This window comes from Bos indicus, chromosome 5 (assembly GCF_029378745.1).
Source record: "Bos indicus isolate NIAB-ARS_2022 breed Sahiwal x Tharparkar chromosome 5, NIAB-ARS_B.indTharparkar_mat_pri_1.0, whole genome shotgun sequence".
Classification (NCBI taxonomy): domain Eukaryota; kingdom Metazoa; phylum Chordata; class Mammalia; order Artiodactyla; family Bovidae; genus Bos; species Bos indicus.
The window spans coordinates 95,031,765-95,094,215 of record NC_091764.1 but is presented as its reverse complement, the minus strand read 5'-3'; the positions used below and the strand labels follow the sequence as shown (position 1 = coordinate 95,094,215).

General features: G+C 40.5%; 4 protein-coding genes across 9 annotated transcripts; 1 reads left to right on the top strand and 3 right to left on the bottom strand.

The window, feature by feature from the left end:
- Positions 1–1,927: 1,927 nt before the first annotated feature.
- Positions 1,928–17,459, bottom strand: WBP11 (WW domain binding protein 11). Of its 5 annotated transcripts, none has more exons than XM_070790031.1 (13): positions 17,321–17,455; positions 16,565–16,711; positions 15,263–15,377; positions 14,719–14,750; positions 13,960–14,053; positions 10,699–10,895; positions 9,673–9,806; positions 9,261–9,460; positions 8,472–8,663; positions 6,321–6,425; positions 5,627–5,914; positions 4,521–4,703; positions 1,928–3,376 (listed from the first exon to the last, which is right to left on the bottom strand). In XM_070790031.1, the coding sequence occupies exons 3-13, from the start codon at positions 15,324–15,326 to the stop codon at positions 2,943–2,945; spliced, it is 1,923 nt and encodes a 640-aa protein (XP_070646132.1). In that variant the 5' UTR covers positions 15,327–15,377; positions 16,565–16,711; positions 17,321–17,455; the 3' UTR covers positions 1,928–2,942. The 5 variants fall into 5 exon arrangements, with proteins under 5 accessions (XP_070646132.1, XP_070646134.1, XP_070646133.1 ...); XM_070790033.1 differs by having other exon boundaries at positions 17,315–17,445; XM_070790032.1 differs by lacking the exon at positions 16,565–16,711 and having other exon boundaries at positions 17,321–17,459.
- Positions 17,460–18,884: 1,425 nt separating this feature from the next.
- On the bottom strand, positions 18,885–38,576 carry SMCO3 (single-pass membrane protein with coiled-coil domains 3). Its single transcript, XM_070790038.1, has 2 exons — positions 38,437–38,576; positions 18,885–21,609 (listed from the first exon to the last, which is right to left on the bottom strand). The coding sequence occupies exon 2, from the start codon at positions 21,592–21,594 to the stop codon at positions 20,917–20,919; it is 678 nt and encodes a 225-aa protein (XP_070646139.1). The 5' UTR covers positions 21,595–21,609; positions 38,437–38,576; the 3' UTR covers positions 18,885–20,916.
- C5H12orf60 (chromosome 5 C12orf60 homolog) lies at positions 34,083–34,799 on the top strand. The gene has a single exon (XM_070790037.1). The coding sequence runs from the start codon at positions 34,083–34,085 to the stop codon at positions 34,797–34,799; it is 717 nt and encodes a 238-aa protein (XP_070646138.1).
- On the bottom strand, positions 38,557–52,265 carry ART4 (ADP-ribosyltransferase 4 (inactive) (Dombrock blood group)). Of its 2 annotated transcripts, none has more exons than XM_019961510.2 (3): positions 51,744–52,265; positions 47,103–47,811; positions 38,557–38,666 (listed from the first exon to the last, which is right to left on the bottom strand). In XM_019961510.2, the coding sequence occupies exons 1-3, from the start codon at positions 51,912–51,914 to the stop codon at positions 38,575–38,577; spliced, it is 972 nt and encodes a 323-aa protein (XP_019817069.2). In that variant the 5' UTR covers positions 51,915–52,265; the 3' UTR covers positions 38,557–38,574. The 2 variants fall into 2 exon arrangements, with proteins under 2 accessions (XP_019817069.2, XP_070646137.1); XM_070790036.1 differs by lacking the exon at positions 38,557–38,666 and adding an exon at positions 40,606–40,794.
- Positions 52,266–62,451: the final 10,186 nt, after the last annotated feature.

Sequence of the window (62,451 nt, the reverse complement as noted above, 5' to 3'; positions counted from 1 at the left end):
TCTCTACTGGTTATTCATCCTTAGTAAAATGAACAGGTTGATTAAGGAAAACCCCTCTGCTCACCCAGGCCTGGCCACTTGTCCTGTCCTGACTTTTCCTTCACAGCCAAGTATAAGCCTGTGCATGCGTGTATTTTGTTAAGTCACTTGTCATGTCCAACTCTTTGTGACCCTATGGACTGAAGCCCGCCAGGCTCCTCTGTCCATGGGATTCTCCAGGCAAGAATACTGGATCAAACCTGTCTCCTGCAGCTCATGAACTGCAGGCAGATTATTTATCACTGAGCCACCCGGGAAGCCAACTACAGGCCTTCTTAGAGATAAAAGACCTGGAGTAGGTAGTTACTTTGGTTTCACAGAAGTCCCAATTCCCATCTTCACCAAAAGTCCTTATTATCCAGGAACATAAAGCTTCCCCACCTCACCCAGGACCTGGGAATGAAGTTATCCATAGCTCTGCTCAGGAACAGCTTTGAGCTCCACAAGTCCTGCCATCGGGTCTCTCCTCTAAACTGGTTCTGGCTGAGGAATACTGCCAGGTGATAGACCTGCTCATTTTAAGTTCAGGACAAAACAGAAACGTGCAGTTATCCATGGAGTGGTGACTGGGTATCTTCTGTGTCTGAAGAATTGCTTGAATGCAGCAAAAAATAGTTTAATAAAAGTCTCCCTGCTAAATAGGGAGATATTTTAATAAAGAGCACAAACTAGAATATACAAAATGAGAATTCAAAGAGAAACTTAGATGTCAACTCAGGCTTTATGCTGATTCCATGCCATGTGGTGATCCTTAATTCACACCTTACAGTACCTTAAAGGAACTTCAAAATGGTGTTAAGGAGCAATTAATGTGTAATAAAGTGACACTTTATGATAAAGAATCAATATTTATCCATATACCTGACTGAAAACTTGTATCAGACTTATGTTTCATAGCAGTGATTTAACTAGAGCAAACATTTTTAAAAAACCAGCAAAGTTGAGTCTTGCTCAGTTATGTCTGAGTGACCCCATGGACTGTAGCCCACCAGGCTCCTCTGTCCATGGCATTCTCCAGGCAAGAATACTGGAATGGGTAGCCATTCCCTTCTCCAGGGGATCTTCGTGACCCAGGGATCAAACCTGGGTCTCCATGATGTCAGTGACAAAAACCTACCCAGAATTGACCGATTTCTCCTTTCCTGCAGATGCAGCTAACATATGAAACGTGCCAGATTTCACCAACTGAAAGAATTTTCAGAAGGTAAAACTAGCATATTAGAAAATGACTTTTAAGATAAACCATATAGCTTCCTTAATGTGAAACAGAAATCTCACCCAGAAAAAATAGGAACTTCAAGCCAGGACAATAAAAATGTTGCAAACCAAATACCATTATTTACACTTAAAATATTGATCTGAGGATGTAACTGTGTTCTACCTTTGTACCTATACAAAGATTCACCTGTGGACCCACAATGATTATACTAAAAAATAATAATCCCAAAGTGCTTCTGTAGACTGCTCTGGCAGGATCTGCTTTAATTTGAAATAACAACTTCTCAGTCACATACAGAAAAGATCTCAGGACAAATATTTTAAATCTATCAAAGAACTCAGTTGTAAAAAGTCTTATTATTGTTCTACCTTTTTTAGGATACAACCAATTTTTGATGAGATACACATGAAAGACATTTACGATACTATGCAAAGAATCAGGTATGCCTCGCCTAAACACAATGCGTACATTGTCTCACATGTGTATATATATGGCGTGTGTCTCCTTGTGTATAAGACACACTTCGGGTCTCTGGACATGAGTCCTTTAACACCAATACCTTCACCAGTAAAATGGGGAAAATATCCGTGGAAGTCATTCCCCAGTATTACTGGATAGATATTAGCACTTTGTAAAGAAAATACCAATGCAAATTAAAAGCATTAAGCATTCTTATTCATTTTCTGTGCTTTTAATAACAAAAGCTCACAGAAGTGACAAATTCAAAAACAGCAATAGCAGTAGCCTTTTCTAGCTATCTAATAGCTTAGAAATGATTTAAGAGAACTTTTTGCTATTCAAAAGATATCCATCCATTCACAGAGCTCTGGAAAAGTAAGTAATCTTTGAGAATAAGACTCCTCTTCTTAGCAATAAAACCTCTCAACTTCCTAAGCCAATATATAATAATCCTAAAGGAAAATAATTATCTCTTCTTTATCCTTTAAAGTTAAAGCTTAGTTCTAACCATTTTCAATAAAATTCTCTTTCCATATTCCATACCAGAAATGGCAGTTCCTTAAAACCCAAGTTTTAAACACTTGCTTTTCTGTCCATAAAAGTTATTATGTTTATACATTGTCAGTAAGACAGAAGATATCCTGGTGTAGAACATTTATTTATTTATTCCATGGAACACTCAAAGTTTAGATCAGTGGGAATTTTAATCGAAGAATTGTACATTTTCTTCCCACATATATCGCTTTGTATTAGGAAATGACATTGTGATCCATTTCACTACAATATTACAAAATATTTACAAGAAAATATTAAAAATAACTCAAACATGAAAGGCAAGATGGGGGTGAAATAAACTGGTTTTTCAAGAAATCTCTACTCCAGTGCCCACAGCACACAATAAGAGAGCCAAAACAAATAACAAGGTTCCCCTTGATCACAAGTTTCAAAGAATTGGAGTGGGGGAAGAAATCTGATGAAAATGATGGTATGAAAGGGGATGGATGTTATTAGCAGCACTGATTCAATAACCAATTTATTTTGCATGAAATACCCTCTCTTTTATATGCAGTAAATTCTGAACAAGGCTAAACTTTAAGATATTCCTTGAAATGAAATTAAAAATACCCTGACAGTGAAAGCAACTCTTCCACCTAAGCTGAGTAAGAGCCTCTTTCTCCATGAACCACTGATGTGAATAGAAGCCTGATCTAGCTATCCAAAGCTGTCACAGCAGCCCTTCCATCTCTTTCATGAAAGCCTCATAGACATCGTCCTTAGTCTGCACCGACACGGGAACAGATGGGCCAGATTTGGGTGCTGTTTTGGCAAGAGGCACAGCAGAATCATCCTCCGACTTCCTCTGCGGAGCAGCAGCAGCCCCTTTATTCTCCCGACGCACCCGCAGTGCGGTCGGCACAAATCGTGTGATCTCTGCCTTGGGATTAGTGATCTGTGGCTTGGCACTGATGGTTGCCGTGGCTTTCTTCTCGATGGTGGCTGCGCTTGTGTCATCCGCCTTGGGTCTCTGGATCAAGTTGGGGGGAGCACTTAGAACACCAGGGTTGGGTAAGGGAGCTGGTGGGAAGAGCCCTGGTGGGGCAGGTCCAAGAGGAGGCACCAGAGGTGGGCGCATCATGCCAGGACGGGGTGGAGGGATACCTAGACAAAGGAGAACACAATAATAAAATTTAACTACTATTAAGGACTTTACAAACACAGGCTGACAATTTCTTGAAATGGACAATTTGTAGAAAATAAATCATACTGCCTGCTATCTGAAACTCAGGAATATATTTTGATAGTAAAGACTATTTTTTTGTAAAATAGTATTCACCTTCCATCTGTATCCCAATTCTTATGTTTTCCTCCTCTCTTAATAATGTACTACTTTAAACTATAAAGTAAAAGTAACAATACCAACTGTTTTCAAATATGATCTTAAGATGGCTGAATCTGTAATTTGACAACCTAAGATTCTATTCCATCTGTACAGTGCAGATGCTATCAAACCAAGGTTGGGATTTGATTCCCATGCGTTATTTACTGATTTACACAATACTCCTCCCCCTTAAAATGTAGCTGAATGGGCAGGAAATACAATTTTAATGCTGGAATGAGAAAATCTGACTAATCATAAAATGTCACCATTACTGGAAAAGAATTCATGTCTTACTAATGGTTTGGACATACCATTATTATTCACCAGGAAGTGCAGGTTAATTTTCTCCAAGTACCCCCTTTTAGACTGAGAATAAAGTACCAAATTTCCTCAACCTAGGACACTATTGCTTATACACACTTGTAATTATTCCATATACCACTGAGAGAGAAAAAAATGTCCAAGAACAAGCTGAGGAGCTTAAAAGGAGACCTTTACATTAAATTAAGACAATCAATGTAGTAAACCAGAAATATACCTGCCACATATAAGATCAAAGGAAATTTGCCTATCTAACTTTGACACTGGGTAGAGAGAATGGAAGAAAAAAAACTTCCCCTTGTGACTGTAAACTTGATACCCATGCAGATGTATAGAATGACTTTACAACTCTAAGTGTAGTCCTAAAAAAATCTGAAATGAACAATTTAATCCAAAGTGTTCTCTGGCAAGGAAAAGTCCCCTCTGTGACAGCATCCAATTCAAATACCACTGGGAAGAACTCAACTTCTACCTAGGCCAAAAGCAGTTTAAAAACACCATTTTAAGATACCGCTTGATTTCAGGATACTGAAATGTGAAAATGTCTTAGGACAAATGAAATACATAGTAGACAGATTTTTGTCACAGAAAGCAAAGCTTCACCTGGAGGTGCCGGGGGAGGTAGCCGTGGTGGGGGTCCCCGAGGAGGAGGGCCAGGAGGCAGACCTGGGGGTGGGCCAGGAGGAGGGCCAGGGGGTCGACCGGGTGGTGGGCCTGGAGGTAAAAGGCGGGGCAGAGGCCCTCGGAGTCCTGGCATTCCAGGTGGTCTCAGGAACGGAGGAGCTCCTGAAACGAGAAAAGTGCGTAGTTAACATCAAACAAATATATCTGAAGTAGTAATTGTGGCGTAAGATAACTGAGATGTGATTTCACTTTAACTTAACATCAGATAACTTCAAAATTTATTATGGTCCATTTCTCTTTATTTCCCAGTCCTAACACAAAACATTTTAAACCACAGCTCTGCTGGGCTAGAGATACACAAAGATGACATGTCTTAATTGGCTCCAACATAAGCTGAAAATGCAGTATGAAAAGCATGGTGCTTTAAGGATCCTCTGAAACTCATTAAGATATACAAAGACCACTGAGAATGTCATAGGATATGTAATTTTGCTTTGCACTAGTCAGAGAATGAACTCAACTGAAGACTTAACTGGCAGATTATCGGACTAAAAGTCATAATTGGCCAGTAAGTTTTTTATATGTTGTTTCAAACTGTAAATTAACTTATTATACTTTTAAGCTGAAGACCTCATTAATACTGATGACTTCAGTCTCTAACTATACAGATTACACTAACATCCAATAACTCCCAACCAAAGAAGGATATGCAGTAGCATCTACTGTGCCCTAGTCATGTTCACAACCAACTAAGAACTGGGTCAACTCAGCATACTAAAGAGTAATTCTAAACAAACCCTCAGTTACATATTCCAGTTTCTGCTTGCTAAACTGCTAATATCAGAACTGATAAACTCTGAAAAAGAAGAGCTCTGAAGAAAGAGACAGCTGTCACAAGTTCTATGACTTACAAACAGTGTTGTTATGAATGAGCAAGTTGTGTATATCCTTGGAGAATCTTGATTTCTTAGAAAATTACACTAGCAGGAAACCAGAAATCATTACTACTAATGATGTCTACTTTCTGGAATAACTTCACTGTAACCACATTTAGGCTTATTTATTTATAGGATGTAAGTACTTGCCTGGAGGTGGTCCAGGAGGAAGGCCTGTAGGTGGTCCAGGTGGCCGTAAAGGTGGAGCAGGTGGCGGTCCAAGCGGAGGTGGTCCTGGCATGGGGGGTGCTTGTATCTGAGATGGAGGAACAGACTGTGGAGGGGCTTGCTGCTGGGAAGCTGCAGATGTGCCATCAGAGAGAGATTCCTCCTTATGCTGTTTCTGTGATTGCTTTTCTGCTTCAGAATCATCCGAATCTTCATCATCTTCCTCTGAAAATTCCTCCACTTCTCGTCCCTCCTCAGGGATTTCCTGACCTGAAAGAAATTTGAAACCAGACAAATGGAGCAGATTCATATTTTACAGCCTGTGAAAGAGCGATGCCTACAACACATAATCAATAAATGCTTTCTTAAAACTAACAACCAGTCTCCTTCAACAGAATATTCAGATATGCCAAGAATATAGTAGCATTCTTCTCATTCATATTAAGGCAGCAGAGTGCAAAAGAGTCCAAGTTTTAGAACAAGACAGACCTGGACTTAAATGCCAGTCCAACTACTTACTGGCTGGCTAACTTTAGGCAGCTTACCTCACTGTCGCCAAATCTTGACTTTTGAAAAACAAGAATTTAATACTTGATTGCTGAGATATTGAATAGAAAAATGTGTGTAAAGCAACTGGCAGGAGGAAATACCAATCACTGTTCTTTCCATGACTCACCTGCCATTCGAAGCATCATGGCTTGGAGAGGAGTCAGCTCCTTCATGTTCTTCTTCTTCTTCTTCCTAGATTTTCCAGGCATATCTGCAAACCGTACACTCAGACCTAAAGGATCAGAGAAGGGAAAGGATCAACAAAATTCAGTATTTGTTTACTATAAACAAATACACTAAACACTAGCTATAACTGCTTCCCACTACTTGGCAAAAAGACAAGAGCTATATTAAAGATAGTAAATCAAATGCCCACTGGTGGTAAATACATGCTACAGTGATTTTAAAGTTGAAAGTGAAAGTGTTAAGTCACTCAGTCGTGTCCAACTCTTTGAGACCCCATGGACTGTAGCCCACCAGGCTCCTCCGTCCATGGAATTCTCCAGACAAGAATACTGGAGTGGGTTGCCATTTCCTTCTCCAGGGGATCTTCCCAACCCTGGGACTGAACCCAGGTCTCCTGCATTGCAGGATTCTTTACCGACTGAGCCACTACTACTAAAAACTTTATGCCAATAAAACTGAACATGCAGATTAAAGTAATTGATAATTTTCTAGAAAAATGTTATTTACAACTGGCCAAAGGGGTGACAAGATCAGACAATAGAAATTAAAATGGGTAGTCAAAGATCAAGTTCCTCAAAGGCACCTGGCCCAATAACTTTACAAGGAAATTCAGCCAAATGTTAAGTTACAGGAATTTCCTATAAAAGGGCACAGGAAAAGATGGAGTGCTATCCAGAACTTGAAGCTAGCATAACCCACATACCAAAACAAACCTGCTGGCCAACATAAAACATAAGCAAATTGAATTTGACAGTGTTTTAAAAGAAAATAACTTCATTAACATATAGGGTTGGTCCCAGAAATGCAAAAATGATTTAACATTAGAAAAGCCATGAATGTAATTCATTACAATAAACAGCTTAAAGAAAGAAAAATCATTTACAATATCCCAAGAGATGATTAAAAAGTATTTATAATAAAACCTCTTAGCAAACTTAGACTAGAAGGGAACTCCTTAACCTGACAAAGGCTCTCTACCAGACACCTAAAGATGCTAAATGGTGTAGGAATGTTCTTATTCTTAGATGGTAAACATTTACAGCAGGATAGAAGTTCTACGTAGGCAGGCTTTAGTTTTGTTTACTCCGCATTCTTAGTGTCTAGAAAAATACTTTGTACATAGTAAAAACTCAATTATTAGCTGAATGTCAAGTCATAGTTAGGATAACCATTTCCAACACATGTGCATCAGTGAATATATTAATATTCGTATTCATTATCATTCAATATATAAAGAAACCAGTTGGTCCAAAAAGAGGAAATTGAGGCAAATGACCACAGTCTAGAGAAAAAGGGAACTGGTGTGGCTCTAGCGACTTTCTGCCTTTCAGTACCACTTCTTACCTAAGTGTCTACCATTTTTCACTACCAGTTCTATCTACCTCTTTAAACTAGCTTTCTGGTTTGCAACCATGATTTAAGGAATATCTGGAGAAAATTTTATCCTTATCAATACTGCAATATCAGTAATATATATAAATACTGTTTTGAAGACTCCAAATCAATTACAAAAGAAGCTCCAAGGCTACTGGAATATGACAGATGGTACATTTTATAAAATTTCCTTAATGAATGACATAGCAAAGTACATGTAGCTCAGTCTGAACTTATAATAAACAGATAACATACATTTTAAGTATGACGTTTCCATTAAATCATGACTCCACTCACAGGTGTATCTTTAACTATGGTTCTTGTTCACTTAGGATTGCATGAACATAGAATAATATAAAGGACTCAAACATAGATATGTAAACAGACTCATTAGAAAACAATCAGGTGAATATGGTTTTCTTCCTACACATAATCACGTTAGGCCATCTTTTTGCTTTTTCCCCAAAAGTGGACTTTACTATGTAGACTTTTTTTTAAATCACATACACAGCTCAGCTTTTTTTTCCTCTCACAAATATCCACCAGGTACTTACTGTGTGTCAACAACGTTGAGACTTTGGAGCTACAAAGATGAATGGAGCACTGATCCTCCTTTCAAGGCACTCACAATTACTTTCATGGATCCACTAATATATCAAGACCTTTAGCTTGTGTGCTTTTTATTGCTTAATCCCATGAAACTTTCCTCTTCACATACCTGACTTTTTTTCTTCATTGTTTTCTCTCTCAGTGTCATCACGGTGCACAAATTCATCCCCTTCACTTTCTCCATCTGATCTGTCACTGTCACTGTCATCAGTACTGTCGTCATGCTTATCCTGGTCCATGTCTTCAGGATAGCCATCATCTTCACTGGTGCTAGAAACATCATCGTCATGACCCCGCTGAGCTGGAAAGGGAGGAGGGAGCCAGGAGCAAGTTACATAGCTGGATCCTATACGGCACCCCCAAATACAGAAAGCCAGGCTATTTGACTCAGAATAACCTGATTAAAATTTTTCTGTATGAACTTAGCTATTCATATAGTCTAACAATATTTCCACTTGACAATAGTTTTAAATTTTCCTTTTTTATAATGTAAGATTTTTTTAAAGCTTCAAAATTGAAAACAAATTCCACTCAGAAAGCTCTATAAAGACATGCACATACACAATCAATTTAACTGTACATAAGGATGTTCTAGTCGAATGAAAATAAAGCTAAATGGGAAACAAGTATACAAGTTACCCAATTTTTAAGGTACTGATGTAAGAGTGGTATCTTCAAGGAAAGTCTAATTTAAAATACAACAGACATCTCTGTATTTCCTTATGCATGCTGTTTTCCTGAGTAGATCTATGATTTATTTATCCATCTGTTGGTATGTACAGGGTAGCCTCATTTATTTCCCAAGTTCTGAGGGTGGTGAACAAGATGCTATACAGCTAAATTAAAAGTGACAGTGGAAAGGTTCTAAGAGCAAAAGGAATAGTCAGTCACTCCTTACCAAGTTCAGGACTATATAACATGTCTTCATCTCGCCTACGAGTCGGAAGATCTAGGGCAAAGCCCACTTTGCGGCCATACATTTGTAAGACTTGAGGAGGAGGTGGGCCTGGGGGAGGACCTGGAGGTTTCCTGCCAGGGGGCAAACGTGGAACGCCATGTCCAAGAAGAGGAAGTATAGAAACTGCCCGAGTTGGAGGTCTGTAAAGAAAATTTACAGCGATCACGTTACCAGTAATGAGATATACACTTCCTCTTCTAAACAGTTTTTAAAGGAGCTCTCAGGTCCTATCTAACCAAAGGAGAACTGCTTATATCCCCACTGTCCTTTACTTTCCACTGCAATAATCTGGCACGGACGGTCAAAAGGTGCTTTTACTATACACTATTTGGTTCTGTTACCACTTCCTTACCCATAGGCTGAGGTCTTCTTAAGGATGGAGGGTGGCTGGGCCCCAGGAAGTGGAATGTCCTGGATCAAGATGTTGGAAGGAGCATGCGGCATATCTGGCAGAGGAATACTCTCCACTTCCACATGCTGGGCATTCTGAAATAGAGAATCTTCCAGTCGGTAAGAGTAATCCCCCAACTCAACACCACAAACTCTACATCAGCTGTTTCATTACCTGGATTTGCTTTCCACCTAACATTAAGTATCTTAAGAAACAAAGATAGAAAGCCAAGTCAACATTTTTAAGATTGTCAGTAAGTTGAAACTTCAGGATAGTATGTATTCAGTGGTAGTACTTGGACTCTAAAATTAGCCTGCTGCTATTGAATTTCTGTCACAAACAAGCTGTATGACAAAGTAAGTAACCTTAGCTTCCTTATCTGTAAAATGGGACCCATGCTACCTACTTTACCAAATTAAATCATTTTTTAAAAACATTTTTATCTTGAGGCAAAATTTACAATGAAATGTATAAATTCAGTGAATTTTGACAAATGCATATAATCTCATACTCCTTCCCAATCAATCCTTAACACTATCCCAAGGCTGCTGCTGATACAAATTTTTCCTCCATAAATTAGCTTTGCCTGGTATAGAATTTCAAATAAACGGAATCACAATCATGAAGAAAGGATAGTATGTTTTTGAGATTTAGCCATTAAAATTTTTACCTCATGTTTTCTGGATTATTAGCTGATCATTCCTTTTTATTACTGAGTAGCATTTAATTTTATGAAAATGTAACAGTTTATCTGTTATCTTATTAATGGGTAGCTGGGCTGTTTCCACTCCAGCTATTGCTGTAGTGGCAGGTAGATCAAGTTCTCTTGTATAAACACATAGGTTTAGATTTGCTGGCCAATGGGATAGATATATGTTTAGTCTGACAAGAGGAGGAGGTTCAACATCATCAAGTCTCCCATTATCAACTTTAAGAGTAAGTCTAACTATAAAATTTTAGTTTAGCTTTCAAAAGAAACGTGATTACCTTGACAGCATCAAAATACTGGCTAAGTTGAGCCCTCTTCTGTTCATATTCTACCTCTAACTTTCTCAATTCTTTGTAAATATCTGGATTCTCTTTCTCATAGAGTCGTAGAATACGTTCAAATGTTTCACGTAGCTTTTTACGCTTGTCTTTCAGCACTTTCTCATTTAACTGTGGCTGCTGCACTGGGTTAAACTCTGAGAGGAAAAAAAGCAGATTATGGCATTAAACACAAAAAAGTAACTTCAACAGATAACATCATTTATTAAAAATACACTTATATGTTAAAATTTTTCAAAAAGAGATTTAGACACCAGATATATTCTTGTCAAAAAAGAACAGAACAGTTTATTGAAATTTCATCCCTTTAAAATGGCTATTAATTTTACTTCCTTTCCTAAGAAGTGTCACCTAATTGACTTTATTATCACTGTAATAAAAATCAATTTTCATTCCTTTATGCTAACAACCTGATACAGCTGTTAGTATATCAACAACTATAGGCCTGGGCTTACACACTACACTGGGTCTGTATTTAATTCTGAGATCCTGCGCACTTAAACTCTCTGATCTTCAGCTTCTTCATCTGGAAAATGGGGACATCAACTACTTCACAATCAAGCAAACATAAACTGGTATCTGGCTCACCACTCAACTATTATATGAGTTAGTGTTCCTTGTTGAGCTACTTAAACCTTTCTCTTCTGGTGTGTTCAACATGGAACTTACTTTCACGTCTCCAAGAGGGACCAAAAGGGACTGGATTAGCACAGGACTCCCAGGTCTGCCTGGTCAACCATACCTGCCTCCCTCCATCTCCCTTGCCAGTGACTGACTCAGAGATCAACTGGACATAAGCCATATTGGGACCAGATCCTTTTCTGAGACTTTAAATACGGGAGAGAAGCTCTCACAAGTAGAAATAAAATAAACCTACAGCTGTTTATGGCTTCATCTCTCAACCATCACTAATTCCACCACATATTCCACCTTCTATCTAAGAAATTCACTAGGTCAGACAGATGGACAGTCTTGCTCAAAATATTTGGGTTTTTGAGGCCCACTTCCCTCCAGGATTTCCCAATTATGGGAGTCAAGGAACACTTTTTTCTGTTTAAATTAGTTTATATTGAATTTTATAAATTATAATAGAGTTCTGATGACTAGTGTTCCTTCCTCCTTTTTCTTAAAGATTCACAAGCTTACTTATTGTCTTTCTTAAATCTTATTAACACTTTGATGATATATTCAAAATCAGAAGTGTGGTCTCAAACCACACTATTCCTAGTGTGATTCATGAAAGTGCTGTGTTTAACTTTAAATCCCAGCTGTGCCCCTTCCGAACAGTGTAACCTTGAGAAAGGTAATGTCTCTGTGCCTAAGCTTCCTCACCTGTAAAGGAGGGACAATACACCCACTCAAAAGAGCTGTCGGGAAAGTGAAGATTAAACCTAAGTTATTAATACACAATTTGGGGTCATTTAATAGGTAAATATCCTGACATGCCAGGGAAAGCAACTGTCCCTACCAGTATTTAGACTAGAGGCAACAAGTGGAATCAGTTATAACTGAACTGGGAGAGATGTGAGATGATGCAGTCTGACCCAGAACTCTTGCCCAGGCTGGCTTCAGTATCTGCCACATTATTTGAGAAAGCTTTTAATACCACAACCCCACATAACTGGATTTTTTTGGAACCCCAGTTAATTCATCACTCAGAAGTTTCACTGCAGCTCTTTCACTCGCTATCTGTTTTTTGGGGCAAATCACGAAACCTGTATGGAAACCTTTGTAAACAAAACTTGTAAAGATTCTTTCAACATGCAATTAAAAAAAAAATGCAGGGACAGAAGGCAGAATTGGCAAAAACTTGACAGCTGAAAACTATGGAGTTAATTAGACTATTTTTGGATGTTTGAAAACTACTAAAAAAAAGGAAAATTAAAAACCCCACTTGTTCTCAAGTTAACAGAATGGGTTGAATATGGAATCCATTTTGTGACTCGTCCTCTGTATTATTTATAACTACCTAGTCACTTTCCTGCATTGGAGAAGGAAATGGCAACCCACTCCAGTGCTCTTGCCTGGAGAATCCCAGGGACGGGGGAGCCTGATGGGCTGCCGTGTACGGGGTCACACAGAGTCGGACACGACTGAAACGACTTAGCAGCAGCAGCAAAGTCACTCTACGCCATTCTGGACTCCTACTTTTAATTAATTGTAATCTGTTAAAAATACTTTCGAAAACTTTTTTCCTTTCATACCTGTAAGTATAAAGTATATAAATAAGGAAATAAGGGTTAAATAAATATGTTATACAATCTTTGGGACTTGGTAAAACTGCATTCTGTTTTGAAGAGGTTTTTTAAACTAAAGGAACTTCTCTGTGAGTTAGAATAGAACTTCCAGTGGCAGCATCACAGATGATTCTCAAGCAACTCAGATACAAGAAAAGACAACATGCAGCTATTTCATATGGATTCCAGTAATGACAAAGCAGTGATACTGAAGATGCACGTGATGAGACTAGATAAAATTATCCTATATAAGGAATGATACTAAAGCTGAAATGGATTGAGGGCAGGAGGAAAAGGGGACGACAGAGGATGAGATGGCTGGATGGCATCATCAACTCGATGGACCCGAGTTTGAGTGAACTCCGGGAGATGGTTCACTCAGGGACGCCTGGCGTGCTGATTCATGGGGTCGCAGAGTCGGACACGACTGAGTGACTGAACTGAACTAAACGCAACAAAGGAAGAAATTCTAATAGGATATTTTTTTAAATGTGATTTTAAGTATTTTATTTCTTCTATATCCTTACTAAGTAGTCATTTATCTTTGGATCATCTATTGGAAAAGAGGGGCAACAGACACATTCATGGTGGCCCAATATTGAGATTTACATGGTAGCTGCCAACATTGAAACCCAAAACAAAAAAGCCCAAGGTGATTTCAAAAAGCAGACTTAGTCTTCTCTTAAAAAAATGAACTGGCCAAACTGGGCTTTTGTTATCTTATAAAGAACAATTAGCTAAAGCTAAATAATGGCTTCCCTCTTATTCTAGATGAGATTTCAAGTTGGTAACAGCCCTTCACTCCATTTTGTTTTTCTAACACTAAAACTAAATCCAAGCATCATGTGCTATCATGCTTTTTTCTGTAATTCTTGTATCTGTTCTGCTTCACTCATTAACTGCCTATCTCTATGTATCAGACTATTATCTCTGCTATAAAATCCATCCCTTTACAAAATCTTACCCATTTCATCCAATTTTTCCATGTCCCGGATAATTTGTTTGGGATCCTTCATCTTTAAAACTGCAGCTCGTACCATCATGCGCTGTTTTTTGTTCTTCAAAAAAAAAGAAAAAAGAGCACAATTTGCAGAAGCTGAATACCCCTGAGTTTTCATGTCAATGTGTCTCAAAAATCCATTTAAACTGAAGTTGAACTTCTTTGTTTCTGATCACTTGTTTCAACCACCAGAAACAGGAGTAATATCATTTTTTTATTCCCCCAGATATTTCCAATTTAGACAAAAAGATATGTTTTGCAAAATTTAATGCCAGCAATAGAAACAAGAATGAACAGTTGAAAACTACTGAAAAGCTAGGTTCTCTCAGTGTGTTAAGGCATGATACTAAAATATAAATCCTTTTTTATTCTGGGGACACCTTTCCACAAATTTAACAAATCATCATCAGGAAAATTTAGTGTCACATTTACTTCCATTCACTAATTTAGTAGCTTCCAACAAAGCAGTTAAATGGCAAGAGAAGCATTTTTTAAAAGTATTTAAGTCACTGGGAATGGTAATCAAATAAAAAATGTTACAATAACTCATCATGAGCCTATCTACAAACTTAGTTCAGTCTCCCAGTACTGTGGCTTAGTAAATCTTATGAAAAGCATAAATCTTTTTCTGGCAAATAATTGGAAATGTTTCTAAATCCACTCATCTCAAATAAGAGGTGTCAAATTACACTTATGTCTAACAGGATGCTTCTGGAATCATACCTTCTTTAATTCTCTTTTCCGAGCTTCTTTTCCTTAAGAGAGGGAGAGAATATAAAACTTAAAGCCTTGAACATTAGCATTTTCTCCAATTTAATACAGGTAATTTTTTACTGTCAGAGGTTGCTCTGTGTGCTGTAGGATATTTAACACTATTCCTTGCCTCCACTAGATACCAATAGTAACCTTCTAATTATGGTAACCAAAACTGCCTCAAAACATTTTTAAGTTCCTTAAAAAAATAGCTATGAATCTGAAAAAAATGCCATTAAGTACTAAAAAAGCACGTACAAAGCAATTTGTTAAAAATGTCACATACAAAAAAGAAGGCTTTAAGCTAATTCTATTTTGCAAGTCAATCAAATTAGAAACATGGATACTATCTTTTGTTACATGTTTAAAGTTTTAATCATGTGCCCACTAGAACACTAGATAACTTTAATTACAAATACTACAGATCTTGCAATTAAGAAAATAATAAAATAGACTCCCTGAAGCAATTTTTACCACCCCTCTTCTTCATCATTCCACATTAATGGACACTTACTGGCTTGGTCTGTAGGGTTCATAAATTTTCCACTTTTGGTGGATGACGTGGATCTCCGCCCCATGTTGACAAGTTGTTTGATTTACTTGCTTCTTTAAAAAATAAAACCTAAAACCTGCGAAGACAAAAAGGCTTATTTTTCCTTAATTTACAAAATTTCTTCCTTTTTATATTTATAAAATTTTCTTCCTGACCATCTCTGAAAAGAAACTTCTTTTATTAAGGCCTTGTTCTTTCCTAGTTTTAACTTAATGCCCAGGAAAAACAGCTTCAACTTCTCCAACCACAAAAAATTAGATTCCTATTATTTATAAAGGTAATGAGTATGAAGATTACTACAAGATTACTACTATCATTAACTCATCAATTAACTTTCTTTTATGGATCACAGCACTGACCCATCAATTGGAAAAAATCATTGGAAAAAATCAATCATCAAAGAATGTTTCAGCAATACGACACACACTATGTACATGAGAGGGTCACTTGTTATTTTCTTATATTCTCCCTTTATTTATATGCAGGGTGAAAAAGGAGTAAAAGGGAAATGGGGGTAATGATCTGGGCTCAAGGACAAATAGCTCACCCTTGTCTTTCTCCATGGTTTCTTGGCATGTATTCTCATCACCTCTAAGACAGTAAAAACTCCAATTTAAGCCTATTTATTAATTTAGATTTAGTTCCAATTCAGATATAATTCTTGACTCTTAAGCAGAAACTTAAAAACATAAAACCACAAATAGTCAAAATATTATATGAGCTTGTATAAACATCAAGATACAAATTTTTCTTACTGATGTCTACTTGACTCCCGACTCGTATTTTTTAAGGTAACTGAAAGGGGTAATTGTATATGAGGGAAAATATTTTGTAAGTCAAAACTTTAATTGACCTAAGAAATTATTATGGGTTCCCCAGGAGGCGCAGTGGTAAAGAAAGAGCCTGCCAGTGCAGGAGATGCAAGAGACTTGGGTTGATCCGTGGGTAAGGCAGATCCCCAGAAGAGGAAATGGCAACCCACTCCAGTACTATTGCCTGAAAAATCACCAGGACAGAGAAGCCGGGTGGGCTACAGTCCACTGGGTCGCCAAGAGTTGGACAAGACTGAGCACACACGCAGGAAGACACTATCATAATCACCTCTTCTAGTTACTCCCAATGGATGACAACTTTCTGATAAACTTTGCTCTTTCCAATAAGAAAGAGTAATACATATCCTTCCCTTTGAAAGCAGACACTTTTAAAGGGAGGGAAAGGGAAGATCATGAGGTAGATTTTTTTAAGCAGACCATAGAATTATACCTTCCCTTCACGAAGGTTTTGTCAGGCAAGTTTATTAGTTAATGCGTCTTCCAGAAAGTATCCAATTGCCTTGATTTCTGCTAAACGCTTCAAAGCTGTTCCAGTCGCAACTAATTTACCCTGTCAAGGGTTTGCTTCTCAGAAAAACTGGAATTGGGGAAGAAAGGAAGCGGAAACAAGCAAAATTAGCACAAATACAAGCACTCACATCTTTGATGGCCTGTATCTTTTTTGCTTCCCTCTCTCAATTACCCTCAAGCTCATTTTTTTTTTTAAACTCTCTTCTCCCACAAATGAAACCTAGTTACAGAGGACACTGGAGCCTTAGTCTGCACTACTTGTCTTGTCTAAAACCTGAGGAGATGGGTAAATCGGGTCACGAATCGCTTAGGGTAACTCTCAACAGTCAAAGAGGCTCCCAAGGGACGGAGCCCATGTCCACTAAAGAAGCCAACAGCATTTGCAACTGCCGAAACCATAGCGACGGTTGACCCCCCGACTCGAGGTAGCAGCAAGCCTAAGGCAACCAACCGGTCAGCGTCAGGAGGCGGCGCTGACCGACCCAGGCGAAGACAGCCGCTTAACCGCTGGACGCAGCGCCGCCCCAAGAGACCCCCTAGTCCGCGATCGGGAAGACCCCAACGGCGGAGAAGAAGAGCGGGACTGATGAGCCTGGCGTTCCCGAGGCAACCGCGCGGGCCCCGGGAAGGGACGGGAAAGGTGAAGTAACGGAGTGGAACGATCCCGCACACTCACGCTTCTGCTGGGCTCCTGGGGCTGTGAGAAGCGGGGAGGGGACGATTCTCGGCCCGTTTGACTTCGTAAGGGCCTTCACCTCGGCCTTTCGGTCAACCACCCAACCACCGCCATCTTGAAACCTCGCGCCCCTCCGCCACCCCTACGTCACTTCCGAGCCGAAGATCTCCGCGTTTCTTCGCCCTGGAACCATAGAGAGTAACAGAGAGCTGCAGGACCAGAGTCTCTTCCGCCCAATACAGTACCGAATTGGTTGGTTATCGGCTAAGAGCCCGCCTCCACTACTCAGAACAATGGCTTCATGCTGATTGACACTTGTCTAGCCCAATAAGAGTGTGAAAATGAAGCGGGTGGGCTATATATTTGGCTGAGGCGCCTTCTGTTCTACTTCTCCGGCCACAGGCGTTCTGAGTTAACATCGGAAAGTGTCTTTTATTACAGGCCGATTCCAGATAGGGGACTATTTAGCGGTATTTGTGTCACCTGGAATTGTGTTTCTGCAGGTTTTTTCCTCGTTTATGACGTAAGCGGATGAGATCTTTCGGGAATTTCTGTTTGAAAAGGAATCCCGAAATAAGGCTTGCTGCCGTGCTTCATCGGAGAAGGCAATGGCACCCGACTCCAGTACTCTTGCCTGGAAAATCCCATGGGCGGAGGAGCCTGGTAGGCTGCAGTCCATGGGATCGCTAAGAGTCGGACACGACTGAACGACTTACCTTTCACTTTTCACTTTCATGCATTGGAGAAGGAAATGGCATCCCACTCCAGTGTTCTTGCCTGGAGAATCCCAGGGACGGGGGAGCCTGGTGGGCTGCCGTCTGTGGGGTCGCAGAGTCGGACACGACTGAAGTGACTTAGCAGCAGCAGCAGCCGTGCTTCATACATTTAGCTAGCTTGGTTTGCCCCTGGAAGTTAAGTTGATATTTTCCCACAGAACATTTTTAGACCTGAGGAAATCAGTGTAAATGTTAGAGTCCCAGATTGCTAATCTACAGGATTCATTTTTTGAAGAGGAAATGTGAGGACACACGTATAGTCAATTTTAAATTTACGAGAGGTGAAGTTGGCTTATATTGTATCTTTTACCTACCAGTCTTTTCACTCACAAAATATCCTTTATGACGTCACCGTACAAAGGGGTTTGTACCCTTAGGTCTAATCTTCGTCCTTTCCTTCTCTTTTGTCTGCTCTTTATCTAAGACTCCTCCCATATCTTTTCCCCTCAAAGGTGAGTTTAAACTTTCAAAAATAGTATCTCTTACAGGAAAGTATGTTAGATATGGGCTTCCCTCATAGCTCAGTTGGTAAAGAATCTGCCTGCAATGCAGGAGACCCCGGTTGGATTCCTGGGTGGGAAAGATCCTCTGGAGAAGGAAATGCAACCCACTCCAGTATTCTTGCCTGGAGAATCCCATGGGCAGAGGAGTAGCTTGGCAGGCTACAGTCCATGGAGTCGCAAGAGTCGGATACAAATTAGCAACTAGAGAGAGAGATGTTAGATATAGGTCAGTTCTTACTATCAGTTATAAATATTCCAAGATCTTGACGGAGATACATACTAATTTTTTAGAGAATATTTAAATGTGCGCTTAACCTGTAAGATTGGTCCCTTACCTGAAGCTTTGTTTTACAAGATTATTGATTTGGTTTTTGGCAGAATTCTGAGTCTCACAAGAGCAGTACGTTTTTAAGTTTTGGAATCATAATGCAGAATAAAAATTTTGAAGGTGAACTAAATTGTGATGTTTTGCAACTAATTTATAGAAGCAGTGTCAGAGGGAAAGAAAATGAAGACTAATTTTGAAAAGCTACAGTGTTTCCTCTAAATTTTTGAGATACGTTGTGCTTTTAAAATGTCAAGACGTTTCTTTTAATTGGATGCAAGAATCAGCTGTAACGAACATTCTTGCAGGAATTACTTTTAAAATAATTTTGTATGTACAACCCACAAGTCTCAATGGGGAGTTACTGGTCGTTGAAGGATTTAGAAAATAAACACTTGCTTCAGAAATTCAGCTGAACCGCTAGGCCTCTATAGCCTTGGGATTTTTCTGAAATTAGATAATTAATGTAATGGATCACCTGAGGTTTTTTGTATAGCAGGGAAAGCTTCCTCCTTTTTGCTAGTATTGAAAATGAAATTTAGTTTTTCTTAAAACTCATAAAGCAATAAATTACAACTTTCCTTTAAACAACAAATTCTTAAAAGAGTAGTGTCTCTCCTACATAGCATCCAGTCCCACCACTTCATGGGAAATAGATGGGGAAACAGTGGAAACAGTGTCAGACTTTATTTTTCTGGGCTCCAAAATCACTACAAATGGTGGCTGCAGCCATGAAATTAAAAGACGCTTACTCCTTGGAAGGAAAGTTATGACCAACCTAGATAGCATATTCAAAAGCAGAGACATTACTTTGCCAACAAAGTTTCGTCTAGTCAAGGTTATGGTTTTTCCTGTGGTCATGTATGGATGTGAGAGTTGGACTGTGAAGAAGGCTGAGCGCCGAAGAATTGATGCTTTTGAACTGTGGTGTTGGAGAAGACTCTTGAGAGTCCCTTGGACTGCAAGGAGATCCAACCAGTCCATTCTGAAGGAGATCAGCCCTGGGATTTCTTTGGAAGGAACGATGCTAAAGCTGAAACTCCAATACTTTGGCTACCTCATGTGAAGAGTTGACTCATTGGAAAAGACTCTGATGCCGGGAGGGATTGGGGGCAGGAGGAGAAGGGGACAACAGAGGATGAGATGGCTGGATGGCATCACTGACTTGATGGATGTGAGTCTGGGTGAACTCCGGGAGTTGGTGACGGACAGGGAGGCCTGGCGTGCTGCGATTCATGGGGTCGCAAAGAGTCGGACACGACTGAGCGACTGATCTGATCTCCAAAATGTTCCAAAGTGTTTAGACATTCACTTGAGGAAAATTCAATCATCACACCACAGTTGGTCAGGATTGATTGCAATTACAGCAACAGTTTTTATTTTTTATATTTTAACTTTTATCTCTTAACAGTCAATCTGAATTACAGAGTAGTAATTAGTAGAAGTTTCCAGAACAGTTGCCTCCTTTGAAGTAAATTGTTACAAACCAGATTTCAGTCTCTTCCAGTTTAGGGCAAATTGCATTTAAACTGATGGTCACAATTACCGTAGTCTTTCTGTTCCATTCGAAGGCTCAGCTTTTATGTGGGTGCAGAAGCTACTATGTCCCTTAGAACTAAATGATGTCTGAAGCTAGTGATAGTCTCTTCATTCAATGCAAATTTTGAAGATTTTGACTGGGAATTAGAAAAGGAAAAGGTCACCCTACATGCTGCTCTGCAGTAGCATTCACCCTAATGTTGATCTGTAGAGCACAGTGAGAGGACATCCCCGGATGCAGTCTTTCACTCAGGTCTAGCACCAACTGATATAGACATTCATTGTTGATAGAAAACTCTAGAGTCATCTAGTTGTAGCATTTCTGAGTCCTTGGAGTTGTTTACTATATTTCTATCTTGTTGGAAGCTTATGGAGAATGAACCTAATCAGAGAAGCAAAACACCATTATGGAGAGAGAAGCAGAAAAATATTCTGGTGGCAAATAAAGTAATTTTATTTCACTTGATGTTTCACTGTGTTGGTGACCTCAGTAATGGCATGATGATATTTTTCTGAAGCCGACTTGAATTCCACCAGGTGCTTCTCGTAACTTTTGATGGCTGCTTGAAGCTGTGTTTTCTCCACTGCTCCCAGGATGGCCCGGATGATCATATCTATCCCAAGGCCAAGAACAGCAACTCCTATGCTACCAAGGAGAGACGCACCAATCTGAGCTAGCACAGTGACCAACTTGTTAATTATGCCAGTTGTGACATTTGAGCCCACAAGTTTAACAGCCACTGCACTGGCGGCAGAAGTGGCTTCTCCTAGGATGACTGAAATAACCTTCTGTACTATCGCAATTTTCTCGGTTTCTCTTTCCTTAATATCCTGAAGTTTTCTATAAAGAGTTGGCTCTAGTTTATCTTTTAGTGCTTCATCCACCTTTTGCAATTCTTTTTGGATGTTCATCATGGCTTGGATGATGATATCACAGTTTTCTTTGATGGTCCCTTCTCTTTTCATTTCAATGGAAGGTAACGTACACCCTAAGTGCGTGTTTAAAACCCCAATCAGCTTATTGGTGGCATGGAAGCTGTCAGATAAGCAGTCAAGGAGCTCCTGGTGAAGACGGTTTACTTCTTGTCGCCTTTTTGGGTTCTCTGGATAGAGGAAGTCACTTTGAGCCATATTTCAATATGGTCTCTGAAAAATACAATAGGAAGTCTTTACTAAAAATCTTGAAAAATATCTGCTGGTTGCATAGATTTGACCAGGAACTCTTTTACTATGTGGATAAAAAAGTAGTATGCTACCTAAGGAATTTCTCAGAAAACTCAGCATGTTCTTCAAAACCATTTTTTGAAATGTGAAGTCACTGTATGAAAATACGGGTAACGTAGTGCAACCCATGGATGCATTAATTATGGCATTAGATCTTGTGATGGGGAGATTCCTAGATAGTACAGATTTGTGTTGGTCTAACATCTGATTACGGAGAAGACAATGGCACCCCACTCCAGTGTTCTTGCCTGGAGAATCCCAGGGACGGGGGAGCCTAGTGGGCTGCCATCTATGGGGGTCACACAGAGTCAGACACAACTGAAGCGACTTAGCAGCAGCAGCAGCAGCAACATCTGATTATTAATAGATGTGATTATTTCCAAGTAATATTTAATAATGTATTTGAAATGGTTAGCTCTTGATTACCAGTGCTTCTTAATTTCTTCAACCTATAGTCACCACTTTGAATAGACCTACCAAATTGATTTTCTAATATTTGAAATTAGTAGGGTTAGAAGAATATTAAGATCTCTGAGTTTGCAGGGCAATAGCTAATTTTATTTATGCACTCATCTTATTATTTGAGTGGTTATTCTATTCGCATGGTTTAAAAAGTATATAGCGTATATAGTATATGTAGTTTAAAGTATAACATATGCTCTGTTATTTTAAAATATTAAAAAAGAAATCAAAACACTTTATATCTTTACAGGCAAATATTTGCACTCCAAAACCTAAGCATCCAGAGGCAACACATATAACAATAGAATGTTTACAAAAAGATCCTCATGATAAAAGTATGTTTGCAAGATTGCTTAAAGTCTCACTTGCAGAGGCAGTCATGCTGGTGGAAGGGACAGGGCAGTTATGAATATCTCTCTGGTTCTCTATTTGCAAAGCTTTTAAGTTAAATTCTTTAGAATTGTCTTTACTGCACTTGGCCATTATTCAGATAAGCTAGAGTTGGCCTCAGAAAGAAGATAATACCATACCAGAAAGGTATTAAGGAATAAGTAGCAAGAATCCACCATAGGGGGGAAAAAAAGAGTACACCATAGAATGAATAAGCCTGATGTTTATATCCTGCTTGTGTTTGTACTTTTGGCTCAGAGAAAGGAGGAACAAGTGACACTCTTCTGAGTGAACGTGGGAGAAAGTTTGGACCCAGTGAGAACAATGTTCCTCGGTATGCGCACTTTGAGTAGTCTTTCTACGTACCTGACATTGATTTTTTTGTTTGAACTCGGGAGAGAAGAATAAGAAAATGGAGTCCTTTTTACCTGTGTAGGATCTGGCATATTCTCATTGAGAAAACAACATCCTGATTAATTGGGGCCCTATCTTTCTGTGACCATGGTTTTTGATATTTATAGTGTATTTCCAGTGCTCTTGCCTGGAAAGTCCCATGGACGGAGGAGCCTGGAGGGCTGCAGTCCATGGAGTCGCTACGAGTCGGACACAACTGAGTGACTTCACTTTCACTTTTTAGTTTCATGCACTGGAGGAGGAAATGGCAACCTGCTCCAGTGTTCTTGCCTGGAGAATCCCAGGGACAGGGGAGCCTGGTGGGCTGCCATCTATGGGGTCGCACAGAGTTGGACACGACTGAAGCGACTTAGCAGCAGCAGCATGGTATTTCTAAGCCTGGATATTGGGAACCTTGGAAGCATGGGATAAAGGAATGAAGATATTTTCTCTCAGGAAAGTAAACATGAATATAACCTATCCTCTATGTTAGAAAGATACAATATGGAAACGGAAACGGGAAATTTTTGAAAAACAGATTAGGAACATTATTATTTTTGCTCTTAGTTTTAGAAAAATGCACTAGTACCCCAGATGGAGTAAATTGTATCATGGCCAGAAATTAATTTTTATCTTTGATTTAGATATAGTACACACACACACACACACACACCAGACACAAATGTCCACAAATCAGTAAATAGAAAACATCTCAATTCTGTTTAAAGAAATTGTTTGTTGAGTGAGTGAAGTGAGTGAAAGTCATTCAGTCGTGTCCGACTCTTTGCCACCCCATGGACTATACAGTCCATGAAGTTCTCCAAGCCAGAATACTGGAGTGGGTAGCCGTTCCTTCTCCAGGAGACTGTCCCAACCCAGGGATTGAACCCAAGTCTTCCACATTGCAGACAGATTCTTTACCAGCTGAACCACAAGAGCTATTAAATATTCCCCAAACTCACTATTGGGTTGCAAACTGTAGTTTGCTAACCACAAACTATTACTTTGATTTTGCTTTTTTTCTCCTAGAAATTTTACATTAAACCTTTTTGTTGTTGTTCCTAGTATTCAGATCTTATTATAAAGTGAAAACTCTAGTTTCTGGCTTTGAGCTCTAAAGATCACAGACTATATCCCCATTCAGAAATTTATGTGAGAAGAGTCTTTCATACCCTTAACAAGTGAAAAATTTCTCTAAAAACTATCATGTGCCATTATTTGAAGGCATAACTTTTAGAAAAGGTGTGTGGTTCTTTTTACCTGAAGATAAATACTTGGAGAGATAACTTTCCCCCTTGATAAGAGGTTAAGTGCTTCCAAGTAGTCAGTTGCTTTTCAATTAATTCATTGTTTTAACACAGCTTGACAATTAATCATAAAGTACATTTGAAAGACTAGACTTTTCCTTTCCTAGACATTGAAGCACCTTAAAAACACAGTATGAACCAGTGTTGTACCAGGTGCAAGAGTAGATGGAATTATGGAGCAAAATAGTCCCCAAAGGAGACCCTGATATATGTTTGATTTAATATATATGTAGACACTCAAATCAGTAATAATTGAAATTAGTATTCCATAAATGATTCTGGAGTATTAAAAATTTTTAATGTTATCAGTGTAAAATTTTAAATGTTATCAGTATAGTATATGTAAAAAAAAAAACAAGTGATACAATAGCTAGAAGAAAATAGATAATTTTTAAATGTCTGTATGGAGGGCTTCATAGGCTTAAAACCAGTGAGAATAAGTCACACAAACTTTAACAATGATTACCATGTAAAAAGAACTAAAACTGGTTAAAATGGAGGAAAAATGAAAAAATATTGATTTCTGAAGTTTAGTTGTTAATAAGGGAAGCAGTAATAATCTCATAGCTAAACACACTTTGAACAGACAGTAAAATAAGAAATAGTAATAACTCATTGATGAAAGGTTCAGTCTTACCATAAATCAGACACAGTGTTTTTTCATCTACAAAAGTAATATTCTCTTTCCTTTACATACTAAAACCCTTGGGCATTCATTTTTATACTCTTTTTCCTGGGTTCCAGATATCCATAATTTTGTGCCAATAACAAGTCTGAGTAAGAAACATCATGATGTGCTCAGGATTATTTTTTACATCTAATGAAGACAGACTTTTATTTGTCTTGAGTCAGGCTTACCTTCCTTTTTTCACTTGGGGAAGGGGACTTGACAGTTTCTTTCTGCAGAGAGATCTTCAGCAGGCATGCCACTATACTTGCCCCAGTACTGAATACAGTTTAAAACTAGTTCTATCCCAACAGTGAGATAAACACTAGAGAACTAGGTGGAGGAGAGGTGGCGTTTGAAGGTGAAACCAAGGATTATGTTTTGGACAGGTGAAACTTGAAGAGCCCAATGAAGGAAGTAATTTAATAATGCAGTAGCAATTTATCTAATGGATAGTAGTACTTTACTATTATAAGGTAGCATGCTAGGCTCTGTAGAGCCTACAGAAATGAAGTAGATATGGTCCCTGCTTTTATAGAATCCTAATGTAGGTAGGAAGTTAAAGACATTTAAGACTGCAATGTCAAGTTGAAGGCAGTATGTCATACCAAATTATAGATAGAGGTGGTGCATGCCTTCTGCAAACTCATTTAAAAGAACTCACACTTTGAAGTAAGATACATCATATGGTGTCACTTATAAATGGGAATCTAACAAAATGGTTTATGTGACCTTATTTACAAAACAGAAACAGAGTCACAGATGCAGAAGATAATCTTATAGTTACCTGGGGTAAAGGGAGGGGAGGGATAAACTGGGAGATTGGGATTGACATAGATATACTACTATATTTAAAATAGATAAGTAATAAGCATATGCTGTATCTCACAGGGAACTCTACCCCATATTATGTAATGACCTATGTGGGAAAAGAATCTAAAAAAGAGTGGAGATATTTATATAACCAATTCACTTTTCTGTACAGCAGAAACTAACACAACATTGTAAAGAAAGAAAAGAAGAAAGTGAAGTCACTTAGTCGTGTCTGACTCTTCGAGGCCCCATGGACTGTAGCCTACCAGGCTCCTCAGTGGGTGGAATTTTCCAGGCAAGAGTACTGGAGTGGGTTGCCATTTCCTTTTCCAACATTGTGGATCAGCTTTATTCCAATAAAAGTTGAAAAAACAAAAAAAACCCCTCACGCTTTAATAATATTGACCTTGGGGCCATGTGGAGACATCCAATTATCTAGGGAAATGATTTGTACCCTTTCAAACTGATGCTCTTAGATACATGCTTGATATTTAAAGGACAGGTTATACACCATTTGGAGAAGGCAATGGCACCCAACTCCAGTACTCTTGCCTGGAAAATCCCATGGACGGAGAAGCCTGGTAGACTACAGTCCATGGAATTGCAAAGAGTCGGACACGACTGAGCTACTTCACTTTTTATACACCATTTGGAAAATCTTAGTTGGCAATGGGAAGCATTTGCACTACTGCCCATGACAGTTTAGCTCTGACACTTGAATTGCTCCCTTCCCTCAGCAAAACGAAAAAGATCTGCCATCAGATGGAGTCACCTTTCTTAAAGATCACAGTTGTTACTCAGGCATGCCTCAAGTGATCTCTTACCAACAATATGTAGTATTGTACCCGAGAGGAATTCTGGGCCGTATACTTTCCTCTATCTTATTGCATTTCAGGTTTGACCTTTTAAATACTGACTTTAAAATTCAATCTTTTAAAATAATTTTAAAGTCATTTAAAAAATGATTTTTAAAGTTCAGCATCAGCAGGCAACTAAGTGGTGTATTTAATCCAGCTCTGATCAGCAGCATCTTCTGTATGGCAGATGTCAACTTTACACTATTTTTTATCATATGATAGTGCTTCTTATTAGCAATGGGCAGTTACCATTCACTTCTGTACAGCCTACTTTGAGCTGCTATTTGAGCATTTTACTGTGGTGGTTCATGAAATAGAAAGAGCCTTGTGCAGCCTGATGGGGAATTGCTAACCAGTAGGTGGAGCGCTTGGCTTCTGGCATGTTAATTTCACCCCAGCCTTTACTAAAGTAGTTGTGCATTCTCTGCTGCTGTATTTGGGCTGTGGGTGGGTAAAATTTTGTGTGATAAGAGAGTTCTGTTGCTAAAACAGTTTGGAAATCACATGTGTTTTGGCTTATTTTATTTAAAAAAAGGAAGTAGACAAATCTTGAAGCTACAGCTCGTATTAGGGACTTGGAATGAAAACAAAGACTAGCTTCAGATGGATTCTTATTGAACTTAACTCATCAATTTTGTTGAAATTACAAGTAAACATTCATAATTAAAGAACATGTAAGAAATGGTAGAAATATACTGATGATTTTATCTAAAAGTTAATTTTGTGATACTGTGCTTCCCTGGTGACTCAGATGCAATGCAGGAGACCGGGGTTCGATCCCTGGATCAGGAAGATCCCATGGAGAAGGGAATGGCTACTGATGAGTGTATCTAAAAATTAATTTAGTGATGTGACAGTTGTTTTAGTTTTTCAGGAAAGGAACCACCTTAAAAGTATATTGATTATCAAATATGTAGATAAATAATTCTCAGGATACTTTTGTGAATTACGTAGTGCGTTGACTGTCCAGTGCTATAGGAATTTAAACAGAAATTTTAGGACCAAGATTATTAGAGGAAGATTCATGGAGAAAGTGACAGGTGATTGTGCTTTGATAGGTGGTAAAATTATAACACGAAGAAATTAAAAGATTTGATAAAACTATTTTAAAAAGTTTATAGCAATAATATATAAACACTTTAATATCCATAAGGAAAAACATCTATAAACCTACCATCTTGTTTTTTTGAATTATTCCTTTCCAAAGTTTATTTAAAGGCATAAGTGCTTTTACAAAGTTGTGATAATAGTATAAATAAAATTTCATCTTATATTAATTTAAATACTTCCCCCTATTTCTAGTTTTATAATTATTTTATTGGTTATATAAAATATACATATTTATATTTTATAAACTATTTCATATATATTTACCATAATTTACTAAATCCTTAATTGTTTCACTATCTTAATATAAGTATTTTAATACACATGATCCTTTTTCTCTCAATTATCTGGATTATTTCCTCAGGGTAAATTTCCAGAGGAAGTTTGAATCATAGAAGCATATAATTTATATAATTAATAGGAATAAAAATTTATATTACTTTTGATATGTACTGCAAGTGCCTTGCAAAAACTTTTCCACCTACATCAAAAGTTAATTTTTACAGCAGGACACTGGGTATGTTTCAGTCAAAGACAATTCTGTTAAATATTACTGGTTTGAGAAGCATAAGGTCAAATTTCAGAGAGTTCTTGCTTTTGTGGAAATGTATCCTGAAAAAGTGATGAAATGACACTGAAATTTGCTTACAAATGATCTAGAAGGGAGATTGGAGTAGGTTCATAGAGGTAATAAGATCAACCTTATACTGATAATTTTTGAAGCTGGATTATGGGTATACAGGAGTTTATCATTGTCTTCACTTTTGTGTATGTTTGGACTTTTCCCATAATAACAATTAAAAATAGGAAGAAAGAAGAAAGCAAAGACCCTTTCTCAGCTTCTGATGTCTGGTCATTAGCGCTCTCTAAGCTTCTGCCTTTCTCCATGCTGTCTGTGTTCCTCACTATCCATATTGGGTCTAGCTGTACTGCAAGGTTCACTTATCTGGGAGTGTGGGTTTAGGGTATGGGTGAAATCAGAAGCTTTTCAGGAGAAAATAACAGCTACTAACTAGTTCTGAGCCTCCTTTAAATCAAAACCATGGCCTTTAATTTAAAAAAAAGTTGATCATGCTGTGATGATACTCTGATATAAAAATTGTTTAAAATAATATTTCTGGCCAGAAAGCAGAATATTGAGGTCGTTCACCAGCATTTATCAGATGCTCACTTGAGAACCTCTGCCATTTGCCTTGAGTAAACAAAGTTCCTTGCCCTCAAGAAGATATCAGTCTATTTGGAGACACATAGCAAATGCCCAGTGGTATTTAAATGTAATAGAACTTATGAAGGAACATAAGCACTAGACATTAACTAGAATTAGATCACACATTCATTCTTCTAACGGTACTGAATCATAAATGAATGTTAAAGACATAAAAGATGTTACAACCCATATAAACAGCACATTTTCACACACAGGTGTCCTTTCATCCTTATTCTTTTCTAAAATTGATGTCTTTACCTACTTTATCTTCCCTGCTGACTTAATTATATAAGCTGTTAATTTTCTTCTTTCTTGGTATTTTCAGAGACATAAATGATCACCAGGAACATGTCATGGGATCCACTTAAAGTTGTTTTGTTGCTTTATTATATTTATAGCTAGGATTCAAGTCTAGCATATTACTGTAGATACCTTTTAATGTGGAGAAGCAGAGTATTATATCAATACTAACAGAAATACCCATATTGCTTACCTTGCTGTGTTTCTGAGGCCAGTGGTCCCAGCAGTTGTTTAGGAGTAGTTGTTGTGCTTTTTCATCTGGTTTCATCTGGATGTTTCTAATGGAATGTGATGACTTACAGGCTTTGTTAGTCTCTGCTGGGTCCCTCTGCCTGTCTGGTTTATTGACTGTTTCTACATGGTTTAGTTCTCAGAATTCTTTTACCTTCTTTATTAGTATAAAATCGGTATGTATTAAGTAATATTGGACTGCAAGGAGATCCAACCAGTCCATCCTAAAGGAAATCAGTCCTGAATATTCACTGGAAAGACTGATGCTGAAGCTGAAACTCCAGTGCTTTGGCTACCTGATGCAAAGAACTGACTCATTGTAAAAGACCCTGATGCTGGGAAAGATTGAAGGCAAGAGGAGAAGGGGACGACAGAAGGTTAGATGATTGGATGGCATCACTGACTCAATGGACATGGGTTTGGATGGACTCTGGGAGTTGGTAATGGACAGGGAGGCCAGGCGTGCTGCAGTCCATGGGGTCACAAAGAGTCCGACATGACTGAATGACTGAACTGAACTGAATATAATTTGAAAGACTCATACAAAGATAAAACATTAAATTTTTTATTCTTTAATGGACTTTTAATTTGAAAAATGCTGTCCAACTGAGCTAATTCGATTCAGTAGAGAAGATGCCTCTTTGATTGAAACTCTCAGAATTTTGAGGTCCCATCATGTCAGCTATTCCAGATATTAAATTTACTTTAGCTTCTGTTGCCTTTTGTACCTCCTGTTGCTGATTGCTCTAAGTTCTCAAGACATAGGGATAGAGATGTTTTCAGCCAAATGTGTTTTATGTGTGTGTATGTGTGTGTGTGCTCTTCTTTCCTGGCTGGAAGTTCTACTCTTTGTTACTGTCTTCTGTGTTATCTCAGTTAATCATCTTGACTCCTTTCCCTTAAAGCTTAGATCAAAGTCTCCCATGCTTCTTCCTCTAGATTCTGTCCTAATCTCTATTGATTCCTCTATAGTAGAGATACATCAGAAACAGGAAAATCACTCAACCTCAATAATTTAGTGGAAACACCATGGGCTTTAGAGTTGGACAGTCCCTATTTTGTGTATAGGGGCTTCCCTGGTGGCTCAGATGGTAAAGAATCTGCAGTGCAGGAGACCTGGGTTCAGTTCCTGGGTTGGGAAGATCCCCTGGAGAAGGGAATGACAACCCACTTTACTATTCTTGCCTGGAGAATCCCATGGACAGAGAAATCTGGCAGGTTATAGTCCATGGGTTGCCAGAGTCGGACATGACTTAGCGACTAAATCACTAAGACAATAGGATAGAGAGGTTGAATGTCTAGTCTGAAGGAGACACCTTAGTTCTAGGAAATTTGTCCACCCAGAAAAAGGACTTACTACTACCAGTTCATTTCATTTTTTCAATAATCAATAGAAATGTAGATTTCTATGTTTCAATTTAAAATTTGCAACTGATAACAAATTGTGGTAGGTCAAACAAAGCATATCTGGTTAGATTTTTCCTGTGAATTGTCAGTTTGTGACTCTTTGACAAAAATATTGAGATCAAATATGAAACCATTAAAATTGTCTAGATGAGAGTTCACCGGAATAGTAGTTATGAGAATGGAAGGGAGGGGGTGGATTGAAATAAGTTCAAAGAGAGTTAACAAGTTTTAGGGACTGATTCAGTATGGTGAAGAGAAAAGGAAAATAGATTTTGAGCCTCAACAATGAGGCAAGGATTAAGAGGAGAATGTTTTTGGAGGAGATGAGTGCAGTTTGGGATAATTGTGTGACATATACTGGTATAGTTACTATATGATGACCAGTAGGTAATTGGAAATTTAGATCTGGAGATCAGGAGAATGTCCAAGGCTACGCTGGGAGATTTAGGAGTCATCTACACATAGATGACATTTATAATTAATGGGGACAGGTGAGATCTTTTTTAAAGAAATAAGTTAGCCTTTATTTATTAATATTTAGGCTTCACTGGGTCTTTGTTACTGTGCACAGGCTTTCTCTAGTTGCAGCGAGTAGGGGCTACTTTCTAGTTGCAGTACACAGACTTCTCACTGCAGTGGCTTCTCTTGTGGGTCCCGGGCTCGAGAGCACAGGCTCAGTAGTTTTGGCACTTGGACTTAGCTGCCATGGCTCCACGGCATCCCCAGATCAGAGATAGAACTTGTGTCCCCTACACTGGCAGGCAGATTCTTTACCACTGGACCATGAGGGAAATCCCCAGGTGAGGTCTTGAAGGGAAAAAGTAGAGAATATGAGGGAGGCCAAAGACACAGCCTTGCTGAGAGGAGACTGGAAAGAACTTGCTGGTATAAGGAAGAAAAGCCTATAAAATGGGCAAATTCTTGGAGAGGATGTAGAAGGACCAGGTTTGTACAGCATTGTGGAGGCCTCTGGAGGAGAAAAACTTGAAGTAGGAAGAGGTATTCAGCAATTTTAAATAAGGCAGAGAATTCAAGATGTTTGTGTGTGTTAGTCACTTAGTCATGTCACCTCTTTGCAACCCCATGGGCTATAGCCTGCCAGGCTCCTCTGGCCATGGAATTTCCCAGGCAAGAATACTGGAGTGGTTGCCAGTTCCTTCTCCAGGGTATCTTCCTGACCCAGGGATTGAACTCAGGTCTCTTGCAGGCAGATTCTTTACCATCTGAGCTGTAAATAGGCCAAGAAATTTTATGGTTAGAAGTTATTGGTGCCCTGTAAGAAAATAATGAGGGATATAAACAAATTATTGTTGTTGTTCAGTCACTAAGTCATGTCTGACTCTTTGTGACCCCAGGGAGTGTAACCTGCCAGGTAACTCTCCATGGAATTCCCCGGCAAGAGTACTGGGAAATGCTGGAGTGCGTTGCTTTTTCCTCCAACAGAGAATCTTCCCAGACCAGGGATGGAACCCACATCTCCTACATTGGCAGGTGGATTTTTTTTTTAACCACTGAGCCACCAGGGAAGGCTAGAAATAAATGACAATAATGTGAAGAATTTCTTTCTTGGGAAATTCGAGAATTAAAGGAAGGAACGAGATGGGATCATTACTTAAAGGGAAATTCAGTTCAGTTCAGTTCAGTCGCTCAGTCGTGTCAGACTCTTTGTGACCCCATGATTTTGGGGTCAAACATTTTTCTTTTTTAAACTGAGTAGGGGGAATTCCTTGGTTGTCCAGTGATTAGGTCTCCATGATTCCACTGCAGGGGGTACAGGTTTGATCCCTGCTGCTGCTGCTGCTGCTGCTAAGTCGCTTCAGTCGTGTCCGACTCTGTGCAACCCCTGGTTGGGAACTAAGATCCTGCATGCCATGCAGCATGATCAAAATAGAAAATAAAATATAAACTAAGTAGGGCAGTTTTTGGCTGCACTGTGTAGCTTGTGGGATCTCAGTTCTGTGACCAGGGATTGAACCCAGGCCACAGTGGTAGTGAAAGCCCAGAATCTTAACCAACTGAATAGGAAAATGAGTATATTCATAGTCAAAGGAGAAGGACAAATGAAGAGGGAGAGATGGAGGATACAAGATAGCCTTGCAGCTTAATCAACAGGAATTATTTTCTCATAGCTCTGGAGGCTGAGAAATCTCAAATCGAAGTATGGGCCTGTTCAGTTTTTGGTGAAGGCTCTCTTCTTGATTTGCAGTCAGTCACATTCTTGCTGCAGTCTGACAAGGTGGAGAGAGTGAGGGAGGGTGCTCTCTGGTGTCTCTCTTACAAGGATACTAATCCTGTCATATCAGGGCCTTATGACTTAATTTAACCTTAATTACTTCCTAATAGTCCCTGTTTCCAAATACAATCATACTGGAAATTAGAGTGTCAACCTACTGGATTTCAGAAGGACATATTCATAGCATAGTTCAGTTCATAGCACAAAAGGAAGAGGGGGTGGTCGATAGAGCATAATTCTAGAGAAAATATCAAAAGAGGACTGTGAACATTGGTTATAGATATTAATATTCCTCTCTACTGCAGAAGAGGACAATTTGTGATGAAAGGACATTTTTAGACAAGATAGACATTTTGGGAGTTTGGATTAGATAGCCTTGATCCTCTTTGGAATACTGCCATCTCTACCTCCCCTGTCTGCTGCTGTCTACCTTTCAGTTGTTTAATAGTTACTTGAGATATTCTGTTCAGGATTTTTAGCTGTAATTAATAGGAAAGACTGGATGGAATGTGAGTGAGTATTGGTTGTTCAGTTGTATCTGACTCTTTGCAACCCCATGGACTGTAGCCCACCAGGCTCCTCTGTCCATGGGATTCTCCAGGCAAGAATATTAGAGCGGGTTGCCATGCCCTTCTCCAGTGGATCGAGAGTACTTGCTCTGTTTTAACTGGAACTAGAGTCCCTCTATGTAATCTTTAATGCTTTATCCAATCTTTCCCACTAGACTGGATGATTACTGAGGGTAATGCCTGAGTATCCATAGGTCAGCATATCCAATACGGGATCTAGCATGCAATATTTAATATGTGATTTAAAGTTTATGAAAATCCCTATTCTACTCTGCTTTAATTATTTGTGTTGCTATTTTTATTAAAGTACAAGATCATTTATGCTTGTATAGCCTTCCAACCTTTGACAGGAGTTATCCTCATGTTTATACTTTCAGTCTCTTTATGGTTGACACATGCATTTATTTGGATTCCTCCTTGTTTTACAGTGCTGAAACCTTTCTGCTGGAGAAATGTCTTCAGAATCAGAAAAGGATAAAGAGAGGTTCATTCAAGCTGCCAAAACATTCTTCTTTCACATGCAAGATCTTGCTTCCTTCACAAATGCACTCACCAAATTGTTCAACAGCAGTATGAGCACTCAGATCCTCTTGATGACTGTGAAAGAAGATGGTAATGTGAAGGATGTCTTTGAACAAATGCTCAAAATTTTTAAGGAGATGCAGTCTGTGGTGGTGGCCAAACAGGACCCAATGCAAAGTGAACCTCTAAGTTCCAAGATTGCAACAGCTATGTTCTCTATGGTTGAGAAGAGTAACAATATAAGGGAGTTGCAACAGTCAACCAAAGAAATGTTCAAAAATGTCCAGTCACCTATCATTGCCTCTGTGCTGAATAGTGGTAACATTCTTGAGAGTTTGGAATCTTCTCTTTTACTCTTGATGAAATATCCCATCATGAATCTTCAATTAAGTGACTTCTACAGGAAAGAACAATCAGATGCCACCACATCTGAGAAAAGTCCAGGTCCATCCAAAGCCACTACAATAGATGCCTTGAAAAAGTTGCAGGATGTACTCAACATTGAGAATGCTAAGTATACTATTAAGTCAGCTGCAGATCAAATGGAACAAATTGTCAAAACTATGGGACCAATCTTAGAGGTCCTCCAAAAAGCCATAAAAGCTATGGAAACCAAGTTTTCTGTGTTTAAGAAACCCAGGAACTAGTATGAGTGCAACAGAAGTGTTCGTGCTGGTCAGAAAACCAATTCAAACCATGCAAGTTTTCATAGTACTCCCTAAGACCCTCAGTGCCAAATATGTGGTCTACTGGGACACGAATTCAAAGAGTCACCTGGCAAACCATGTACCTCAAGTTTTGCTTTATTCAAATAAAAATAAATAACCAAAGAAATCCTGCTTAAAATGGTGGTTCCAGAAAAGAATATATTGTTCAAAAAAAATCAAGTATGATATTACATTTGAGGATATTTCTAAACATTGTATTTCATCTTAAAGCATAATTGAAATAACCTTCAATTAATTTCTACTCTTAGTAATTCTATTTCTGGTTTCTACAGTGCAAAGTCTAGGTAAATATATATGTTATAACTAAATAATACTGTTCAGACCCTAGGAAACAACTTCTCTATTTTTGTCATCCATATACCAATTTCTGTACACTTCAGTGGCTTGTCTATCATTGTGAAAGTGAAGTCGCTCAGTCGTGTCCAACTCTGCGACCTCATGGACTGTAGCCTACCATGCTCCTCCATCCATGGGATTTTCCAGGCAAGAGTATTGGAGTGGGTTGCCGTTTCCTTCTCCAGAGCATCTTCCCGACCCAGGGATTGAACCTGCGTCTCCCACATTGTAGGCAGACACTTTACCAGCTGAGCCACCCAGGAAATCCCCTATCATAAGCCATCACTAAATACCTTTGATATGATTTATCCAGAAGTAAAAAAGAATACTGAATGAGGAGTAATGGAATTTTCTTGCCTATGTGAATAAGACCAAAGCAGATGAGTCAGTCTTTGTTTCCTACTAAAGTCTTATGATGAGGAGATAGTAGAGGTTGAAAAATGAAAGTAACATTTTATACGGACATACAGACACACAGACTAACACATACACACAAAGACCTACAACTTGTTACTTGACCAAAACAGAAATAAGGTTTCTGACATGTGCTTGATTGAATTGGGGGAAAAAAAGACAGCTCCATTTGCCTGCCATAAAGTCTTGGGTTCTCATGAACTGCAAATGAGTGTATGCTCTCAAGATTGCCATATTTCCCTTTTTATCTGATAGGAACTTTGTGAAGGACAAGAAAGGCAATTAAGGGCGCTAATATATTTTTTTCTTTTTAAGAAGTATGGAATTAGCTATTTATTTTAAAAGCAGTTAACTCTAGTTCTCTTTTGGAATTTTACTTTCTGAGAATACCAGATCTTTCCTCATTTAAATATTTTCTTGTTTAAAAATCTTAAATCCTATTTTCTCTTTCAAAAATATAAATGCTTGCTTTTCATCTATATCTCAGAGGAACTAAGCAGCCTGGACTTTCAGAATTCATGGGTATGGAGCTAGCTTTCATCTTCACCCCATTTAGCTCAATTAGTAGGCTCTTTAGAGACCTAGAGATTCCCCATCAACCCACTTATCTTGTCTACTCTCCGAAAGAAGAGTCGGAGAACATTCTTAGCTGGGAAGTTTGATTTGCACTTTTTTAAAACCTAATTGTTTGCACATAATGGGGATTCAATATATCTTTGATATTTGCTGGGTAATTAGATGTTTTACTTTATCTTCACACACATATACTTGCATTCTTAGCATATGTGCTTAAATTTGCAATGAAGGCTTAAAATCCAATTTGCCACAAAGTCTTCTGTAAATTAACATATGAGTTTAAATTCTAACTTTTGTAATAGTTTAGAAGAAATGTGTGTGCAACACCCCATTACAGGCAGTGAGTACGATTCCACTGCCATCTTTCATTAACTTTCCCTTTTATTTCTTGGGTTTCTGTGTTTTCTCCCATCTGAGACTGAGACAGGCTGGGACCTGAGATCCTTTGCTACAGTCCTGCAGTACTTGGACCTGGACACACCTCTCTTCGAGCAACAAAATGCAAAGAAACTGTATGGGACTACAAATAACTGTGTGCATGTGTAGGTGGTATAAATTCTGGACCCAAAAGATACAGAGAGACCAAAAACCCAACTGCCACATCTGAAGAGCCCTCAGCAAAAACGGTACAGCACAAGCCCCCTGCACACACCACCACCTACGGAGTGGACAAAACACCTAAGCCACCCCTCTGGCCTGACGGGTGGACACACCCCTACCCTCACCCCACACAAGAAACAGGCTTGCCCTTCCCCTCCCTCAGGGAGCAAGCAATCAAGGGAGCCTGTTGTTTGCTCCCAGGTTCCTTCTGCTGCTTCCCCGGGTGGTTCAGAGGTTAAAGCATCTGCCTGCAATGCAGGAGACCCAGGCCCAGGTTCGATCCCTCGGTGAGGAAGATCCCAGGAGAAGGAAATGGCAACCCACTCCCTGGCCTGGAGAATCCCATGGACTGAGGAGCCTGATGGGCTACAGTCCAAGGGGTCGCAAAGAGTCGGACACAACTGAGCAACTTCACTTTCTTTCACTTTCCTCCTGCTGCAGCCTGGGTCCCAATAAAGTGAAAGTGAGGGCCTGTCTGACTCTTTGTGACCCCATGGACTGTAGCCCACCAGGCTCCTCTGTCCTTGGAATTTTCTAGGCAAGAGTACTGGAGTGGATTGCCATTTCCTTCTTCAGGTGATCTTCGTGACCCAGGGATCAAATCCGGGTTTCCTGCATTGCTGCTGCTGCTGCTGTTGCTAAATCGCTTCAGTCGTGTCTGACTCTGTGCGACCCCATAGACTACAGCCCACCAGGCTCCCCTGTCAGACACTTTACCGTCTGAGCCACCAGGGAAGCACAATAAAGCCTTGCCTGAATTTCTTGTCTGGTCTCTAGACAATTTCTGTTGATTAGGGACGGCCAAGAACCCTGGTTGATAACAAGACTACACTAGTTTGGTCTTGAATGCTGATAAAATTCTCTAAAAAATAATAAAATTGCTTGAGAGCGGGGGAAAAAAATCTTTAAAGAAAATTCACACATTTAGTATGTCCTTGGGGCTCATCAAATTCTTTAATGAAGAATTTGTCCTTTGCTAACTTAGGTATCTCTGATGTTTTCCTAATATTTGGGCTTTCCTGGTGGCTCAAACAGTAAAGAATCTGCCTACAATGCAGGAGACCCAGATTCAATCCCTGGGTTGGCAAGATCCCCTGGAGAAGAGAATGGCAACCCACTCCAGTATTTTTACCTGGAGAATTCCGTGGACAGGGGAGCTCAAGTATTTCTGATGTTATCCTAATATTTAGTATTGCTAAATAAAAAATTAGGGAAAGTCTTTGTATTTATCATAAAATTCCTTCAACTGAGATAGAAAGTTTAACTTAAATTATTAAGGCAGAAATATAATTTATTGATTTATGTGATGAAAAACTCAGGGTATCCAGTTTCAGACAGTTGGATCTAGGTGCACATGGACTGTCATCAGGATTCACTTTCTTTTCATTCTGCCGCTCCTCTTTCATGGTGTTAGCTTGGAAGGTAGACTCTCTTTTCGTTTGCAAGAGAGCTGCTAGGGGCTCTAGGTTCATATTCTGCTTTCAGTAATCTCCACTGAAATAAAAAAGGCCACTACCCCATTCCCAGCCCAAATTCCAATAAAGTACACTAATTGTATCTCACAGGCTCCAAATGAGTCATCTTCTATCCAACATGACTCCTTGTATCCATGGAGAAGAAATATACTTACAGGCCTACTCATAGGCAGTGGACTGAGCCAGTTCTATATCAGTTGATAGCTCGGCAGATTGATTCTCTATGGGTATTCAGGGTGCTTTTACGGGAATAAAGCAAAACAGGACAGGAGAGGCAAAACCGCAAGCTTCCTTTATGCTCCACTTTTGGAAAAGATGATGACACTGGTCAAAAAGGAGAGAGAAGCAACAACCAGAGGAGTAGGGATGCACTTTCTGCTGGAAGCTGTGAAAACAAACAGAAAAAGAATTAGCGATGTTTTAGGTAACAGAGTTTTTGTTTTGTTTTGTTTTTCCTAAAAAATCTACTTCATTTCTCCTTTGGTTCGCGTCTTAAACTTAGAAAATTTGTAACAAAAAAATTTGAAACTACTGTTTTTTAAAGGTGTGTAGTCTTTTTTAATAAGATTACTTTTATTTTTTTTTCTGGCCACATCATGTGGCATGTAGGATCTTAGCTCCCTGATGAAGGATCAGACTTGCATCCCCTGCACTGGAAGAGCAGTGTCGTAACCACTGAACCACCAGGGAAGGACTGAAGCTAGCTACTTTTAAAAAATGTATTCTCTCTTAGATTTTTAAATGACAACACAAGTCACTTATTTTGTAGACCATAAATTAGGTCCCAAGAGGATAAAAGGTGTACCTCAGGGTTGATGATAAAAGTTGATGGTAGAGATCTCCCGATTTTACGTCTTTATTATCATCGTCAGCAGAATTATCACCATTGCCATTATCCTTATCTTCATCACCATTATGAAAGCTAACATTGTTTAAAGACTTATTCTGTTCTGGAATCTTTTTAAGCACTTGCTGTAAATTAACTCATTTAATCCACACAACAAAACTATGAGGTATTTATCCTCATTATCCTCATTTTTTATTTGATAAAGCTGTGACAGAGATGTGAAGAAACTTGTCAAATGTCATGCATCTAGTATGCAGTGGAGGCAGCCATCAAATTTAGGCAGTCAGGTTTGAGCTATATATTTAAAAACTTTTATTTATGTAGTTATTTATGGCTGTGCTGGGTCTTCATTGCTGCATCCGGGCTTTCTCTGATTGCAGCAAGCAGGAGCTATTCCTCATTGTGGTGGGCAAACTTCTGATTGCAGGGTCTTCTCTTGTGGAGCACTGGCTCTAGAGCACAGGTACTGCAGTAGTTGTGCACGGGCTTAGTTGCTTGGCTGCCTGTGGGGTCTTCCCGGACCAGGGGTCAAGCTGGTATCCTTTGCACCACAAGGCAGACTCTCAACTCTGTATTTTTAACCACTGTATGGTCTCTACATATATTGTATGTCCAGTCATTTTTTTTTTTTAATTACAGGGTAAGCAAAAAGTATTCGTACAATCCTGCTTGAGGTGTGTGTGTGTGTGTGTGTGTGTGTGTGTATAGCATACATGGACACACACTTCACGGGAGAGGTTAGCAGATGGTAAGGTGTGGCTGATGAAAGTGATATTTATTATACTAATTGGGAATACAATGGGATGAAAATATTGGATGAGACGGAGGATGGAAACCTTTAAAATATGCTCTAAAGAAAGAATGGAATCTCCTGTTCAACCAGTCTTTACTGATTATTAGTGTAGAAAAGATATTGAGATAGAAAGCCATTCAACTCTGTGATTGCCTCAGTATTTGACCATATTGTTTGATAGGATGACCAGACAATGGAGAAATATTTTTCCACCACTTTCATGTAACATATAAGATCCCTAGAGTTTCTAGGCATTTCTATTTGGAATTCTACATATACTTACAGTAAATTTCAAAACCCTAACTTTCTTAGATAAACAAATTAAGAATGAAAGCATATTTCTAAGCTTTTGTCAAAGTTTATATTAAAATTGTATTGTACTATCTGAATTCTCAAAGGGACTAGGAGCCATTAATATCACTTTAGCAGGTCATTAGAATGATTCTTATGTGTTTTCTGTTTTGTTTTCTCTTCACTGAGACTAGAGATCACAGGGACCTCTAACCCCACCCTTTCTCACCTTTCTCATTTTTTCATGGACTAAGATTCTACTGAAGAGTTTTCAGAAAATATTGATCCACAAGAAAACAATATAACAGTGAAAGATCATGATTTGGTGCTGATTAGCTTTGGTAATCAAAGAGCCTCTTGATGAGGGTGAAGGGGGAGAGTGAAAGAGCCGGCTTAAGACTAAATATTAAAAAAAACCCTAAGATCATGGCATCTTGTCCCATTAATGTATGGCAAATAGAAGAGGAAAAAGTGGAAGTAGTGACAGATTTCTTCTTCTTGAGCTCCAAAATCACTGTGGATGGTGACTGCAGCCATGAAATCAGGAGATGGTTGCTTCTTGGCAGGAAAGCGATGAAAAACCTAGACAGTGTGTTGAAAAGCAGAGACATTATTCTGCTGGCAAAGGTCTGTATAGTCAAGGCTATCTATGGTCTTCCCAGTGGTCATGTACTGTTGTGAGAGCTGGACCATAAAGAAGGCAGAATGCCAAAGAATTTATGCTTTTGAACTGTGGTGATGGAGAAGACTACTGAAAGTCCCTTGGAGAGCAAGGAGATCAAACCAGTTAATCTTCAGGGAGATGAACCCTGAATATTCACTGGAAGGACTAATGCTGACCCTGAAGCTCTAGTGTTTTGGTCATCTGATGAGAGCAGATGACTGACAACTCATTGGAAAAGTCCCTGATGCTGGAAAAGATCAAGGGCAGAAGGAGAAGAGGGCGTCAGAGGATGAGATGGCTGGATGGCATCATCAGTGCAATGAACATGAACTTGGGCAAACTCTGGTAGATAGTGAGGGACAGGGAGGCCTGGCATGCTACTGTCCATGGGGTTGCAGAGTCAGACATGACTAGGCGACTGAAAAACAACAACAAAGCTTTGGTATTGAAGCTTTACCCTTAGATGCTTGACTTTGATCATTTTTGTTACTTTCATTGGGACTCAGTTTTCTCATCTATAAAATGAGTTTTTTACATCCCTGGGTCAGGAAGATCCCCTGGAGGAAGGCATGGCAACTCTCTCCAGTATTCTTGCCTGGAGAATTCCAAGGACAGAGGAGCCTGGTGAGCTGCAGTCTATAGGGTTGCAAAGAGTCAGACACGACTGAGGTGACGTAGCACCCTGGCACAGAGCCATTAACAAATGCCCAGCTTTCACTGGCTCCATCATCTGTTCTTCCCATCATGCTTTGTGGTCCATCTCCCAGATTCATTCCATTACTTATTCTTCCATCCATTCATTTCAGATGGACACCGTACTTCAAGAAAAGCATGATGTCACAAATTGGGTAAACTACTTTGGGATAATTGAAGCCCAGAGTAAAAGAAAATAGGAAGCAGTAAGTTAATAAAATAAAGATGAAAGTCACTTAGTTGTATGACTCCAGACCAGAATACTGGAGTGGGTAGCCTTTTCCTTCTCCAGGGGATCTCCCCAACCCAGGGATCAAACTCAGGTCTGCCACATTGCAGCATATTCTTTACCTGCTGAGCCACAAGGGAAGCCCAAGAATACTGGAGTGGGTAGCTTATCCCTCTCCAGCAGATCTTCCTGACCCAGGAATCAAACCTGGGTCTCCTGCATTGCAGGCGAATTCTTTACCAACTGAGCTAACAGGGAAGCCATGGTAATGGTAATAGTAACTAATGGTTCTAAGAGCTTTTGCATGCACTCATTCATTTTCTCTTTACCAGAATCTTATAAGGTAAGTTTTATTTATTTATTTTTAATTATTCCTATCTTACATATGAAGGAAATGAGGCACAGAGAGAATAAGCCATTTGCCTGTATTCTCACTGCTAGTAACTGGCAAGATTAACATGTAAACCCACGCTGACTGCAAACAATTGACTATATTTTTTCTAGAAGCATACTTAAGAATTTTAATTATGTGAAAGATTTTAACAAACCACACTTCTTTGTGAATCCAATAATACAGAACAGAGCATGTATTTGTGTGTCTACAGATTTTTGGCACCGATTATTTTGCTGAAAGAAGCAACATTTAAGGACAAATACCTAACATAATGTATTTTGAGTCTTCTAATGTGCATGAAGACATCTGTTTCTATGGTAACAAGTGTAGGTCACATGAGGGGTGGGAGAAGAATTAGAGGGAAAAGCTGTTCATTTATACTGTCTTTTAACAATTTTTCTTTTGCAAATTTACTTCCTTCAGTGTAGTATGCTACCAATTTGACCTCGTGACTCTCTGAAGGCAACAGATTCTTGGGAACTCTTTGAACCTGAGAACTTCAGTTACAAGTTAATGGAAGCAATTTTGAAATACCTTGAAGGACTGAGGAAGCTCTACTCTTTAATCTACTGTCTCATCGTTGGGAGAAACGCAGTGTCCCAGGCTGACCCATTTTAAAAGCCTTCATGTTGTTTTTTGCATATTGCATCTGGCAGATTAAGAGGGAACTGGGAAAGAAACGTAAGTCACTGGCTCAAATGGGACATTTTAGGATATAAAATAATGGGACTTCTCTGGTGGTCCAGTGGTTAAGACTCTGAGCTTCCAGTGCAGGGGATCTGGGTTTGGTCCCTCGGTGGGGAACTAGGATCCCACATGCCGCAGGGCACAGCCAAAAGAATAAATAAATACAAATAATATATAGACTAGTTTATGGCTTCTGCTGGTGAAAAAATTGGAAGAATAGAAAACAATGTCCTGCAAGGATTCCAGTTTCATGAGGAATTAGATATTGTGAATTCCCCAGGCTGAGGTTAGTGATTATCCAGGTGATTGGCCAGTAGTGATCTGGACAACAGCCATCTAGAAAAACAGGGCTTGAGAGTCCACTGACCTTCCTCCCTCTTCCCAGTGAAGGACTCCCAGATAAGAAAAACACACCTTCTCCCTCCTCCCACTGTTCATGTTTGCATCAATCTAATACTGCTCCAGGATGTTGGGATAAGCAGAGTGTCACTTATCAGTTAATAGAAATGACTTCAGAAATTTGAGTACTTCCCTAGTGGCTCAGATGGTAAAGAATCTGCCTGCAATGCAGAAGATCTGGGTTTGATCACCGAGTTGGGAAGATCCCTTGGAAAAGGGAATGGCTAGGCTGAACGCCCGAGAATTGATGCTTTCACACTGTGGTGCTGGAGAAGACTGTTTAGAGTCCCTTGGGCAGCAAAGAAATCAAACCAGTCAATCCTAAAGGAAATCAACCCTGAATATTCACTGAAGTTCCAATACTTTGGCCACCTGATGTAAAAGGCCAACTCATTGGAAAGATATAAGGCAGGAGGAGAAGGGGGTGACAGAGGATGAGATGGTTGGATGACATCACCAACTCAATGGACATGAGTTTGAGCAAACTCCTGGAGATAGTGAAGGACAGGGAAGCCTGGCATGCTGCTGTCCTTAGGGTTTCAAAGAGTCAGACACTGCTTAGGGACTGAACAGAGAACAACAAGAAATTCTGGGCTTCCCAGGTGGTGCTAGCAGCAAAGAAGCCACCTGCCAATGGAGGAGACACAAGGGACACAGGTTCGAGCCTGAAGTTGGGAAGGTCTCCTGGAGAAGGAAAGGCAACTCACTCCAGTATTCTTGCCTGAAGAATTTCATGGACGGAGAAGCCTGGCGGGCTATAGCCCATGAAGAGTTGGACATGACTGTGTGACTGAGCACACAGCACAGGAAAGATTTCAGAAAGCGCTTTTCCACTAAGGAATAAGAACCTCAAGAAACAAGAACAAAATAAAATACACTGCGGTGAATAGCTGAAAATATTCTGGAGTCTTGCAATTTTTTTTTTTTTTTTTTATGTATAACCTATAGAGATAGGTGAATAGTAGCAAAACTGCACTTAGTCCCTCAGTCATGTTTGACTCTTTGTGACCCCATGGACTGTAGCCCACCAGGTTCCTCTCTCTGGGATTCTCCAGGCAAAAATACTGGAGTGAGTTGCCATGCCCTCCTCCAGGGGTTCTCCCCAACCCAGGGATTGAACCCAGGTCTCCTGCATTGCAGGCTGATTCTTTACCAGTGGAGCTACTAGGGAAGCCCAGTAGCAAAGCTACCTATCTCAAATGATGAGAACGAAGCCACGGTATTCCAGGCAGATGCAATTCTGGAAAATCCTGGAACCTGGCTATGGATATTCTTATCAAAATATCTTATGATATATTCTTATCAAAAATAGTGAGCTTTTGATATTTTATTTTAAAATATCACTATTTTATTCACATTCTACCCTAGTTTTTCATTCTTCTCTATAAACATTAATCTCTTGGGTCTGTGGAGCAGAAACACATGCCATTCATTATTGGTATCTTCCCTGCTGGCAAGGAGAGAAGGGTGTGGATGAGAGTCCTGGTAGAGCACCTCTCCCTTGGTCTGTGTTTACAAATAGGCCAGAGTGAGCAGGATCTTGACCTCAGCGGGGATGCCAGTTTGAAGACGGTTGCAATGCTGCAGCCTTAATATGTTGAGAAATGCTGATGGGCTGAATTATTCACAGTAGCCATGATGATGGAGTAGAGGAAGAGTAGGGGATATTTCAAAGTTAGACACTGTAGCTGAGTTACAGTTGACTTTGTAAACGAACACACATGTGGATAAGGATGGTCTTCCTCTTTCTTAATCAAACAGGGGACAGCCTTTGCTATAGAATTTTCACTGTGTTTGCTCCATCAAATGACTGTGGCTGGCAACATACAAGGATAAAATGGAATCAGTCACATGTGTTTCTATAAAAGAGCTTAACACATGTTTATATTGTGGTAACTAATTACTCTTACTTCAGTTCATTTTTCATGGTATCATCAGTTGTTCTGTTATTTAGTTGCCAAGTTGTGTCTGACTCCTTGCAGTCCCATGACTGCAGCACACCAGGCCTCCCTGTCCCTCCCCATCTCCCGGAGTTTGCCCAAGTTCATGTCCATTGAGTCGGTGATGCCATCCAACCATCTCATCCTCTATCTCCCTCTCCTCCTTCTGCCTTCAATCTTTCCCAGCATCAGGGCTCTTGCTAAAATACTGATCTGATTGATACTCCACTTCTTACAGACTCTAATGATTTCTCACTGCTTATGGCATGAAGTTTGAAAATCCTTGGCATGAAATACAAGAATTTTTACAAACTGGCCCTGTCAGATCTCTCCAGCCCAAATCCATTTCCTACTCTCTTTGTACTCCTGGCTTCTTCCTACATCTTACACTCTGGTTGTCCAAAATCTTGAAATTTACCTGAAGATACCAGATTGTTTGAAATCTCTGAAATTTAGTATGTTTTTTCTGCTTGAAATGACTTTTTGTCTTGTCCTTACTAAAAGCCAATATACATATTTTTGGCCTTTCCCCCACAAGCCCACTCGAAAAATAAATTTTATAAAAGAATAGTGATGCAGAAAACAAATTTATGGTTACCAGGGGGGAAATTGGGGGAGAGATAAATTGGAAGATTTGGATTGACTAGCATATTCAAAAGCAGAGACATTACTTTGCCAACAAAGGTTCGTCTAGTCAAGGCTATGGTTTTTCCTGTGGTCATGTATGGATGTGAGAGTTGGACTGTGGAGAAGGCTGAGTGCCGAAGAATTGATGCTTTTGAACTGTAGTGTTGGAGAAGACTCTTGAGAGTCCCTTGGACTGCAAGGAGATCCAACCAGTCCATTCTGAAGGAGATCAGCCCTGGGATTTCTTTGGAAGGAATGATGCTAAAGCTGAAACTCCAGTACTTTGGCCACCTCATGTGAAGAGCTGACTCATTGGAAAAGACTCTGATGTTGGGAGGGATTGGGGGCAAGAGGAGAAGGGGACGACAGAGGATGAGATGGCTGGATGGCATCACTGACTCGATGGACGTGAATGTGAGTGAACTCCGGGAGTTGGTGATGGACAGGGAGGCCTGGTGCGCTGCAATTCATGGGGTCACAAAGAGTCGGACACGACTGAGCGACTGATCTGATCTGATATACAGTGTGTGTGTGAGTCGAATCAGGTGTGTCCAACTCTTTTCGACGCTACAGACTGTAGCCCGCCAGGCTCTTCTGTCCACAGGGATTCTCCAGGCAAAAATACTGGAGTGGGTTGCCGTGCCCTCCTCCAGGGGATCTTTCCAATCCAGGGATTGAACCCAGGTCTCTCATACTGCAGGCGGATTCTTAACCAACTGAGCTACTAGGGAAGCCCCCACATACACATTACTATATATAAAACGGTAACTGATAAGGACCTATTGTTCAGCACAGGGAACTCTACTTAGTACTCTGTAATAACCTTTATGGGAAAAGAATCTGAAAAAGAGTGGATATATGTGTATGTATAACCGATTCACTTTACTGTTCACCTGAAACTAACACAACATAATAAATCAACTAGACTCCAATAAAACTTTTTTAAAAAAGAAAAAAAATTAAAATTACTTTTTTGACAAGATTAAAAAAAAATAGTGGGCTGTGATCCTAGTAATGTATGTGGTTTAGTTGCTCAGTCATGTTCAACTCTTTGTAACCCGATGGATTGTAGCCCGACAGGCTCCTCTGTCCATGGGGATTTTCCAGGCAAGAATACTGGAGTGGGTTGCCATGCCCCTCTTCAGGGGATCTTCCCAATCTGGGTCTCCTGCATTGCAGGTGTTCTCCTTACCAACTGAGCCACTAGGGAAATCCCGATCCTGGTTACAGTGAATTAATTTCGATTAATAACAATACCTTTTAGTAGCTGACAGTTGTATGTGCTTTGGGTCCCATTTGACAGCAATTGCAACCAATTTCCTCTTGGATGGTAGCTCACATTGACAACTTTAAACAGCTCATAGGGAGGGACCAAGACCTCCTTCTTGAGAGAGAAGTCTTGTACTGGTGCCCCCAGGCAGGTCAACATGGTAAATAGAGTTTGGTTTCCAAACCTCTGTGCCTGTTCTCTTGCTGGGGAGGTGGAGAGGAATTGGCCAAAGCGAACGATCGAACCCACGGGGGCTCGCAAGTAAACGCCCTTCAACTCATGCTGCACCTCGTAACACAGAGAGTCTTTCCTCGAGACAATCTCTTTCCTCAGCAGCTGGATTGCTGAGGTCAGGAAGTAGTGTAGATATTTGAAACGGAATGAATGTTTATACTGCTGCGGAGACCCAGCAGCACTGGCCATGGCTCTGGAGAAGTCTAAGTGAACTCTGTCGTCCGATAAATAAACCGAGACAGCCAGAGCATGTGTAATAGTCATGTTCCCGGGGAGAGGTTTTTCTTGGTTCAACCAGTTTAAGTGTGTTTGGTGCCAGACCTTGCGGTAATGCTTACTGGATTCTAGTTCTTCCATGAAATAATCCCCTTGAAGCAGCATCTCCATGACTTGTTGGCTGCAGCCTCGGTACTGATCATCAAAGGAATTTGGTGTCAAGTCAAAGTCGATTTTAACTGCAATCTATAAGGAAAGAATTTCACATGCTAGCAAGGTAATTCTCAAAATCTTTCAGGCTAGGTTTCAACAATACATGAACCAAGAACTTCCAGATGTACAAACTGAATTTGGCAAAGGCAGAGGAATCAGAGATCAAATTGCCAACATCTGCTGGATCATAGAAAAGCAAGAGATTCCAGAAAAACATCTGCTTCACTGACTATGCTAAAGCCTTTGTCTGTGTGGATCATAACAAACTGGAAAATTCTTAAAGAGATGGGAATACCAGACCACCTTACCTGCCTCCTGAGAAACCTGTATGCAGGTTAAGAAGCAACAGTTAAAACTGGACAAGATTGAGTGACTGAACAACAATAAGGAAAGAAGAATCTTGAATATAACTTTTCAAATCAGATGGTGAGTGTTGTTGACCTGAAATAAATAGACTGCCAGGTATTTTGCCAGCAAAGATAGGTTTATTCAGGGTCAGCAAAGAGCTGCAATTCAGGGTTTGTAACCATGGTGCAACATGTACAGGTTCTCACAGGGCAAGGGAAGTAAAACACTTTCCTAGAGAAGAAACGGAAGATGGGAGGATATAGTAAACAGAGTTCATGGCTTTTCACTGGCCCAGTCCTTACCAGGAAAGGGGCTTCCCTGATGCTCACTTGCTAAAGAATCCGCCTGCGATGCAGGAGACCCTGGTTTGATTCCTGGGTTGGGAAGATCCCCTAGAGAAAGGATAGGCTACCCACTCCAGTATTCTTGGGCTTCCCTTGTGGCTCAGTTGGTAAAGAATCCGCCTGCAATGTGGAGACCTGGGTTCGATCCCTGGGTTGGGAAGATCCCCTGAAGAAGGGAAAGTCTACCTACTCCAGTATTTTGGCCTGGAGAATTCCATGGAGAAGTCCATGGGATCACAAGAGTCTGACACGAATGAATGACTTTCACACTCACTTTGCCAGGAAAGAAGAGATGCTTCTCTTCTTCCTGTTGGGCTCTACTATCCCGGGAGCAGGGCTTCCTCAAAAGAATCCATCTGCAATGCAGGAGACAATGGAGATGCCGCTTTGATCCCGGGGAAGATACCCCGGAAAAGGAAATGGCAACCCACTCCAGTATTCTTGCCTGGGAAATCCCATAGATGGAGGTGCCTGGTGGGCTACAGTCCAAAGGGTCGCAAAGAATTGGACAGGACTAAGTGACTAAGCGCATAAACACACCCACAAACACACACACATCCTGGGAGTAAGAGCTCCCCCTTCTGGTCTTCTGACTCTATTTAACTGATGTTTCTGGTTTTTTGGTTTTTTTTTTAAATTTTGCAGTGTGGTAGCTGATTTGCTTTATTTGCTATACTCTTTAAGACCAAGTCGTCTCCTCAAAATCAGTATCTGCTGAAATAAGTTTCACTCATAGTCATTACACTGCTCCAGCTTTTCCTGTGTCTGTGACTCATGTTAGATATTGAATTTAGTTTGACAAATATTACTAAAACACCAACATCCTCATCCCCCACAGAGAAAGTGCCTCTTCTGTATCACTGCAAAGTCTTTTTGCACAGTGAGTATTTTGAATAAAAAATAAATAATCTTAAAGTTTAATTATACTTTCTGTTTCTTCTCCTACCCCTTCACATTCTCACACTGATGTTACAGGGAATATTTCTTTACACTTAAAGAACACTTAAAGGCTGTATTAGAAGTCTTTGGGACTTCCCTGGTGGTCCAGTGGTTAAGACTCTGCATCTTCACTGCAGGAAGCACAGTTTGGATCCCTGGTCACGGAACAAAGATCCCTCATGCCATTCACTGCAGCCAAAACAAAAGCAAAACCAAACCAAACCAAAACGACAAACAATGACTTCAGTGATGAGTGATGTTGAGCTCTGTACGGGGGCTATGACAACCCTCTCCTCTGCCCAGGACTTGAAATATGAAGGCTAACATACAATTTTTGCTATTGAATAAGAACCTGTTGGAACATCCATCTTTAGGTCTGATGGCTGGTGGGCTTGCTAAGGGTAAACCCCAGAATGAGTTGACTTGCCCCCTTAGGTGCAGGCAGTATTGGACTGCAGCCTGTCCAGGTGGGATTCTTGTCGTGGAGGAACACATAACTCATGCCTTTTGCCATGGGGCTACCTCCCAGAAGGAAGAGGGGCAGAGTCAAATGCAGTATACCCAGTTATTCTTCCTGACACTACCAGTCAAGTAAATCTGCCCACTTCCAGGGGAGCAGAGTGAGGAAAGAGCTGGACAGAGGTCAGTAAGGTTCCTTGGAAAGTCCCTCCTCTTATTAATAGAAACCAGGAGTGGGAAAAAGGCATTCTCTTATAGGGAGCCAAAGGAATATTACTTATTGATATCTAGTGCATATTAAGTTTGCCATAATAAAGTTAGTGACTTCAAAATACCTGGGCTTCCCTGATGGCTCAGATAGTGAAGAGTCTGCCTGCAACTCGGGAGACCCAGGTTCAATCCCTGGATCAGGAAGATCCTGAGGAAAAGGAAACGGCAGCCCACTCCAGTATTCTTGCCTGGGAAATTTCATGGGCAAAGGAGGTTTGTGGGCTATAGTCCCTGAGGTCACAGAGACTCAGACATGACTGAGCGACTACTAACACTTTTTCACGTTCAAAATAAATGAATAAATAAATAGGAGTTAGAGATTTGAAGACAAGTCATCAAGTATCATCCACCCATAACTGAAAGCCATATTTTTCAGTTATCTGAATTTCAAAATGTTTCCTTCTTGGCAAAGAAATGATGCTTTATTAATAAACAGTACTTAATAAGGAACATATTAAGAGATAAAATTTCATCCAGTGAGTGTCAACAGTGCAGCAGCTGCAACTAAAAAACATACCATTGGGTATTTTTGCTATATTATTTATGGCAAGAAGTCAACTAGTTTGTGTAAACTGGAACAAAATTTTAAGACTGCTTAAATGATTTTAACCAATGACTCTTCACAGCAGGTTTACAAATAGTTCTACAGAATATATCTAAGCCAAAAACAAAAGAAAAATACCTCTGTCAAACCTCATACACTCCAAAGCTTTAATCTATTACTAGATATCAAATGGGTATTCTGTTTTCTCTTAACATGAGGTCATATAGAACTTTATAGTGCTTCTTTTGAGTTGATCTATATGAGATGGCTAGTGTCAGGTAGTGAAAGTGAAAGTATCAGTCGTTCAGTTGTGTCTGACGCTTTGCAACCCCATGGACTGTAGCTCACCAGGCTCCTCTGTCCATGGCATTCTCCAAGCAAGAATACTGGAGTATGTAGCCATTCCCTTCTCCAGGGGGTCTTCCCAACCTAGGGATCAAACCCAGGTCTCTGGCATTGCTGGCGGGATTCTTTACTGTCTGAGCCACCAGGGAAGCCAATGCCAGAAAGACTTAGTTTATTTTGCATTATTTGTCCTATAGATGCAGTCTTTTATGAAATTTTATGGACAGTAAAAATTAATGCTGAGACTTCCCTGGTGGTTCAGTGCTTAAGACTCCACATTTTCACTGCAGGGGGCACAGGTTCAAACCCTGGTCAAGGAACTAAGATCTTGCATGCCACCTGGCACAGCCAAAAAAAAACCACCAAAAAATCCAAAACAAAAAATAATGCTACGTCTCTAGCTTGCATGTGTGTATGCTAAGTTGCTTTACATGTCCAACTTTTTGTGAACCTATGGACTGTAGCCCACCAGGCTTCTCTGTCCAGGGGATTTTCCAGCAAGAATACTGGAGTGGGTTGCCATTCCCTTCTCCAGGGGATCTTCCCGACCCAGGGATCGAACCTGGGTCTCCTGCATTGCAGGCAGATTCTTTACGGTCTGAGCTACTAGGAAGCCCCTATCCCAAGGAATTAAAGGTCATTTAAAGGCTATCACCAGGAGGATGCTCCAACAGAGCCCTGATCATAAAGAGATCACCTCCTCCACTATAACTCACCGTGGGTCTCTGCAGACCAGAGCACAGCAGCAGGAGAAGAAGCTGCCCCCTCAGGAGCCAGATTCTCACCGCAGAGGCTGCAGTATTTGCCAGAAGAATCCTTCTGCAATGATTGGTCAGGGGACAGCATTTGTTTGTGTGCAGAGCGTTTCTTTGCCCTCGCAGCTCCATCCTAAAATCAGCTTTCAGGATGCTCCTTTGAGGTTTTTCTCCTGGAGTAAGTCTCAACAAGAACTCTCCTCTCCCACGTGTATCTCGAGACTTCTGTTGACCACCACCAACTAGCAGTTTTTCCAAGGGAAGAATTCAACTCACTCGTAAAGCTGGAACCACTGCTGAACAGCCAGATTTGCGAACCAAATAAGGGATTCTAAAGTGAACTCAAGTTAGTTCCCAATTTAAAAAAAAGATCCTGGTCTTGTTTGTATGTGGGGAAATTCCAAAGGCTTATTAAGGGTCAGGCTCACCAGCTCAACCTTTAACTTCCTTAGCAAAGCAGGACAAGGCATGCCCTGTATGATGTTTAGGGTCAAACAGTATTATCTTGAGCTGCAGCCTCCCACTGTGAGTGATATGATTGGCCGGTGCAGGTCCCTGGAAACACGCCCCCACAAGGTGGGGTTCATCTGGCACTGCTGATAGACCCCACCCAGAAGGGGCTGCCACAAAGCAGAACAGTAGGGATACTGTCAAAACAAAGCCTCTCTTTGACTCACAAACTTAAGAGAACAAACTTACAGTTGCCAGGAGTGGGGGATGTAGGGGAAGTTAGGGGGTTTGGGATGGACATGTCCACACAGCTACATTTAAAATGGATAACCAACAAGAGCCTACTGTATAGCATAGGGAACTCTGCTCAATGTTAATGGCAGCCTGGATGGGAGGGGAATTTGGGGGAGAATGGATACATGTATGTGTATGATTGAGTCCCTTTGCTATTCACCTGAAACTGTCACAACATTGTTAAGTGGCTATACTCCAATACAAAATAAAAAGTTTAAAAAAACACAGTATCTGCAAAGTGCAAAAAAAAAGAAAAAAAGAGGCTTCTCTTTGCTGCTTTTCCACTGCGCACTTGAAATCGGCCACTCTAGAAATTATACCGGTTGGGGTCGTAGATCGTCTGTGTTTTTCTCTTCTAAAGGCGTCAGATCCTCAATCCACGCTATTTCAGTGTGTATCGAAGCCAAATGACTACTCTTAGAAAAGGAGCTGACAGTATTCAATGACATGATCAAGAAGAGGTTGCAGGGTGCTAAGTTCATTCAGCACAAGTGTCCTATGAAACTCTCTTTTAGTCACTTCCTTTTCTAGTCTGAACACCCTTCCTCTGTTCTCAGTCCTTGGGATAATTGTTTTTCTTGTGAATCTTCCCCAAACGTACACTTTCTGATTCATATTTAACTGTGAAGGGAAATGAAATCTTGTTCTTGGAAATTCTGATTTTTTTCAAAAACTTAAAAATATTTTTAAGTTGAAACTTCTGATAATATCACAGCAGTTATGCCTCATCACCAAAGTTCAGAGTATCTAGAAAAGTATGTCTGGTTGGTTTATTTCTCTCTCAGTTCTTGTCTCAACACATCAGAAGTTTGGAACAACAAACTAAACAGTTTAAAACAACAGACAAGTTATAGCTCAGTTACAGCCCAAGCAGACAAATCTTTTATTAAACAGACATTCCCAAGACGTAGGAAAAGGTTAACCCCAAAGGCGCCATGGTAATAATCCCTCTTGGCTTCCCCCTTTTTATGCTTCTTGTCTTCTCCCTTTGGTTGTGACCTGTGCAAAATATGGCTTGTACCCACCACCAGTTAAGAAAGGGGATGCAAATGGGCATATGCTCAAGGCTGATTGACAACTGCAAGTTCTATAATAACAGGCTCCTATATGTTTTCCCATAGTTCAGTCTGTTAGAATCAGATGTACTTATATGTAGAATATTTATGAACACTTAATGGGCTCCTAGCTCCACTTTTCACTTTCATGCATTGGAGAAGGAAATGGCAACCCACTCCAGTATTCTTGCCTGGAGAATCCCAGGGACCGGGGAGCCTGGTGGGCTGCTGTCTATGGGGTCACACAGAGTCAGACATGACTGAATCGACTTAGCAGCAGCAGCAGCAGCTCCCTAAGATTACCTGAGGAAACAGCTGAACAGCAAGGTCACCTGTGCCAGAGCTGGAGAAGTCCATGCAGTTAGTTTGTATCCACTGTGTGCCTAGGGAGCATATGCAGAAACTGGAAAATTCTCTGTGGTTATTTTTGTAGCATATCTGTGAGCTCTCCTGGCTGTGTCTGGGATGGCATTTAGAGATCCACTTGCATCCTGACTGAGCAACTTCACTTTCACTTTTCACTTTCACGCGTTGGAGAAGGAAATGGCAACCCACTCCAGTGTTCTTGCCTGGAGAATCCCAGGGACGGGGGAGCCTGGTGGGCTGCCGTCTATGGGGTCACACAGAGTCGGACACGACTGAAGCAACTTAGCACAGCATAGCATTGCATCCTTTTCAGCTAGGCCACCCCTTGTTGCTCATGCCTAAATTCCTACCCAACAAGTATAAAGGAGGAAACAAAATTACCCATAAGCCATCATCTGAAAAAAGGTATTATTTTGATTTAGATTTTAGTTTTACGCACACACACACATTCTAGGACTGAAATAATGTGTGCAATTTTGCCTGCTGATTTTTTCCCTTAATGTTTTTCTTCTACATCTTAGGTTATTTTTTTTAATTGAAGTATAATTGATTTACCCCTTAATGTTTTAATCTCAGCATGCCCTCATATAACTTAATACCTATTGAAAGCACGATTTTTTTTTTCACAGCTATATAATATTCTACTATCTGTGCTACCATGCAATGAAATATGGGGTGGATCCATGGACCATACTGTCACAAAAGCAGATTGGTGAATAAGACATGGACTCTTGAGAAAGACATGTCAGTTCAATTCCTGGCTCGCCTATTCAACCTTTGACATCATGCAATGTACTTAACTTCTTTGTTCCTCAGTTTCCTCAGTTGTTAAGTGGAGAAAGGGATAGTACTTACAGGGACTTCGCTGGGTGTCTGGTAGTTCTGACTCTCGATTCCCCTGTAGGAGGTGCAGGTTCGATCCCTGGCCAGGGAAGTAAAATCCCTCATGTCACGAAGTGCAGCCAAAAAACAAACAAAAACAAGTAATAATAGTACTTACTTCTCTGAATGCTTTGATACGTTCGTAACCCTTTAACAGCAGTTGACACTGAGAAATTGTTTAATAACATTATCATTTGTACCCAACACATCTTTATTTGTACCAAAATTTGTTGGATAAATGTATTAAACTTAGCCCATTTTCAACTTTGAATTATTATAAACAATGACTTGTGAAAATGTTTTGGACACAAATCTTTGTGTGCTTTTTGTCTTGCAATTTTTGAGACACAATTTAGAGATGTGCATAGTTTTGGACTTCATTGGAAACATGAGTAGTGCATGAAAATATCCCTTTAAGATTTTAATTTTAATTCTTAAGATTCTTATTATAAACTGTTAACTTGAGATACTCAAGTTTCATGAAGAGAACTAAAATTAGAGTCTTAAAACGTGGGTTATGGGTCTGGTTCTGTAGCTTGATAGCTGAGTTAACTTTAAAAAACCCTGTAAACTGTGCTGAGCTTCAGTTTCCTTAACCTTACAGTTGTTCAGTCACTCAGTCATGTCTGACTGTTCGAGACCCCGTGGACTGCTGCACGCCAGGCTTCCCTGTCCATCACCAACTCCCAGAGTTTGCTCAAACTCATGTCCATTGAGTCGATGATGCTATCCAACCATCTCATCCTCTGTCTCCCCCTTCTTCTCCTGTCTTCAATCTTTCCCAGCATCAGGGTCTTTTCCAATGAGTCAGCTCTTCTCTTCAGGTGGCCAAAGTATTGGAACTTCAGCATCAGTCCTTCCAATGAATATTCAAGGTTAATTCCCTTTAGGATTGACTGGTTTGATCTCTTTGCTGTCTAAGGGACTCTCAAGAGTCTTCTCCAGCACCACAGTTCGAAAGCATCAGTTATCTGGTATTCAGCCTTCTTTATGGTCCAACTCTCACATCCGTACATGACTCCTAAAAACCCATAACTTTGACTAGGTGGAAATTTGTCAGTAAAGTGATGTGTTTGCTTTTTAATATGTTGTTTAGGTTTGTCATACCTTTTCTTCTAAGGAGAAAGTGTGTTTTAATTTCAAGCTGCAGTCACCAAGCTTGGTGATTACCAAGTGGATGAAAACAAATAATATGATAATAATTACCATTCTGGAGAGTGAACCGTGCTCCAGTAACTTTTAGTTTGTTATCTCAACCCACAGTAAGACTATTAGGGAGAGATATTTTAGCCTCCACTTTCTCGGTGCATTTGATGAAACTCTGAGGGTAAATACCTTGTCAGTGATCCCATGGCCCACTGCCTCCAAGAATTCTAACAGACTGTGTCATTTTTTTGGTGATGCCGTGCAGCTTGTGGGATTTTAGTTCCCTGACCAGGGATTGAACCCAGACCACGGCAGTGAAAGCGCGGCGTCCTAACCACAGGACGGCCTGGGAGCTCCCCTGTGTCATTTTACTATTGCCTATAAAGGTCTTGCCGATTTTCCTAATGGGACTGTCACTTCCCAGATAAGACCACTAGGCGGCAGCAGAAACCTTTGTAACCTATTCAGTTTAGTCGTTCAGTCACGTCTGACTCTGCAACCCCGTGGACTACAGCACGTCAGGCGTCCCTGTCCGTCTCCAATTCCCGGAGCTTGCTCAAACTTAATGTCCATCGAGTTGGTGGTGCCATCCCACCAACTCATGCTCTATTGTCCCCTTCTCTTCCAGTCTTTAATCTTTCCCAGCATCAGGGTCTTTTCCAGTGAGTCAGTTCTTCACATCAGGTGGCCAAAGTGTTGTAGCTTCAGCATCAGTCCTTCCAACAAATATTCAGGACTGATTTTCCTTTAGGATTGACTAGTTTGATCTCTTTGCAGTCCAAGGATTAAAGTGTAACCTTTTAATATAACTGAAATTTAAAGCTGAGGGAGAGGAAGAAGGGGGCGGGGGAGGAAGGAGAAACTGGAGACAGAAACAGAAAGAGACTGAGACAGGCGAAAGGAAAGAGAGAAGGAAGCAAGAGAACATCTGGGGTAAGACCGCAGATCTGGAGAGTGTGTGTGTATGTGTGTGTGCGCGTTAAAAGAAAGTATTTGTTTGCCTGCACACAGTCATCGTTGTGGCCTACAGGATCTAGTTCCTTGACCAGGGATTGAACCCTGGGCCCCCCTGCATTGGGAGTTTGGAGTCTTAACCACTAAACTGTAAGGGATGGATGTTCCGAGTGTGTGTACATTTTATTAAAATAAAAAGTTTTCTGATGCTATTTAGAATCATTGAAAAAAGTAACCTTTTGCTCGAGAATTATTTTATTAAATTTCCCATGAGATAATTTAATTTGAGTTAATTAGAGCTTGAGTTTCACTAGTTACCTTTCTTTCTTTTTTTAATAACACTCAATTCTTCAAAATACAATCTGCTGTCTTGATGGCTAAAGGGATATGGGTTTTGAAGTTGCACAGAACTATGTTGCTGTTTTGTCTTCATGATTTTTTAGCTTTTGTGAATTGAGATAATTAATGTTAGTTCTCCATTTCAGTTTCTTTATATACCAAAGCAGAGATGACAACTCCATTCCTGCAGGGTCGTGTTGGCAATGAAACTGATACACTCTTGTAAAATATCATGACACGAATCCATGAACTACACTGTCTCAGGAGCAGATTGAGAAGTAGAACACGGGCTCTGGAGAAAGACAGTGCTTGTGCTTAGTTGCTAAGTCGTAGTTCGCGTCTGACTCTTTTGAGACCCCGTGGACTGTATCCCTCCAGGCTCCTCTGTCCATGGGATTTTCCAGCAAGAATACTGGAGTGGGTTGCCATTTCCTACTCCAGGGGATCTTCCCGACCCATGGATTGAACCCACGTCTCTTGAGTCTCCTGAATTAGTAGATGGATTCTTTACCACTGAGCCACCAGAGAAATCCCTTGAGAAATACACCTTAGCTCAATTCCGTGTTCTATCACTTCCTTAACCTTTGACCCGGACAAGTATTTTATGTCTGTGCTGTGCAGTTTCTTTATTTTTCTGATGCCCCTGACACTCAGCAGGTGCTCAGAGCATGTTGCCTACTCAGATATTTGAAGACCAGCAACTCACAGGGGGTTCAACACAGTGAAAGTTAATTTCTATTAAATATTTAATAAACAGCGGCATAAGAAAATATTTTGCTAATTTTCTAGAACATTTAGACTAGTTTTCTAAAACTACTTTCGAAGCATGGGTTAAAGTCGTCTCTAGAGGGACTTTGAGGGGTGAAGGAGGGAGTGTATCTTTTGCCACTGGCCCCAAGGTTGGAAAATGGCTCTTGGCATTTCCTGTTTGAGTCTTGCTAAACTCCTTTGGACCTGTGTTAATTTCATGCAGGTTCTACCGGAAATCCTTAAGATCCAAAGGAAAGTGGTTTGTTAGCTATCCCCAAGTAGATAGTCAGGATGGCTTTAACATTTTAACTTGCCTGTTCTCTTTTACCGTCAAATCCTTATAAAAGTGAACAAAACTCCTTCAATTATTTCATATTTTTTAATAACTTTTATCCAGATAAAATTTTTTATTTTTTTATTTTTTTATATCTTATAGATATGTAAGAGGTTGTGAGCATGCCTGCATGCTCAGTTGCTTCAGTCATGTCTGACTCTTTGTAACCCTATGAACTGTAGCCCTCCAGGCTTCTCTGTCTATCAGATTTTTCAGGCAAAAATACTGGAGTGGGTTGCCATGCTCTCCTCCAGGGAATCATCCTGACCCAATGATTGAACCCACATCTCCACATTGCAGGCAGATTCTTTACCACTGAGACACTGGGGGAAGTCCTCCAAATTTTTTATTTTTTAATTAATTAATTATTTTTGGCTGCGCTGGATCGTTGATGTTTACCTCGGGCTTTGTCTAGTTGCAGCAAGCGGGGGCTCCTCTTTGATGAGGTGTGAGGGCTTTCCAGTGGTCATGTATGGATGTGAGAGTTGGACTGTGAAGAAGGCTGAGTGCTGAAGAATTGATGCTTTTGAACTGTGGTTTTGGAGAAGACTCTTGAGAGTCCCTTGGACTGCAAGGAGATCCAACCAGTCCATTCTGAAGGAGATCAGCCCTGGGATTTCTTTGGAGGGAATGATGCTAAAGCTGAAACTCCAGTACTTTGGCCACCTCATGCAAAGAGTTGACTCACTGGAAAAGACTCTGATGCTGGGAGGGATTGGGGGCAGGAGGAGAAGGGGACGACACAGGATGAGATGGCTGGATGGCATCACTGACTCGATGGACATGAGTCTGCCGGGGACCAGCCCCGGCTGATCCAGGGTATTCGAAGGAGAGACGGCGTAGGCGAGGATCAGGATATAATAGCTTCAATTAGATATTAATTAAAGATATAAAGAGTAATAGAATAAGGATAGCTCAGTAGGAAAATTCAGTGGAGAAAAGAGGCTGAGTAGCTTGGTTTACGCGGGAGACCAATAAAACTTCAAGACAAGAAGTTTGCACCACTTACGTAGGCCGCAGGCGTCCTTCCGTTCTCCCGAAGGAGAGGAGACACTGAGGCCTCCCCGGTCGGATCTTAGAAGCCCAGGCATAATTAGTAAGCATGGTGGGTTCCGCGCTCCAGATGGAGACTCAACCAGAGTGAGAGAGAGAGCGACATGGGGAGACCAGTATTTTGAGAAACTGATCCCAATTCTTTATTTTCCATGGTCTACTTTTATACACTGAGATGTTATGCAAAAGTCACGTGGGGACAGCAGTCCTGACTTTTATCAAAGTCAGGTGCTTCATACAAAGGTATACAGAGGTCTTAGGGGTGTTACATCATCTTCTGGCCAGGGGGGCCTGCTGACAATTTACGACCCTCTCCTTGTGACAGCGGTCAGTCAATCAGGACACTTATTTCTCCAGGGCTGATTATTCTCAAAACAGACGCCACCCAAATAAAGTTACATTCCTACAGGGTGAGGGTGTAGTGGGTTTTAGCTAAGGAAAGAATTTACTTAGCCTAAGGTCTAATGTGATTAATATCAAAGGTTAATACTTATTTCTTCTATATATTCATTAATGTGTGTAAGGGCAGGGGATGTGGAGACTTAGCAACAAACGTTGGCTCAACAAATGAAAAACCCTTCACCAATACAATTTCTAATCAGCCTATTATATTTATACTAATAGTTTTCTAACTTTTCTAAGGAACCTGTTTTTAGAAGGTTTAAAGCATCTCGTGCCTCTCAAGGTTGGGAGGCTGTGAGCAATCACATGTGGCCGGATGAGCCTGTCAGGCAGGCTAGAGAACCTTCAGAGGAGTTTGTAGGTTAAAACACTCTTATCACGCCCAGGAATTATTATAAACTGGAGCTCTAAGTTAACTCCTTCTCCAAAAGAGGTGGTGGGGGACAGCCCCCCGTAAAGTCAGAGGTGTAGGTGAGCACAAAGTAGTAAAGTAGGCAGGCTCTGGTTATGGGGGTAGATGCTCGAGGAGTTCCAGGGGGACTCCTGAGGCTCGATCCCGCCTTTGCGTATGTCGAGCCTCCTTCCTCATGACCTTTGTCACGGGCGGAGTACCTCACTCTGGCCCCCAACATGAGTCTGGGTGAACTCCAGGAGTTGGTGATGGACAGGGAGGCCTGGCGTGCTGCGATTCGTGGGGTTGCAAAGAGTCAGACACGACTGAGCGACTGAACTGAACTGAACTGAACTGAGGGCTTCTGATTGTGATGGCTTCTCTTGCTGTGGCTCCCATGCCCTAGAGTGAAGGCTTCAGTAGTTGTGACACACGGGCTTAGTTGCTCCTCCGCATGTGGAATCTTCCCAGACCAGGAATTAAACCCGTGTTCCCTGCATTGGCAGATGGATTCTTATCCACTGCACCACCAGGGAAGTCCTAGATAAAATTTTAAACATACAGAAACATGATAAGTTTCTGCTGTTGTTTAGTTGCTAAGTCATGTCCAATTCTTTTGAGACCCCATGGACCGTGGCCCACCAGGCTCCTCTGTCCATGGGTTTTCCCAGGCAAGAATACTGAACTGGGTTGCCATGCTCACCTCCAGGGGATCTTCCCAAACCAGGGATCGAACCCTCGTCTTCTGCATTGGCAGGAGGATTCTTTACCACTAAGCCACCAGGGAAGCCCTAAGTTTCTGTATAAGGAACATATGCATGTTCAAGGAAATCCCAGGCCCTGTTATATCTGAGCAGGACACTGTGGGGGAGAGGGGGAACTTCCTGGGACAGACCCCTCCCCCATATTTTCTGCTATAGCTCCTCTCTGAAGTACCCAGGTAACAGTAACTCATGCATGCTTCTGCTAAGTCGCTTCAGTCGTGTCTGACTCTGTGCGACTCCATAGATGGCAGCCCACCAAACTCCCCTGTCCTTGGGATTCTCCAGGCAAGAACACTGGAGTGGGTTGCCATTTCCTTCTCCAATGCATGAAAGTGAAAGTGAAAGGGAAGTCACTCAGTCATGTCCGACTCTTAGCGACGCCGTGGACTGCAGCCTACCAGGCTCCTCCGTCCATGGGATTTTCTAAGCAAGAGTACTGGAGTGGGTTGCCATTGCCTTGCCATTGCCAACTCATGCATATTTTCTGAGTTTTTTTCAGATGCTAAAGTGAAGTGAAAGTCACTTTATAGTATCCATGGGACCCCATGGGCTATACATTTGTGATTCCACGGACTATACAGCCCGTGGAATTCTCCAAGCCAGAATACTGGAGTGGGTGGACATTCCCTTCTCCAGGGAATCTTCCCAACCCAGGGATCAAACCCAGGTCTCCCACATTGCAGGCAGATTATTTACCAGCTGAGACACAAGAGAAGCCCAAGAATACTGAAGGGGGTAGCCTATCCCTTCTCCAGTGGATCTTCCTGACCTAGGAATCGAACTGGGGTCTCCAGCATTGCAGGCGGATTCTTTACCAACTGAACTATCAGTGAAGCCCTCAGATGCTAAAAACCACCATCACATGGAACAAATTAAGAACATGACCCCAGACCTACAGGCGCCTAAGGATTGATAATGTTAACTGCCCTGTTACCTCACCATCAACCAATCAGAAAACTGTACATGGGCCCATCACATACCCCGGGGTGCCTTCCTTATCTGGGCTTCAAAAAGGCTTTGCTGGAGCCCTTTAGGGAGTTCGGAGTTTGTGGGGCATAAACCATTCTCTCCTCGAATGGCCCACAATAACCCTCTCTCTGTTCCAAACTCCAGCGTTTTGGTTTGTCTGGTCTCACTGTGCATCTGTCACTTGAACTGTGTTCACACGATCCACATTCATCTATTGCTTATATTTTGCCCCACGTGCTCTCTCTCTCTCTTTTTCCTAAACCATTTGAGAGTAAATTGCAAACATCATGCCCTTTGAGGCATATTAAAAATTTTTAAGGGTTTGAGCAAAAATCAGTTCATATTGAGCAGTTGCCACACTGAAATGGTTAGGAATGCTCTACTGATAAGAGCTGGGGAGAGACTTACACAGAGAAAAGGAGGAAGAAAAGCAAGGAAATCGATTGGCTGTAGTTTAAGCATTTGTCTTATTTGGAAAAGCTTCATTGGCTGTTTGTGATGGCTGCCCTTGGATTTCAAA

What these genes read in the sequence shown, in the direction of transcription:
- SMCO3 (XM_070790038.1), bottom strand. Translation starts at nt 21,594, where the DNA reads ATGGCTCAAAGTGACTTCCTCTATCCAGAGAACCCAAAAAGGCGACAA.
- C5H12orf60 (XM_070790037.1), top strand. Translation starts at nt 34,083, where the DNA reads ATGTCTTCAGAATCAGAAAAGGATAAAGAGAGGTTCATTCAAGCTGCC.
- WBP11 (XM_070790032.1), bottom strand. Translation starts at nt 15,326, where the DNA reads ATGGGGCGGAGATCCACGTCATCCACCAAAAGTGGAAAATTTATGAAC. An exon ending in CAATGAAGAAAAAAAGTCAG is followed by an intron (nt 6,426 to 8,471) that starts GTATGTGAAGAG and finishes CTGATCCTTTAG; the next exon opens with GTCTGAGTGTACGGTTTGCA. An exon ending in ACCTCCCCCGGCACCTCCAG is followed by an intron (nt 3,377 to 4,520) that starts GTGAAGCTTTGC and finishes TCCTTTGTCTAG; the next exon opens with GTATCCCTCCACCCCGTCCT.
- ART4 (XM_019961510.2), bottom strand. Translation starts at nt 51,914, where the DNA reads ATGGAGCTGCGAGGGCAAAGAAACGCTCTGCACACAAACAAATGCTGT. An exon ending in CTGGTCTGCAGAGACCCACG is followed by an intron (nt 47,812 to 51,743) that starts GTGAGTTATAGT and finishes CTTTCCTTATAG; the next exon opens with ATTGCAGTTAAAATCGACTT. An exon ending in CAACTGTCAGCTACTAAAAG is followed by an intron (nt 38,667 to 47,102) that starts GTATTGTTATTA and finishes TTGTTTTCACAG; the next exon opens with CTTCCAGCAGAAAGTGCATC.